A 72,089-nucleotide genomic window follows, 5' to 3' on the forward strand; every position below is an offset into this window, starting at 1 on the left:
GAACAGATAAAAGATGAGACTAACCAAGTTATAATGGACGATAAAGGGGCAGCAAACACACAGAATGAATACTTTACATCAGTGTGCACACTAGAAAGGTTAGATGACATCCCAACACCCACACAAATGTTTGAAAGAGGTGAAGAGAATGAATTAAGAAATATACCCACAATGTGCGACATAATCTGCAAGAGCATTGACAAATTAATAGACTCAAAACCCCCAGGTGTGGATGGAATTCAATCCAAAATCATAAAGGAACCAGCAGATGAACTATGCCTACCACTGAAACTGCTTATCAGACAATCTCTGGACCAAGGGATAGTAACCATAACTTGGAAATATACAAATGTCACCCCTATTAAAAAAATCATCTGAAAACTACTGCCCTATCAGCTTGGCATCATACACCTGCAAGCTCACGGAGAGAATTCTAGGGGAAGGAATCATTCACAAACTCACAGCAAACAATCTTGTAAAATCAATACAGCATGGCTTTGTTAAAATAGATCCTGTATTATAAACCTGCTTACATGTTTGTTAATGGTAACCAGCTACTTAGACAAAGGACTTTCTGTGGATGTAGAAAACATTGTTTTTGATAAGGTACCATATGCAAAACTAGCAAAGAAATTTGGGCACTTAGAATAAATGGTAGAATACTATTATGGATAAAACAAAGAAAACAGACAGTCATGTTAAATGGGAATGAATCTGTCTGGAGAAATGTGGCGAGTGGGGTGCCACAGGAGTCCATTTTGGGGCCAACCCTTTTTTGTTATATACATCAATGACAGATGAGAGTATAAACCACATGATCAAATTTTCAAATGATGGTAAAGTGGGAAATGAAAATGATATTGAAACCTTACAAAGTGATCTACTGTATATAAATTTGACAAGAGGTCATTAGACTGGCAAATGCTTTTTTAATCTCAAGAAATGCAAGACTTTGCATGTGGGGCATAACAACCTACGTCACAACTACTAAATTAATAACATTACCTTGCAGTAGATAGATGAAGAAAAAGACATTGGAGTCAAAATTCACAATTCACTTTAAGTTGCACAACAGGTGGGAGCAGCAGAACCAAAAAGACCTAACCAATCCCTAGGACTTCAAGTAAAAGTTGGTGTTGATTCAACTGCATGAATCTCTGGTGTGCCCTCAACTTGGATTATTGTATCCAAGCATGGAGACCTTCAGAAGGACATGGCTACTCTGGAGAAAGTACAGCACTAAGCGACAAAAATCATTCCAAAGCTAAGTAGACTCTCGTACCAGGAACGATTGAGTGCCTCGGGGCTAACACTGGCGAGGCAGATCTCATCGAAACATTTAAAATACTTAACAATTTGAAGGATGTTGATCCAGACAACTTTCTCAAAAGGTCAGATGTAACACAAACAAGGCTCAATGGTGTCAAACTCAACAAGCCACAATGTAGGACTGAAAACAGATATTTTTTTTCACCTACCGGGTTATAAACCCTTGGAACCAACTACCCACCGAAGCTGTTCATGCCAAAACTCCATTAATTTTTAACGTCCAGCTTGAAAAAATCATCATGGCAAATGTCGGGACCTTTGACAAGCTGCCAGCTTCCTGTCTTCGTTGAGGCCATTAGTGTGTTAGTGGCTCTCAGCTACAATCCAGTAAATTCAGGTAAATACACTCTGCCTGCCTGTCCCCCTAAAAAGAGCACTTTCTTCCAAAAATGATGCTAACAAGTGTTCTAACATGGTTGTACATTTTTGGAATCCTATACATGGGTTAACCTAATTGACAGTTGGGTCCAAGTTCAATATGGTGTGGAACAATTAATTCCATTCATCCATGCACTTCAAAACCTCAAACACATCTCCCTTGTGTGATACAAGGTGAGTGATACAAGCATAAAAAGTGGGGCCATCCCTTTTTGTCATATACATTAATGACAAAGATGAAAATATTAAACATCATCAAATTTGCAGATGACAAGCAAATCAGTGGTAAAGTGGGAAATCATAATGATATTGAAGTCTTACAGAGAGATCTACATGAACTCCACAAATAGTCAGAAGACTGGCAAATGCTCTTTAATAACGACAAATGCAAGACCTTGCATGTGGGGCATAACAACCCAAGCCACAAATGCCAAATTAATGCCATTCCATTACAGCAGATTGATGACGAAAAGTTGCTACTCCATCACTCACTAAAAGTTGCACAACAGGTAGGAGCTGTAGTCAGAAAAGCAAACCAAACCCTTGGAGTAATCAATCGTATCTTTGACTTTAAGGAAAAGAAGGAATTGATTCAACTGTAAATATTCTGGTGCATCCACATTTGGACGACTGTATCCAGACATGGAGACCTCATCTTCGTTAGGACATAGCTGCTCTGGAGAAAGTGAACACTGGGCAACAAAAGTCATTCCTTAGCCAAGTCATGTCTCGTATCAGGAACGGTTGAGGGCCACAGGCCTAACAACACTACAAACCAGGCATGACACAGCACATTTCATTTAAACTTTTAAAATATTGTACTTAAAAAGTTGGATGATGTTGACCCTGACAATTTCTTCAAAAGGTCAGATGTAACACAAACAAAGAGCACCGGTTTAAAACTCAGCAAACCTTAATGTAGGACTGAGATCAGATGCTTTTTCACCCTCAGGATTATAAGCCTATGGAACCACCTACACACCCAAGTCGTAAATGCCAAAACTGGTTAGGTTTTAAATTTCACCTAGACAAGATCAAGGCAAATGGGGGAGGACCTTTGACAATCTGCCGGCTTCCTGTTCTCGTTGAGGCCACTAGTTTTAGTGGCCCTCTGTTAAGTTTGGGTAGATAAATATTTGCAGTAGCAAATATTTGACAATATATGAAAAATGTTCTGGATACCAAAGTACATGATGTTGACCAGACCACACACACTAGAAGGTGAAGGGACGACGACGTTTCGGTCCATCCTGGACCATTCTCAAGTCCATTTTTAGTCAATCAACATAAATAACTATTTTGATCATCATTTGTGTGGAAGGTTATGCTTGCATTAAGCAACTATTGTGAGTTGCATCCTGGGTTATGTCAGTAGTTGACTTTAAGGGACCTCAATAACCCTAAGCACAGGCTTCCTGTCACCAACAACAGAAATTAAATTAATGCTGAAGAATCTGTCTATTAAACAAAATATAATCTGTACAATGTGCCTAAATAACACAAAATTATTAATTATGAAATACTCAATTATGAATTAATTGTGAAGTATTATTAATTATGAAGAAATTATGAAGTAAATCAAAATGATTAAAATTATGAAGCACTGTTAAGCAAGTGTTGCTCTTTCATCTACATGAAAATGTTGACAAAATCTCATTTACACTTGCACTTACACACACACACTTACAGTCCAAAGTGTTGCCGGGTATTAGGTAGAATCTTGGTACAGCTGCACTCAAAACACTTTCAAAGTGAGCTTTAAATGTCTACTCCTCATAGTTGCATATTTTATATTGTCATTATCTAGTACACCACTATAGGGATGTCATACAAAAGTACTACTACTCTATGTACTGAAAGTCATATGTACAATATGCTATTATATACAGGATATTTTATGGGTAAATATTTGTATAAATATGATAATCACCTTGAGTCACAACAATGTGGCGACTTAGGATAATTTAGTCATCATTTTATCCAGTAAGTTTAAAAGAACTTTGATAAAACACAAACAATAGATGTCAATCTAAACTTGTATACGGTACATACTTTGCTATATGCATCGTATGACGTAATGAACTGCTCGTAGCTTAAGAATCCAGATCATTCCATTCCAGACTTGAGAATCAGCTTTGACCCCTCAGTTCTCTGGCTAGAAAGACTGACTATCATGTGTTGAAACAGGCAGTGCTTGATGTCCATCTTTTATCAGTAGAGAGCTACAGACGTAGATTTAGGGATTATATAAAATCTAGTGCCACCACCTACTTAGAATTCGCCCAAAATAAGACAAGATATCAAATGAAGTGGTTGGAATCAGCCAAAATCACCACCCTTACTTATTTTTCAACCTCATCTTGATTGAAAAGTTCCTTTGTCGTGTTCCTACTCCCATATGTCTTTACCTTTCAGACAAAGGAGAGACCAAACTTTACTAACTGTGCGCAGTTGGCTGACACCTATAATTTAATACACCGATCGTCATCAGACACCTCCCAGTAACTCTTGGTCCAGCCCTGCTAAAGTGAGTTCTGCTGATGTTGTCAACTCACTCTACTGCCACTACTGTAAGGTATATGGATACATGATTGAAAAGTGTACCAATCCCGACTGTAACACTAGCAGTGAGTCACATAAGCCCAAACCACCACCACCTAAACCTCATAAGCCTGTTATGAATATTCATGTTCCAGCTTCTGATCTCTCTCTATTCCAGACACCTATATCCAGGAACGATCTTTGCCAATGGTGGAGATTCGGAGCGAAGGATTCAAGTGAACATCTTGAGGGACAGAGCTGCTCTACAATCCATACTCCTCAAAGTAGCTGCACCCAACATCACCTACTGTCGGGGTTTACTCGGGTGAGCAACAGTATACTCAAGGTCACTCACCGTAGCCCTGCGGGTCTTCACTCTATCCTTGCGGCGCCACTGTACGCCAGGAGAGTATCCCAGTCAATCCCAACCGGCCTCTGATTGAGAAGGAGTGGGAACACAACTTGTTCACTTAACTGTTGTATGCCCGCCCCGTCATAGGGCTCTACTACTATCCACAAGGTCGCCAACTGGTGTTTTCGGTGTCCAGTAACACGTCAGTGGTTTTGTTGAATTGTGGTAACAGTGGCGAGAACACACTCAATATGTCTGATATCAGGCAGGTATTTACTTCTATCACTCTCTGCTTTCAGGTATTACATAGCCACAAGAAATATGGAGGGGATAATATAAACACCAATGTACTTTGTAATTTACTTAAAACTCATTCAAAGACATCACAAGATTATATCAATAAGCAAACAGCTGTTTCAGGCGGGAGCCGCTCATTCCCACACATATAATATGAACTCACCAAGTCGGCAATGCTCCCCCTCTCGTCAATGTTAAAATCAGTTGGGCGACTACCCCCCCCCCCCCCCCCCCCCCCGCGCGAATGTCACTTTATCTGTTTGCTTGTTTTCCTGGCGTCACGCGCTCTGTTTCTTTAAGTTCTCAAAGATCACTAGAAGATCGAACACACAATATTTGCGACAACAGCACGTAAATACTTAGCTACACTGATCTTGTGCTCAATCAAACATTTCTATATTAAAGGTGACAATAATTCACTGTCATGGTATTACACACTGCCCTTCATTTAATGATAACGTATGCAAGTATATATCACTGGAGTTCTCAGTAATTCCTTCCGTGGGCGATAACACAATTAATCACTGCACACATGAATGATTATTCAATACACGAGCATAGACATATCTATATATATGGATGAGTCAAACATCAATAATGGTAATAACATAGCTACTGGGCACATAGCCTAACTCCAAACACTGGCATAATTATATATATATTCTCTCACTAAATGATCTTATCAACATCTCATGAGAGACGTTATCAACACAGTAAATTCATCAATTACTCTGGGTGCCTGTACACACCAATAATAATCATAAATATCGTGGGTACTCTATGTAGCCCCACTGCACACTTGTGCCTTACTGTGACATAGGTGAGCCTTGCTCACGACATACAAAATACTCTGGCTAAATAATATAGCTGACTAAAGGGGAATTGGGAGGGAAACTAGAATCACCTACTTCCACCTATCCTCCGGTGAGAGTTGAGTTGTAGCTCCTGGTCCTGGCTCCTGCCTCGTGTAGGGAACGCCCCCACACACACACTGTCGTGTCCTCCAGGAACTCAATCAACGTCCCACCATAAACGCGTCGTCTCCGTGCCTTTACACTGCAGGTCCGTGCTCCTCCTCGACTTCTTGTAGGGTTGGAGTCGGTCTCCCGGCCGTCGCCTTTTCCTCCCAGCTACGGCTGCCCGCCTACGTCTCGGCTGCAGTCGTTCGGATTCCCGAATAGTTTTCTTCTTCCACTGCTTCCCGGTGGCTCGGTCCAGCCACTACGCCGTCACAAACGGGTGAACTGCCTCAGACGTCGCATACGTCACTGCACAGACTTCCCTTCTTCTTGCACAGTACCTGTCCTGGAGCACTTGCTGCTCAATATCCCGTCGATTCCCTCTCTGGTCCAACACATGAGCGAAGGAAGACCTCACAGAGTACTGGCAGACTTCGGGTGACGCGTAAAATCCACGGGAGCGGGAAACAACTGTCAAACTGACAGGACCAATCTTCGCACGTCCAACCACCTTGACGTGTCGTGTCAGACTGATTCCCTCCGGAGGATTGGCCGATCCACTACGTCATCACTGTGGAGCTATCAGCCGTCGCATACGTTGCTGCCTAGACTCCACTCTTGCACAACACCTGTTCCTGGAGCACTTGTCGCTCAATATCCCGTCAATTCCTTCTTCGGTTCAACACATGAACGAAGGAAGACCCCTCAGGTGTTGGCAGACCACGGGTGATGCGTAAGTCCTCCGGAGACAGGGTAAACTGTCCAACTGACAGGACCCCCCTGCGCACGTCCGACCTCCTTGACGTGCTGTCTTAGACTGATGTCGCCAGCGCGGTGCGCTGACCGGACCCCCCTTCCTTCGTGTCGTCATATTCGCCACGGGAGGTTTTCATTGGCTCCCTGTGCCACGTCGCTGTCGGTGACCAATCTGGTGTCACTGACGTGACAGAGTTTTGGCGGCAAAACAGAAGAGCCAGCGCCATATTGGCTTCCTAAAGGACCTAAACCACAGGCCAAAATACTCTTCTTTTACAAATTTCTCGGCACTCCGAGAACACTCCTTTCTCCCACATATACCAAACCGATGCCTGTGACGTAGAGAACGCTCGGGTAAAGTGGACATGACTCTTACTGCAGGCGTGGGAGAAATATAAGAGGGGGGAACACTGTCACATACCCCTCCCCTTAAAATAAGAGTCATGTCTGGTTAGTGCATACAGGACAGGGCATCTGCTACTACGTTGTCTTCCCATCGGATGAGTTTAATTTCCAACCAGTATTCCTGCCGCCAATGCGAAACGCTCCTTACGTATCCATTGACCGTTCTCACGGTCACTCCGAATGTCCATTGTTCCTTCAGCATGGACAGAGGACTTTGCACCCCCTGTCCGTACACCAGCTGGAAAGATGAGAAACCTAACGATTCCACCACTGTGTTATGCATGGCAAACAACGCAGGACATACTGTTTCATCACACTCAGTTCCCTGCTTTGTGCAGAACACTCTCATCAGCATGCCGTCCTGTACGTAACAATGAGTGGCCCTCTCAGGACCAACACGTCCTCCATTGGCCTCATGAATCAATTCGGGGAATTCTATCTGCTGCAACTCTCCAAGACGAGTGCGGTCCACCTCTAGAGAACTGGTGAGGGTCACCTGCAACTCACCATCCGGGCTGCCTTCGCCCTCCGCTCGTTCTCCGGGTCCCACGAAGAGGTGATCGATTTCCAGACTGTCGGACGTCCCCTCGTCAGCACTATCAGATCCACACCCTCCGTGTCCTTCGCACTGCCTCGGCATCACAGCACAAACCGGGAACGCCGCCGTGGCGATTCCTTTCTCGTCCCCACAGGCGTCTAACACTCCGCCTGTCTCCTCATAGTGCTCTATGCACTCCTCGCCCTTCGCGAGATTCGGGAGGACATATCCTCCACATGCGTCATTTCCCAAGATGACTTGTGCCTCCATCTTGGGCATTGATGCACAGACTCCCACCACTAGGGTCTGGCAGCCATAATCAGAATTCAGAGTCACCTGGTGTAGGGGCATCCTCACTGGGCCTCCCACAGTGGTCACACTTGCCACCCCCACACTGGTACTCTCGTAACCCTCGGGGAACAGGGTTTCGCTCACCAGGGTAAAATCTGCCCCAGTGTCTCTTAATATCTTCACCGGGATGGGGTCTGCGTCCCCATCCTTACGGTTCCCTCACACACGAATGGGTGAACTCTTTTCTCCCCACTCAGTATGGGTTCATCCCGCACCCTCTCGGCCATCTGGTCCTCGACCCTCACGAAAGCAACGTTCCCCCGCTGCTCAGGGTGTCTGCATTCCCGCGCGACGTGTCCGAATATTCCACAGTTGTAGCAGCGGATCCTTCTTCGGTGGATCTTCCTCGCGTCATTCATCGACTCCTCGGTTTCGGCAACAACTCTTGAGCTCTCAGCTTGGGACTTCTTTACCGGCTCCACAGCACTCTTTGAGCCTTTCCTGTCTCCACTCGAGAGATGGGACTCAGGAGAACTCGCTCCTGTCCTCCATCCGTCCGTCCTTCTATGACTTCTACCAATCCCGGAGTGTTTGGTCGGTCGGTGCCGTCCCTCTCGGTGTGGTCGCAGAGCTTCTTCCAGCATGTCGGCTCTGTCGGCCGCGGCTCTCAGGTCCTTAATGTCCGCCTCCTTTACTCTAACCCTGATCTCAGGAGAGAGCACGGACATAAACTTCTCCATGACCATTAGCCTCTTGACCTCTTCAGCCGATCTCGCTCCTTCAGAGTCCAGCCACTTAAGGAACTTTCTCTCCATGTCCCTCGCCGTCTCCGCATAAGATTTTCCTGGCGAACGGGTACATTCCCTGAATCTCTTCCTGTAACATTCCGGCGTGAGCTTGAAAGAATGGAGCACAGCTCTCTTTACAGCATCGTAGTTGGTGCACTCTTGGAGGTCGAGCATATTGTAGGCTTCACGAGCTTCACCGGTGAGCCTACCCTGAACCAGCTCCGCCCACTCCGCCCTCGGCCACCTCTTCAAAGTAGCAACCCTTTCGAAGTGGTCGAAGAAACCTTCAGCTTCATTTGGTACAAAGACCGGCAAATCTCGCTCCCTCACTCGACGGTCCTCCTGCTGTGGCGGAGCAAGGGGAGCTAGCCCTAGCTCAGCTCGCCTCAGCTCCACATCCTTGTTAGCTTCTATCTCCTGCTGTTTCATTCTAGCTTCTAGCTCGTCTTTGCGCTGCTGTGCCTCTCGCTCTTCCTTGCGCTGCTGTGCTTCTGCTTCTCGCTCTTCTTTGCGCTGCTGTGCTTCTGCTTCTCGCTCTTCTTTGCGCTGCTGTGCCTCTCGCTCCTCACGCTTCAGCTGTGCTTCTCGCTCCTCACGCTTCAGCTGTGCTTCTCGCTCCTCACGCTTCAGCTGTGCTTCTCGCTCCTGTTCTTCCCTGCGCAGCTGTGCTTCTCGCTCTTCTCTGCGCTGCTGTGCCTCTGCTTCTCGCTCTTCTTTGCGCTGCTGTGCCTCTGCTTCTCGCTCTTCTTTGCGCTGCTGTGCTTCTGCTTCTCGCTCTTCTTTGCGCTGCTGTGCTTCCAGCTGCAGCTTCATTATCTCCAGCTTGACGCTGTGCCTGCTGCCGCTGGATCCCCTGCTACTCCCACCAATGCTCAGGTGTTCTCCCATACTGGCAGGTGTTTGTGGTCATTCCTCCCCCAAAGCTTCATCTCGTGCTCTGAGCTGTGCCATTATCTCCAGTCTTCTCTTTCCCACTCTGGAAGATTTCAACTTTATCCCAAAATGGTCTGCTATTGACTGTAACTGTGCCTTGGTGCACTCCTCCAGCACCTGCTCATCTCTAGTGTCAATGAACCTTGTTACTTTATCATCCTCCATCTTGTGCTATGAGTAATAACCTGTACCTGATACCTAATACCACTGCCAAGTACCACAACTGCAACCTTTATTTCGATCGTGATCCTGGCAAGGTCGCCAATGTCGAGGTTTACTCGGGTGAGCAACAGTATACTCAAGGTCACTCACCGTAGCCCTGCGGGTCTTCACTCTATCCTCGCGGCGCCACTGTACGCCAGGAGAGTATCCCAGTCAATCCCAACCGGCCTCTGATTGAGAAGGAGTGGGAACACAACTTGTTCACTTAACTGTTGTATGCCCGCCCCGTCATAGGGCTCTACTACTAACCACAAGGTCGCCAACTGGTGTTTTCGGTGTCCAGTAACACGTCAGTGGTTTTGTTGAATTGTGGTAACAGTGGCGAGAACACACTCAATATGTCTGATATCAGGCAGGTATTTACTTCTATCACTCTCTGCTTTCAGGTATTACATAGCCACAAGAAATATGGAGGGGATGATATAAACACCAATGTACTTTGTATTTTACTTAAAACTCATTCAAAGACATCACAAGATTATATCAATAAGCAAACAGCTGTTTCAGGCGGGAGCCGCTCATTCCCACACATATAATATGAACTCACCAAGTCGGCAACGCTCCCCCTCTCGTCAATGTCACAATCAGCTGGGCGACTACCTCCCCCCCCCCCCCCCCCCCGCGCGAATGTCACTTTATCTGTTTGCTTGTTTTCCTGGCGTCACGCGCTCTGTTTCTTTAAGTTCTCAAAGATCACTAGAAGATCGAACACACAATATTTGCGACAACAGCACGTAAATACTTAGCTACACTGATCTTGTGCTCAATCAAACATTTCTATATTAAAGGTGACAATAATTCACTGTCATGGTATTACACACTGCCCTTCATTTAATGATAACATATGCAAGTATATATCACTGGAGTTCTCAGTAATTCCTTCTGTGGGCGATAACACAATTAATCACTGCACACATGAATGATTATTCAATACACGAGCATAGACATATCTATATATATGGATGAGTCAGACATCAATAATGGTAATAACATAGTTACTGGGCACATAGCCTAACTCCAAACACTGGCATAATTATATATATATATTCTCTCACTAAATGATCTTATCAACATCTCATGAGACGTTATCAACACAGTAAATTCATCAATTACTCCGGGTGCCTGTACACACCAATAATAATCATAAATATCGTGGGTACTCTATGTAGCCCCACTGCACACTTGTGCCTTACTGTGACATAGGTGAGCCTTGCTCACGACATACAAAATACTCTGGCTAAATAATATAGCTGACTAAAGGGGAATTGGGAGGGAAACTAGAATCACCTACTTCCACCTATCCTCCGATGAGAGTTGAGTTGTAGCTCCTGGTCCTGGCTCCTGCCTCGTGTAGGGAACGCCCCCACACACACACTGTCGTGTCCTCCAGGAACTCAATCAACGTCCCACCGTAAACGCGTCGTCTCCGTGCCTTTTCACTGCAGGTCCGTGCTCCTCCTCGACTTCTTGTAGGGTTGGAGTCGGTCTCCCGGCCGTCGCCTTCTCCTCCCAGCTACAGCTGCCCGCCTACGTCTCGGCTGCAGTCATTCGGATTCCCGAATAGTTTTCTTCTTCCACTGCTTCCCAGTGGCTCGGTCCAGCCACTACGCCATCACAAACGGGTGAACTGCCTCAGACGTCGCATACGTCACTGCACAGACTTCACTTCTTCTTGCACAGTACCTGTCCTGGAGCACTTGTTGCTCAATATCCCGTCGATTCCCTCTCTGGTCCAACACATGAACGAAGGAAGACCTCACAGAGTACTGGCAGACTTCGGGTGACGCGTAAAATCCACGGGAGCGGGAAACAACTGTCAAACTGACAGGACCAATCTTCGCACGTCCAACCACCTTGACGTGTCATGTCAGACTGATTCCCTCCGGAGGATTGGCCGATCCACTACGTCATCACTGTGGAGCTATCAGCCGTCGCATACGTCGCTGCCTAGACTCCACTCTTGCACAACACCTGTTCCTGGAGCACTTGTCGCTCAATATCCCGTCAATTCCTTCTTCGGTTCAACACATGAACGAAGGAAGACCCCTCAGGTGTTGGCAGACCACGGGTGATGCGTAAGTCCTCCGGAGACGGGATAAACTGTCCAACTGACAGGACCCCCAGCGCACGTCCGACCTCCTTGACGTGCTGTCTTAGACTGATGTCGCCAGCGCGGCGCGCTGACCGGACCCCCCTTCCTTCGTGACGTCATATTCGCCACGGGAGGTTTTCATTGGCTCCCTGTGCCACGTCGCTGTCGGTGACCAATCTGGTGTCACTGACGTCACACAGTTTTGGCAGCAAAACAGAAGAGCCAGCGCCATATTGGTTTCCTAAAGGGCCTAAACCACAGGCCAAAATACTCTTCTTTTACAAATTTCTCGGCACTCCGAGAACACTCCTTTCTCCCACATATACCAAACCGATGCCTGCGACGTAGAGAACGCTCGGGTAAAGTGGACATGACTCTTACTGCAGGCGTGGGAGAAATATAAGGGGGGGGGGGGAACACCGTCACACTACACAGGAGAAACCGTCCTCATCACCAACCTCACTGCAACCACTCCATACCCACTCGCTACAGTCCACCTCGATTGTTCTTTCATCCTTGGTGAGGTCCAAGTCGCCATAAGGGAGAAACCTTTCCCCATGCCAGGAATTCAACTTCTCCTGGGCAACGACTTGCCAGAAGATCAAGAACCCGTGAACCTCATTATCAGTAACAACCCACAGGTATGTGACTCTGCCACGGAAAACCCTGTTATGAAATACATTGTAGAGGAGGTACAACCGACGAACGAAACAGAGGACATCTCCCAGCCAGTCATGGTGACGGCTCATCTCCAAGCCACAGCCTTGGCTAGCTACAGCTGTCCCTCAAGATTCTCAGAGCCTCCCACCGAATCTCAATCCAGAAAGATGATTTAACCCTGACTCCTTTATTTTTTTTCAGGCTCAAACTCAAACCGATCCTATCCCTGGGTATTTCCTTAACCCTTAAACCGCTAAGGGCTTTTTTGGCCTGCAACACCACCAGGCGTAACAAAAAATAATTAAAAACAATTCTTTTGTCTTATAAAAGTGTTCATTTGTGTTCTCTGATCACAGGAAAAAAAATAAAAAAATCATAGGTGGCATATTTTGGCAGCAATAGGGCGGGGAAGTCTGGCTAAAAAAGGCGTTGACTGAGCGGAGCCAGACGAGGTCTGCTCCTCCCCAACTGTCAGGCAGGAGTTGCCACAAAGATATTATTACCTAGTGTGATTTTTCTTAGTTTTTTGCAGTAATATTATTCAGTAGTGTGTAGTGTGATATTTATGTAATAAAATGTGTGAACCATCGCTATACTCAAAATTATGGTGTGCATATTAGTGATTCAATTATTATGTTCATAAAACAATAAATAAATAGTTTCCTGTTATTACACTATATACACAGGTTATATACAAGTATCTGCATGTTTTGGTCACCATAACTAACCACTAAATTGGAATGGAGTCAAAAAACAACGACGAGTGGCCACCACATCTGCCCGACAGCCACTGGCCGCCACTCCCTCACTCGCCAACATTCTCCTCCCACCATGCTATTTTTGTTTTTATTCACTATATACAGACATTATATATAATTATCTACACGTTTTGTTCACCATAACTGTTCATCTAAGCTTGTATGATGAATTCAGGCAATAAGAGACGTAGCTACACACACGGTAAGCTGGTGGCTGCCTCCCTCACTGGTTCAAGGCCAGATGCATTAATGTTTCTTCTCCAACAATACTGTTTGTGGTGTTATTACACTATATACACACACATTATATGTAGGTATCCACATTTGTGTTCACCATTGTGAACCACTAAGCTGGTATAGTAAGTCCAGACAGTAAAAGTTGGCCACACAGTCAGCAGACAACGCTACCTCCCTCCCCACCAAGATTACTCCTCCCACCACAGCGCTAATTATCACCACAATCCTGCTATTACCAGAATCCTGGTCATTTTTATCACAGTCAGAGGTCTTCTGTAATACTATCATCGCTAAATAATGCCATGTACATATATATGTTGACATTTTTAGGCGATGCTGTGGTCACAAGCTCAACAGCAGTGCTGTGAGCTCATGCTGCGTGCGCCAGCCTTGGTGGCTCACTCAGAACTGAGGTTCTCACACCCGGATATGTTACCCACGATTTTTTTTTCTAGGTGGCGTCTGTTTACTATCGGCCGTGGCTAGACTATACCTGCTCCTATTCCTCGCAGGGCATTTAAAATCGTGCGCTAGACCCTCAATCGTATATGTATGTATTGTGCGGTTTAAGGATTAAAGATAATCAGATTTTATACCACAGATTCAGACCCAGTAAGTTAAAGGAGGAGAACGATTCTGCTAACGACGACTAGCTGGTAGTTCCTACAACCTTAAGGAAGGAAATCTTCCACTCTTTTCCACCCATGCCATCTCCAACTTTTATAGACGATTCATTTTCTGGCTTCAGTGATAATGCATCTGATACAAGTAGTATAAATGAACAGTGTTAGCGGCTTCCATGGTGGTGTTTTCCATAGATATTTTCAAGAATAACTGAATTTCTTCCAGATTGGCTGACACTCTTCCTGAGTAACTGAATCTCTTCCAGAATGACTGAATCTCTTCCAGTGAGGAACCTTACAAAGCAATCTTTTCAAGACTACCTTACAAATTGATCTTTTCCTGTAATCTTTTCAAGACTACTTTCTAGCCAAGGGTGTACACGAGTGCGTTATTTGCAAGCACACAGTATGAAGAAATAGAAAGCGAAACTATCTGTACCTGGTGCAATGAGAGCAAAGTCTTACTGTGTACCATGGACTGCTTTGTTGATTATTACTCATTTCCGTAGTACTGAGTGTGTAATACAGTGTGTTATTGTGTAAACAGTGTGTGAAACTGTATATATTGTATTTTTAGTGAATTTTCAACAGGTAATATTGCGACAATAAACATTTATTGTGGACACATTACTGACACATGTATCACAGTTCCATGGAACATTATGAATGTTCTACTGTATACATATTGTACAGGACACATATGTACATACAAATGTGAAGAGTAAGGCATAAAGGGGGTGAAGAGTGAGATTTAAAAATGTGAAGAATAATGCAAATAGGGACGAAGCACATACAAAGAATAATGAGGTGTAGTGGGCGTGGCATGTTACACAGTCTTCTATGTTGGCATCTTCACGTTCCGACCTTACTCTTACTCTCATGGTGGGTAGAGTGAATACTTACTTATTTGGGTATTTATGGTGGGTTGTTCTATTTTTATGTAGACAGCTTCAAGAATTGGTAATCTTCTTACATCTTGGGTTTTGTCTATTGTACAAGTGTGTTTATTCAACATTTTTCTCTTGTTAGGGTGATGTCATGGGCTTGTCTCATGTGATTTTTAAGGGCACCTGATTGAAGATGACATGTCAAATGCCTCGTCAGCTTGGTCAACGTCATACCTATGAACAGTACTGTACTTAGATTGAAGGCTACATCCTTCGTGGGGGCAGGTGTACACATATACCACGTTTGACTGCTGTAAAGGGTTCTCTGTCGGCTTTGGCCTGTTTTTAACCCTTAACCTGCCCAACACTTCATATGAAGTGTCGAGTAACTGACGCGAAAGTGCTCACCACTTCATATGACGTTTTGGAGTACCGTACAACATTTAAAAGTCCCGCAGCTACATGGGGTTCACATCAGCTTCCTCAGGGCTGTAACACTCCCCCATCTTGAAAAAAATTCCCGAGTCCCTCCCTTTCCTTCTAGGACCTTAGTAAGGAAATGATGACCATTGCTTGCCAACATCACCATCTAGTGTCTGAACGTTTAGGGCAACCATACCATACACGAAGATAACCATACAAGACACTAAACTCTTAGCAACAGCAAATGAGTGATTACAATGTATATATTTGAGGCAAAATATGTGTTATATGTAATTTTAAGATTTAAGCTTACAATGTATGTATACATATATTATTATGAATAAGTATGTGGGGTGTCTATATCTATACTCGTATATCCATACACACTTATATTTTCAAAGTTATACATAATAGACAGTACCTTTGACAAATACAACCTGTTAGTATGAAAAACTAAATAAGTAAAGTGAGAAACATGAAAATAAATCAACAAAGTTATTCCCATGCTGCACCTCGACTCATTTTACCTAAAATTATGCAACCTCACTACAGCTAATTGTAGACTTTTTAATTGGATTTTTGTATTTCCTGAAAGCTAATTAACAATGTCATAAGAAAAAAAAATCAGAACTTTTTTTTCTTGAGCACATGGGGAGTATGTGAGGTATTAACAGTTAGCAGCTTAAAGGTTTTAATGAGGAGGTCGGTAGTCTTCTTTGTTATACTGTATATAATATGATTAGGTCTTTGTTTTGGTTAGGAGTTGTGCTTTTTGCTCCTTCACGAATTATTTCTTTTATTATTCTTTTCTCTTTTTTATGTTCACTGTGCATAGTTGGTTTGTAATATAATATTATTGGAGGTGTTGTGGTTTCTGTTCTAGGTTCAGGATTGTACGTGGTCCAGGTGTCATCATATGTCGCGTTTATTTCTTTGATGCTATATCCATTGTTCACCAACACTTCAGTTAACTTTCAAACTCTCTACTCACGTTGCTCCATTCTGAGCAGTGGGTAAGGGCTCGACGAATATAAGTGTTTAGAACACTGGCTTTGTGTCTTTGGAAGCACTCACTCCTACTGTTTAGGCATAATCCTAAAGGCTTAGTATATACGCTACTGCTTAGAGATGCTCCTGTTAAATTATGTGTTTATTTGTCTACTTATACTGAATCCTTTTAAAGTGTATCCTTATCTGTCATTTGCATCAAACCTCATCCCTCCCACTTACCTGTTTGGCAGCGAGTTCTGCTAATCGTGGATTGCTGTTACGTAGCTCATTTAGCTTCATAATAGTTGGATGGCATAACTGGCCGACCCCTCACAGTGTTCAAGAGAGAACTGGACAAGCACCTCCAAAGGATACCTGATCAACCAGGCTGTGACTCATACGTCAGGCTGCCAGCAGCCGCGTCCAACAGCCTGGTTGATCAGTCCAGCAACCAGGAGGCCTGGTCGACGACCGGGCCGCGGGGACACACAGCCCCGGAAGCACCTCAAGGTAACCACAAGGTATGGCCGAAATAAAAAGGCTTCAATTAAACAGAGCAGAAATTTATGAGAATGATGTTCAGAAATACCAAATAGTTATTTTATCTGCAGAAAACAATGTCTTACAGACAGGGTACAAAAGAAAATTGAATGTAATGAAACATTTTCTGGGCGAGAGCCAGAGGCTCCCTGGAGCTATCCAGGCTGATATGGATGTATTAGATTTTGGCATCAGTCAGTGTGAATGGAGTTCTACTGAATTGCAATCTCTCGGCAAATGAAATTTTTTTGACCATTTTTGCTGTGATCGCCAACATGGTATTTAGAAAAAGTTGATCTTCTGCTGACCTCTTGCTAAATCTGTCCACTAAGTGACATTAGACACTGGATGAATCATAGATCAGCAGTGTTGTTGATCTAAATATAGCAGGTGCATTTGAGTGGGTCTGGATTAGTAGGAAAGCATAACACACTAGCCCCTATCAGTCACCATTCTGCAATATAAAAAAAATCCATGCTTTCCACATCACTTGTAATACAGGAAATATGGAGTGGATTAACAGGAATGAGAGAGGACCAAGTCAGAGGGAGAGCTGAGGGTCAAGGAAGTCTATGTCCAGGAAGCTATGCCCTATGCTTCCTATGCCAAGGAAGCCCACACCCCATCCCCAAGACATTTCAATCTATTTGACCCAAAAACTTTCTTAGGCTATTGAAATCAGCTTTTCGAAAATCAGGCACTTTAACAGAATTTTCTCCTACAGATCTATTGCATTCTATGCTAAATCTGATTTCTTTATGATCACTGTTCCCTACCTCACTCCCTATTTCCATGTCCTTAATTTGTGTTTCCCTGTTAGTTAACACTAAATCTAAAATATTATTTCCCCGCGTTGGTTCCTTACTGTATTGCATAAGAAAGCAATCAATTAATTCTAGAAAATCTTCTGCTTCATTATTCCCTGTTTTGTTCACCCAGTTTATTCCACTAAAATTAAAGTCACCTATGACAAATACTGTTAGATCTAGATGCTCTAGATATTTCATCCCATAGATGCTTTGCTTCTATTCTGTCTAAAGTTTGGTGGCCAATATATAACTCCTATTATAATATTTGCTTTTTCGTTTAATTGTATCCAAATAGTTCTGTGGGGCTCAGTTTTGATTTCCTCTTTGAGACTACATTTCAAATTATCCTTAACATATATGGCTACTTCCCCTCCTCGTCTAATATATCTGTGTGAAATAGTTTAAATCCATTTATTTGATATTCGGCCAATAGTTCTCTATTTTCTACATTCATCCACGTTTCGGTAAGTGCAATAATATCTTTTTTTCTGTACAGACAAGAGCATTTAACTCGTTTACTTTGTGTCTTAGACTTCTACTGTTAGTGTAATATACCCTAAGTGATTTGTTATTTTGAGGCCCTTCTCTTTCCCTGATCATTTTGCCAATTTGTTTCTCCAACAAACACATACTTTTATTACCTCCTTCCTCCCTATCAATTCCCATACCACTATCTACTAACAGTTTAAACCCAAACAAATGCCTCTAACCACTGGTTCCAATGAGTTCGCAACAGCAACAACCCCAGCCCTCGATAGATGCACCCCATCACGAGCATACATTTCACTTCTTCCATAGAAGTGTTCCTAGTTGTCTATGAAAGATAATGCGTTTGATTTGCAATATCTTTCCAGCCGGCAATTGACACAAGGTGCCCTCGAAAACCATTCATTCCCAACGCTCTTTCTTGGAAGAATGCCATATATCATCGGGATTCCTCCCTTGCTCCTAACTAATTCTATGGCTTTGTTAAATTTCTGTATCAGTACACATTGAAGCGATGTGTCACCACCGCACCAAATCTAGCTAGCAAACTCGGAACACAGTTCCTGCTCCGGGAAATCCACCGGCACACCGTGCATACTCACAAAAGTCAGCGGGCCCCGTGGATCCGTGCCCTGCACAGTCACAGCAGAAGCTGGTAGCGTAAACGACTCGTCAATGTAGCGACGTACAAAATCCAGGTAGCCGGCTGACGTGGCCAATTTCACCGCCACACGCATATACGTAAGTTTCTCCAGGCCTAGAAGATCGGCGGCCTTCACATCCAAAACGTCCAGTAACGCGACTAATACGAGAAGCCAATCCACAGGAGCTGAGAAAGCAAGCCCCACAGTATCTACACGGCGAATCGGCCTACTCCCAGCCGCCGGTCAGCGGCCGCACCACCCCCCTCGCAGCGCCCAACAACTACTGGTTTGATTGTTGCCACCGAAGGCGGCTAGTTTATTGTGCACCCCATACTCATCCTGTGAGCGGTAGCGCAAAAGCATATGCCCGAAACGCTTTGCGTAATAGTGGCTTTAGGCATTGTATGTACTAGCTATACCTATAAGTTAAACAATCCTTGTAAATATTTATTGTATGTATGTACCTTACCTAAATAAAATTGTATTGTATTGTATTACAGAGGGCACAAAAGGTCTTTATCAGACCTCATCTTAGATTATTACATAAACAATTTCTTCAATCCTTCACACCTTTTAGATACAATGTCAGCTAGTTACAGAGAAAGTGCTATCAACTACTGGGAACGCGAGACGTGGCGACGACTGCCCCCTCCAGTGGCGAGGCCTGAACTCCACGGTACTGTACCTTGTACTGTAGTGTACTGTACGGTACTGTACTGTTCTCTATTGTACTGTACAGTACTGTGCCCTTGACTGTACTGTATCGTACGGTACTGTACTGTATTGTAATGTATACAGTACAGTATACTGTAGTGTATCGTACCGTAGGGAACTGTACTCTATGGTACTGTACTATGCTGTACTGTGTTGTACTGTACATACAGCTTGAATAAGTAATCTTATTATTTAATAATTATAATAATACTTATTAATAATAAGTAATCGAAAATCATCATTTGTGAGTGTAATGTAAAACATTAAATTTATTTATTTATTTATTTATATACAAGAAGGTACATTGGGTTTGTGAGAATACATAGCATAGTACAGTAATTACACTCTTGTAAAGCCACTAGTACGCGCAGTGGGATTTGCTCACTGGCCGCCAGAGGGCCAGGACGTGCTCGTTTGACCTGCCAGTTGTCGCCTGGTGCTGAGTGGAGGCTGGTGTGGATTGTGGTGTGGTGCGCCCGCTGGCCGGAGGGCCCGGCTGGTGGTATGGTGGTTGGTGGTGTGTCCCGCGTACGGCGGGTGGACACGGCGTGCCTTGACTTCTCAGGGGATGTGGACTGGGCGATTGTGGAAGTTGCTGTCGTCAATGTGCTTCAAGCGGATGTCCAGGATTTGATAGGGCTGGAAAAGCTTTCCCCTACGCGAGTGGCGATGACCTTCTGCAGGAGCTCGCTGTACAAGGAGTTTGTGGCGCGTTGGGCCGGCCACTCGGTTCCAATCACCGACACGGCTCCTGGGAACGGGAGCTCCTGCCTCGGGGGTTCCTCGTTCGGTGGTGGCGGAGGTGCATCCACGGCCGGAGGCTTCTGTGCGGTCCTCGGCTGCTGCTGTTGGTGTGGTGCCTGCTTCCCCTGCTGAAGATTGTCTGCTGCCTGGGGATGCTGGGGTGTGTGTCCTCCTCCCTGCCCTCTGACTCTGCGTCGACTCCCTCGTCGTCTACGAAGGTCGCCTTGTCCAGTGGTTCGTCAGTTGTGATTGCCTCGGCGTCCGTGGTGGATGCCCCCTGTGAGCTGGAGTGTGCTCTCCCGCTTTCTGCGCCTGCTCCTTCTGCTCCGGTCTCCGGGCGTGGTGGTAAGCTGTGGCCCCATGCTGTGGAGTTTGCTGCTGTGTGTGTCCGTGCTGCTTCGGCTTTGGGCCCGCCCGCGTCGGGTTCTTCTGGAGCACCCCTTCCTGGGGGTCGTTGTACCGACGATCAGCAGCCTCATGTGAAGCGCCGTTGTTCGGCTCAGGATACATCGCCTTGTCAATTATGAGCGGAGGGCGGTGTTGCGATGGAGGTTGCGGGCGAGGACATCGAGGATGTTTCTTCTGTGGTGCCTCCAGTGACGGCAGCTGCGACTCCTGATGGTGGCACCTCTGGGTGGGTGGCTCATCGCGGTAACCGGGACCTGGTGGTCGTGTTGTCTAAGGGTAACTGTCGGGGGTCTTCGGCCCTTGTTCCGGTTGATGGGGGCTCTGCGGATCCGGCAGAGGGCTCGTCCGTGGGGCTGGGTACTGCGACTGGCGGTGTTCACTGTGATCGCCCTGGGGTCCAGGATGAAATGCGGCCTGTGTGTCACGACGGGTTGGGGGTGTCCTGAGGTTGTCCCGATGGCGCCCTCTGTAGTTTGTGCGTCCTTGAATGTTCGGGGTTTGAATGCTCTTGGGGTCCAGTTGGGCCTGTTGGATGTTTTGCAGGAGCAACGTGTGGATGTGGCTCTCATACAGGAGCATAATGTGCATGATGTGTCTGTGTTGCAGTGTCTAAGCGTGCATTATCATGTGGTGCTCAACTCGCCGAGGACGCCTTTCGAGGGGACCCTTATGTTATTCTCTTGTAAGGCCTCCTTCTCCGTGCTTCACACGGAGTTGGACTAGGATGGGCGGGTGTTATTTGTGCGGGTGGAGTTTTTGGGGGTCGTGATTCCGTTCTTGACGGTGTACGCCCCCTCGGGTGCAGCGCGTCGTCGGGAGAGGGAAGAGTTTTTTCGGGTGGGGCTTCTTCCTTTCTTGCGCCATGATACGCGGGGCATGATTTTTGGAGGGGACTTCAATTGTGTGACGAGTGCACGGGATTGTTGTAGCGCTCGTCCGCAGAATGTCTCGGGTGTGCTGCTGGAGGTGGTGCGTTCATGTGGTTTCCGAGACGCTGCTGTGCTCTTTGGTGGAGGGTTGTCGTTTACTTTTGCTGCACGTGGGGTGCGTTCGCGCATCGATAGGGTGTATGTCAATGGTGGGGAATGTACGGTGTATGATTTTCGCACTGTCCCGGTTGCATTCTCCGACCACAGTTTGGTGGTGGTCCGGGTTGGGGTACCCAGTCAGGTGCGGGGTGGTGGAAGCTAAACTGTGGGTTGTTGCGTTCTCCGCGTATTTGTCGTCAGTTTCGGTGTTGGTGGGTCGGGATTTGAGCCCGGCGTTGTGAGTTTCTGTCTGTCTTGGAGTGGTGGGAGTGGTGTAAAGTGCAGTGTCGTTTGTTTTTTCGCGTGGTTGCTAAGCGCGAGGCTGCTGGGCGCTTTGGGTTGCTGCGGTTGTTGCAGGCGCAGCTGTCGAGGTTGTATGTAAGGTACGATGCTGGTGTTGATTGTTTTGATAAGATTGTGGACTGCAAGGCGCGTATATGCGGGTTGCGGAGTGAGTGGGCAGAGGGTGTGTGTGTGAGGGCTCGTGTAAGTGAGAGGGTAGACGGGGAACGGATTTCTCCATTTCTTTTAAGTAAGGTACGGGCCGCGCAGGACTCTGTTCTTTTTACGGCCTTGCAACGGCCAGATGGGACGGTTGTTTCGGACACTGGTGGGGTGTTGCACTATGTTCGGCAGGAGTTGGCTGCGCTGTATGCGGAGGTGGCTGGGGACGCCGCACTTGCGGAGGATTTCTTGGGTCGGTGCCTTCCTGGGTTGTCGGTTGCGGAGTGTGCTGGTCTGGTGAAAGAGGTCTCCTTGGCGGAGCTGCTTGTGGTGGTGCGGTCGTTTCGTTCCGGGAAGGTGCCGGGTTCGGATGGTCTTCCTATTGAGTTCTATGTCGCCTTTTGGGATGTGTTGGGGGATGTTCTGCTGGAGGTGGTCCAGTCTTGTCTTCGGGAGTGTGTTCTGCCTATGTCTCAGTGCGTTGGGATTGTGCGGCTTCTCCCGAAGTCGGGCGATCTACGGTTCTTCTCAAACTGGCGGCCCATTACTTTGTTGAATGTCGACTACAAGATCCTGTCTAAGGTCTTGGCTGGTCGGTGTCGCAGTGTTGTGGCGTCTGTTGTCTCTGTGGAGCAGTTTTGTGGTGTTCCGGGTCGTTCCTTGTTGCATTGCAATGCATTGTTTCGAGATATGCTCTTGTACGTGTACGTATCCGACTCTCGCTTGTCGGCAGCGATGATTTGTCTGGATTGGTCGAAGGCTTTCGACCGTGTGTCGCTCGATTTTGTGTTTCGTGTGTTGGGGAGGCTGGGATTTCCGCCCTTGTTTGTTCGTTGGGTGCGTATGTTGTACACTCAATGTTGTAGTCGGGTCTGTGTAAATGGGTTTTTGAGTGATTCTTTCCCTGTGCGTCGCTCGGTGCTGCAAGGTTGTCCGCTTTCGATGCTCCTGTATATCGTCTTTCAGGAGCCATTTTGTCGGGCGATCAAGGGATGCCCGTTGATCGTCCCCCCCCCCCCCGTTTGCCGTCGGGTCTTCGGTTGCCTATCTGCGGTTATGCAGATGATACCGTCCTGTTCCTGGCCTCGGAGGGGTCGGTTGGAGCGGTCCAGGTTGTGGTTGAGAGGTTTGAGTTGGCCACTGGGGCGCAGGTAAATCGTGCGAAATCCGGTCTTATGGGTCTTGGTGGGTAGTCCTCTCGCCATGTGTGGGTGGGGTCATGGTTTCCGGTTGTCACTTCTATGCGGGTTTTGGGGCTTACCTGGTTCGCTTCCTATGAGAGGTCCTTGGCTTGCAATTGGGATATGGTTTCCCGGAGTGTCGGTGTTGCGATTGGGTTGCTGGCTGTGCGCCCGTTGACGCTTTATCAGCGGGCGCTGCTTGTGAATTGCAAAGTTTTGTCCCGGGTCTGGTTCGTGGCTCGAGTTTTCCCCCTGGATCGTAACCTGGCTTTCGGGTTGGAACGCCAGGTTTATCGTTATGTGTGGTGTGGTCGTTACCACCCAGTTCGCCGGTCGACGTTGGTGTTGGCTGTGCGGGAGGGTGGGGTAGGCATTCCTGATGTGTTCACGAGGGCTCGGGCGCTCTTTTGGGTCTCGTTGTGTCAGGGGTTTGAGTTGGGTGGGGGGGCTCAATGGTTTGTGTGTTTATTATTGCTCTGTTAGGTTTAGCTATTTGGTGGATTTTGGTGTTTGTCGGGAGGCGGCGGTCTGTACCCCCCCGGTTTACTCTTGGGCGGTGGCGATTCTTCGGGAGGTATGCCGTTGTCCGGGGTTCCTGTCCTTGTCGGTCAAGGCGGTGTATCGGGTTTTGTTTCGTCGTGTTCCACCGCGGGTGGAGGGTTTGTTCCCGTGTTGGGATTGGGGGGATGTGTGGGCGGCGCTGGGGGCTCGGTTTCTGGCTCCGCAACAGCGGGAATTGTTGTTTCGGCTCTTGCATTTGTCGTTGGCGACTAATGCACGGTTGTGCATGCTGGGTTTGCATGCCTCTGATGCGTGTGTGCACTGTGGTCTCCCTGAGACGCAGTTACATGTCTTTTATTTTTGCGGGCGGTTGCGGGGTTTGCTTGATTGGTTTCGGGACGTGTTGGTTGGGGTTTGTGGACCTGAGTGTCGGGGTGACCTTTTGAGTTTTTTGTTTTTGTCCTTTCCGCGGAGTTCGCGCCGTGTTCGTAATACGCTTTGTCTTCTTGTTGCTGACTTTGTGTATTGTGTGTGGGTGGGTCGGAGGGAGGGCTATGGGGTTGCTAGGCTTTTGGGGTTTTTGAGGGGTCGTTTGCGGTTCACGTGGTGGTGGGTGCAGCGTGCGTTTCCGAGCGAGTTCCGTGGTTGGTTCACGGGTGGGTATGTGCGTGGGGTTGCTTTTGGGTGAGTGGTCTTCTGTTTTCATCCTAGATCCCTGGCCCTCCTGTGGGCCTCCTCGGGGGAGTTGTGCTGGGTGTGTGTGTGGTTGCTCCTGTGGTTGTGTGTTCGGTTTGGTGTGTGGGGTTGTGTGTGAGTGTGGGTTTGCTTCTATGTTGGCTCCTGCGTGGGCCGTTGCTTGTGCCTTGAGTGAGTTGAATGCAGCTGTTTTGTTACTCATTTTGTTGGTTTGATTGCTGTTCTTCCTGGAAGTGTGTTTGTTTAGGGTACATGTATCTCTGTGTTTCATTGTTCGCCCCGGATTCTTTCTTGGGGTTGTCATATTGTAGTGCCTGGGCCTTGGCCATGGTTTGTTTTTATGTTACTTATATGATTTGTGTGCGATGTGCTTATGCTTTGTGTTATTTCTGTACTTGTGTGCATTGTGTATTTATATGTGTGTCTGGTTTATTCTTTATATGTTAGTTGTGTCTTTCCATGTCCGTATGCGTCCGTTTGTTGTATGTCCGTTACTATGTTTATTTGTATTCGGACTTGTGTCCCTGGAGTTTCTGGGGTCTTATTATGCAATGTTCTCTTTTATGCCTGTTTATGATTATGTTTTTGTTGTTATGTTCTGTTCTTAGGTTCATGTCATGTATATATTGTGCTATACTTTGTATATTTCTTTTATCAAAATAAAAAAAATAAAAAAGTACGCGCAGCGTTTCGGGCAGGTTCTTAATCTAACAGATAATTTTAAGTAGGTAAATTCTATCAAAATTAATAATTTCTCATCCATTTGGTACATGTATGTTTCTCATACTTTGGGTATACATTTGAGTTTATATATTTCAGTTTAAAAAAATAAATCTCACTAATTACTAAGGTATCCAATTACGTCGAGCCGACCAATGATAGTACAGCTTGCGACAATGTGACGTCAACTGAAAATGAGAAACGTGATTGGCTATTGAGTCCACCTGCTCATTGAGGCGCAACGGAACGTTATTTTGCCCCTAGAATTAGCTGAGTAGAGGTGTACAGGTTAGTGTTAGGGCGTTTTGTTACTCTGAGCTGGTACCCCGTTACCCTTTGGGGTCGCTGGGGCTGACAGACCCCTAGGTTACACTGTCAATCTGTACACCGTCAAAACGCACATAGGGGCAAAAATATCTATTATTTTCTAGCTGTCGTATATACCCCCTGTTGGGGGGGGGGATATATACAGCGAGATTTTTAGTCCTGACCCATAATCAGTACTAAAATATATAAATGTTTCCGTACTGTATTGATTTGTAACATTGTATTGTATTTTTTTCCCCAGCAGTCTTGAAAGTCGATGAGGTCGTAATGGTGTGAAGGTCGACTGGTGAGGTAGCAATCTCCCTGAGATATGAACGTGGTCATGGGACCACTGGTGGACCGATGATTCCAGTCATACCCTGCCGAGCAGAAGCTGGTGGCAGATGTTCCAGTTATGCGAGATGTGCTACTTGAGTTACCAAGGTATGATGGGCCTATCCGGCACAAGGGAAATAAAGTTAGAGGCAGTAATATTGTATTAGGATACACTAATAACGCCTTATTTTTGGAGCCTACTTTGGGCAATGGAAGTTTGACCAGTCATTACTACAGCCATATCAGGACCCCCATCAGTTTTGTTTTAAATATGAAAACCTATGAGTTACGGTAATTAATGTAAAGTGGTGTAAAAAGTTGTTCAAATAGTCTAAAAATCTAGTCTGGAAGGAGGATGGTGCTGTTGCTTCCGGTAACTTTGCTGATTAAGAGTAGTGAATAAGTCGGTCGATAGGCTTTGGCCGCTCTCGCTCGGGGTCGAGTGTAGTCTTTAAAATTGGATGAAAGTGCTGTTGTCCCCCGTTGACAGTACGTAGCCTTCCTGTCCTCGAAGGACGTAGACATATATTTACCAGAGTCGTTTGACGTACATAGGTGATAACATTAAACATTTTACTTATTATTCAAATGTTACTGCCATTATTAAGTGAATTGGTTTATAATGTTATATATATACAGCATGAAATAAGCGCGACCTCCTTCGGTGGCCAAAGAGCTCATCAAAAATAAAGCTCAACAATATCATTTATACGTGTAGGGGATGTTAAGGTTCCTGTTGACTTGCGACCAATGGCTGATTAATTTCAACTCCAGATGTGACCCTCGTGACAGTATTTGTCTTATTTACTGTAGGTGGCTGGCGACGGTACACGTGGGAGTGTGTAGGTGGTGGTTGTTGTTGATATTGGTGTAATTGTGTAGTGAGCGGGATAGCGTGCGCTCCACCAGTAGTGTAGGCAAAAGTGAAAAAAACGTCAGTCACTTTTGTAACTAAAGGTTGAGCTTCAGCTGTTGGTCCACGAGCTGTTGGTTATCATTGGGTAGCAGGAAGTATATGGTGTGGACTTGATTTTGTAGTGTTAATGGAGAATTGTGTACTAGGAACAGTGTCCTTTCCCTGGAACATTATTAGGCAATCTGTGGTGATATAGGTACCCCAATTACTACTGGTAGGTAATTATTGGGCAGTTAATGTTGTCTATCCAGAACTGTAACAGAGACGCTGATTGGGGGGAGGGAGGATGATTATGCGCGATCACGAAACCCGAAGAATTGTAAATCTCGTGTTTAGCTTCGGATTGTAGGTATACCCGACATGGTGTTTTGAGTGTGGGGAAGGGTATTGTCATGGCTGCGCTTTGATGGTATTGAAAAGAAAATTAGCACTCGGCAAAACATGTCTTGCAGCTCTGACATGTATTATAGTTTTCCCTCATCTAAACGGAGTTAGACGTTGGTAGACATCAGAAAGTAATATACAAATTGTTAGAGGTTGAATTATACAATTATATTAGAGCAAATGATTTCGCAGGGAAGAAAAAATTGTGTAAGGAGTTTGGACTAGAGTATTCATAAATAGATGGTTGTAGCCCTTAATAAGAAATGTTAAGGTTAAATGGATGCATATTATGCATTATATTTCATGCAGATCAGCGTGTGGAGAGGTGCGGGCTGGGCGAAACAGAGCAATGGTGAAGTATGTATTTGTGATAGCAGCATGGGTGGAGGCCAACCAACGCCACACTGCAGAGTAATGGAAGAGGCTGTGACCTGCAGGTGAGTGTGATATGTTCATTTCAACACATCTTCCTCCAAGAATTTAGTTACGTAGTCCATAAAACTGAAATCCCAACTAGTACTAAATATCTTATCATTCCTGAATTAATCATGTGGTGTACTTTGAGCATTAGACGTCATGAGACCCAGCCTTACTAGAAGGAACACTTTATTATATAATAAACTAAATGGCTGGAACTGAATATAACGTGTGGAAGCTTCGGTGTGTATATATGAATGCTACGCGGTATTCATCTATAGATGGTGAAATACACATGACGAACAGCTCACACACTCGCAGCTCCCAACACCCCACAGCTATGGGAAGGTGGAGTGGCGCTTTGTTTCATAACTCAGTGCATGTCCCATTTCAAAACTGGCCCATGGGGCCACCCCCCCCCCTCCCTTCCAAGCTGTCTCGTTTTTGGAACAGTGCATGGGCGTGTATTTGAGCTAGTAATGGTGATAAGGAATGTTTATCGTATATGAATGTTCAGAATCCTGAATACAATATAGTTTCGCAGGTGACACGCTTGAGTACCCTAGACGTGGATGACGTTGATACCATCCTGTGTAGTTACTCTAGGGACACAACCTCCAGCTGTTGAAGGATCAAGTTTCTCTTCCATACAAGGTACGAAAGAATTAAATTTGGTTGTAAATGTTTATAGTGCAGAATCGTCGAGCATCTAATTTGATGGTTATTAGATATCTAATAACCTAATAGAGAGGTTATTAGATATTATTAGGTATTTTATTACCCTGTTAATTAACCATTACTAAGCTAATTATCTTCAAGATCATTTTTTTTTATGATTATTATTTTTCTTATTATTTTTTATTTTACATTTATATTGTCAGTCTCTACTGATTTTTTGTGTTTTATTTTATGTAACTTGTGTGTCCTCCCTGGCTATCTATTGGATCTTTATTTTACTTCTAAATTGTTACTATTTTATTGTATCTGCTCTTATTCTTGTGTTTTGCTTTATCGTGTATCTTGTATCGTGATCCCTCTGCATCTCTATGCACACTGATATTGATCCTGATCAAAATCTTCTGTCTCATATCTATACCAACCAGCACATTGATCATCATTATTGCAAGTATTTCACAGCACACCAGGCTAAAAACAAACTCCAAAATAGCACCTGTCTATCAGTTTATAACCAAAATGTTAGATCACTTGGTAAACATTTTGACGATTTAAATGCACTACTCACAGCACTAGGTACTAACCTATCGTTCATTATTTTAACAGAAACTTGGCTAAATAAAGACTATACCCAACTCTACAACTTAGCTGGTTATAAAGCCATTCATAACTGTAGGCCTAATAAAAAAGGTGGTGGCACAGCTATATATTACCGAGATACATTTATCTGCAACAGTGTTATTAGTGACAGAGATGACCACTGTGAATATACTTTTGCATAGTTTACAATTAAATCCCTTAAATCCTCTTTGACTATTGGAGCCATCTATAGATTTCCTAATACTAACATAGCTTCTTTCTCAGACAACCTAAGGAATCTTATTATAAACAACAATCTCAACAAAAACCACATCATTCTGGGAGGAGACTTTAATATTGACCTGGGTCAACAAAATTGCTCTCAAGTTGACTATTTCCTTAACAGCATGAACTCCTGTATGCTAATCCCCACTATCACCAAACCTACCCGAGTCACTCAAACATCAGCCACTACCTTGGACCACATATGGACAAACATAACAGCTCCCCTTGTATCTGGTATAATCTACGACAGAACAACTGACCACTATCCTACCTTTCTCATAGCGAACATGGACATAACACCACCAAAAAGCAAGAAACTTTCATTTAGGCTACACAGTGAATCAGCTTTAGACAATCTTACAGAGGCACTTCACAATATTAACTGGGATTCTGAATTCAATAATACCCATGATATAAATTCATTAGCAAACCTCTTCCTCTCCAAAACTCTAAGCCTCTACAACCTTCATTGTCCCCTTCTTACAAAGCAAGTAACTGACAAAAGATTAAACAATCCATGGCTCACAAGTGGCATTCTCAACTCAATCAACAAGAAACATGAATATGAGAAGAAAGTTAGGATTGGCCTAGTTTCAAAGGAAGTAGCTAAAAGGTACTCATCAATGCTTACCAGTATCATAAGAAAGGCAAAACTTGCATATTATGTGAATAGATTCAATGAAGCAAAAGGCAACATGAAAAACACTTGGAAAACTATCTCTAGTATCCTAGGAACTAAGCAACACTCACATAACCAAATAAAACTCTACAAGGATGGGGATATACCGTCAACTGATTTAGAAATGGCAAATGAATTTAATAGTTTCTTTTCATCGGTTGGTGCTAATCTTGCCAGTAAAATCCCACAGACTCAGACACATATTAACACATATCTCTCAGGCAGCTATCCAAACTCTCTTCTCCTTTCACCAATCAGCCCGGCAGATGTTGTGTCCATCATACACTCTCTAAAAACCAAGGCAGGGAACACCAGTGAAATTCCGTCCATTGTGTACAAGAGAGCCTCCCATGCCCTTGCCCCACCCATAGCACTACTGTTCAACAAATCTATCGAGTGTCACACCTTCCCTGATATCCTCAAAAAAGCAAGAGTAACGCCAGTCCATAAAGGAGGCAATCCGGCGGACATAAACAATTATAGACCAATATCAAATCTACCCATTCTATCAAAAATATTTGAAAAAATTATTTACAAACAGCTCTATTCCTACCTCGTAAAATTCGACATACTCAGCCCCTGCCAGTTTGGCTTCCGGTCCCAAAAGAGCACCAACGATGCAATCATTAGTCTCCTTGACGTTATCTACTCAGCCCTTGACAAAAATGAGTTTCCGATTGGACTCTTCATTGACCTAAGAAAAGCCTTTGATACTGTTAATCACAACTACCTCTTACTTAAACTCCAGCATTATGGAATCCGAGGCCTTGCCCTTGACTACATCCGATCCTATCTTAGTGACAGACACCAATATGTAACCATCAATGATACAACTTCGTCCACTCTACCAATTACCGTTGGAGTGCCACAGGGCAGCATCTTAGGACCTCTTCTATTTCTTATATATATAAACGATCTGCCTAATGTCTCTAATATTCTCAAACCTATACTGTTTGCTGACGATACTACTCTTATCTATTCAAACCTCAACCCACATACACTAAATAATGTTGTGAATAATGAATTAAAAAAAGTCCACTTATGGATGTCAACGAACAAACTAACATTAAACATCGAAAAGACTTACTACATCTTATTTGGAAGCAAATCATCAAATGCAATTCAGCTACAGATAGACAACATTAACATCAGTAATAAAGATGATGGCAAGTTTCTTGGCCTATTCCTAGAGAAGAGACTCAACTTCAGCACCCACATTCAACACATAACTAAGAAAGTCTCTAAGACAGTTGGTATACTCTCCAAAATCAGATATTATGTTCCTAACTCTGCTCTCCTCTCACTATATTATGCACTAATTTACCCCTATCTTAATTATGGTATCTGTGCATGAGGGTCTACCACTGCAAACCACCTTAAGCCCATCATCACACAGCAAAAATCTGCTATCAGAATAATAACTAACTCAGCTTTCAGACAACACTCAGCTCCCTTGTTTAAATCCCTAAACTTGCTAAATATTAACTCCCTCCACACATTCTCTTGTGTCAACTACATTTACAAAACCCTGTTCTTAAATGCAAACCATGCTCTGAAACTCTCCCTGGACAGATGTAATAGGACCCATTATCACCACACCAGAAATAAATATCTCTTTGATATCCCCAGGGTCAAACTTAATCTGTGTAAACACTCTATGCAAATTAAGGGACCTAGTTTATGGAACTCACTCCCTAGTGAATTGATAAACTGTAAAACTTTTGCCTTATTTAAAAGCAAAACCAAAAAGTACCTAACTTCATCTTCTTAGTTTCCTACACTGAGCTTTAAATTTGCTCTGTACCTAGTGTTACCCAATCTCCTAATTTTTATGTAATTTCAAACAACCTTATCATTGTGTTCATTGCTGTCTTCTTTTATGTGCTAGCCATATGCTGTATTGTGACTACCAATTTTTGTCAACTACCATTCAAGCTGTCATTGCAACCAATCTTATATTGTTTCTGCTGTATTATGCCTACCAATTTTTTTGTCAACTACCATTCAAGCTGTCATTGCAATCAATCTTAGCTACCTATGTGCTTTAATATACTGTACCTACAATTTTCTCTCATCTTTTTTTCATTTCATGTAATCTGTTATCATTTTTTGTCTATAATTTTGCAAGTATTTACCTCCTTAAAATTTTCTTAGATTAAGGACCTGCCCGAAACGCTGCGCGTGCTAGTGGCTTTACAAGACTGTAATTACCATATTTGTATCCTCACATTCCTTATGTACATTCTTGTATATGCATAAATAAATAAATAATAAATAAATATCCAGTTGGTTTTGAATGGTTATTAATGTGGATTGATATTAAAGTGTAGTATATATAATAGAGAAGTAGGAGGGACTCGCCTAGTAGGCGTGTCCTTACAGAGGACTAAATATGTGGTCTGGTCAAGGAAGGGGAAATATATAGTTGATGTAGAGAAATATTGTGGGGGGAATTGTTGAATCATAAAGGAATAGATAGTTGTAGGGAATCGTAAGTAAATATTTAAACTAGAAGTACCTAATTTCCTAATATTTTTCTTACTGTAATCTCCTAATTTCTATCTCCTAATATCGTAAACCTAATCAGGTACCTAATATTTAAACTAAAAAGTACCTAATTGCATCTTCATAGTTTTCTACATTGTTGCTTTAAAATTGCAGTGTATCTAGTGGTACCCAATGCAAAAAAACTTTACCATTGTGATCACTGCTGTCTTCTTATGTGCTTTCAATTTGCTGTATGGTGCCTATTAATCTTAGTATAAATTACCAATCAAGCTGTCTGTTACGACCCTGGGTTCTCCAGTGGAAACCAGAGGTCAAAATTGAGCTATTAAACTTCCTGGTAGTACAGTTGGGCATCTCGAATAGCAATTGTTTGTATCTTCCCTGCCAGACGTAAGACTATTATTGTTTCTCAAAGAGCATTTAAAGACTGAGCTGGGGGTTGATTATTAAATAATAACATAGGCACCAACTTTGCTTACTAATACTTTCTAATCATTCATAAAGTAACAATACGTTGCATAGGGGAAGATCTTTAATGTGCTTAGCTGCACGATCAATTAGGCTCCTCCCGGCACCACGACATGAGGGAGGCAGCTGGTGGCTAGCTCGCTCTTCTCTGGCTGGTGTCGTGCAGATAAGACCTACTCTGTGGCTGTATCCCTACTCTTCTCCCTTCTCCTCTTACTTATTTCCCTTACCTGAAGTTCCTGTATCCTTACGCTAAGTACGGGGCATTAGTAAGTGTACCTACTCTGGTAGTAACTATTGGTGAGACCTGGGGTTAGTATTTGCCAGTGTTTTGTTTACCCTAAGTGTTGTGTTTTGTATTAGGGTACCACATGGTCTCACTACCCTAAGCTGCATCCAGCTTCAGTGCTTATCCAGTAGTACTTTACCCTAGCTTGTTATTAGTGTAAACCTTGTATCCTGTCTATGTGGACCAAGGCTTTTAACGTAAGATAGTGTGGTAAAGTTATTATTATTATTGTTATTGGTGTGAGTGTATATGGGGGGTTGTTAAGGGGTTAATAAATAAGTACATGAATTACAGAGTATCTCTTCTTCCAAGGTGGGAGCGCAGTGATCAACCCTTAGACTAACATATATGGTCTTGTAGCAAGCTATTACTACTGTGGACAGTTTATTTTGGGGGCCGGGCCTTTTAGCTCTCCCATATTTGATACTCTTGTCTTCTAACTACCTTTACCCCTTAATAGTACCAGTACCCCATAGAAGCCCCACTTCCATTGTTGTAACAAGTGGTTGGCCAGTCCGGGAGGAACATTATAAGTGTAAAAAATTAGATTCTTGAGTGCCAAAATTAAAATTTTTTATTTCCGCAGAACGGTTGTGTGCTAGCCTAGGGTCCAGCTCATCTAGCAAAGGACATTCTTGCACTGACTGGACACCCAGCTGGATCCCTTCACGATTAAGGTTAGTGTGGCCTTGTGTTAGGGGCCGTGCAAATTTTTGTTTTTTTTTCCAATTTTTATTTTTAATTTTTTCTTTGGCTGGGAGCTAAAATTATTAGTGATGTCTTTTGAAATGCAGGAACTGGCAAGGGAGCCTTCAGTGGTAGAGATAAAGAAACTTAAAAAGTCTAATTTAGTATTGTTAGGCCAGGAATTTGGCCTAGAATTAAATGTCGCAGATAAAAAGTGGACTTTGGTGAATGAAATATTACAACATTGTATTGATGAACAACTATTGGCAAGTGATACACCTTTATGCCAGCCTAGCCAAGCAGAAAGTGCAACTCATAGGGAAAGTGAATTAGCTTTAGAGTTAGCAAAAATAAAATTAGAGGAGCAAAGACTCAAAACCGAGGAGGCTAAAATTAGAGCGAATGCCACTGGAACTCCACCTGCCGGGGATTCAAACCCCAGGCATTATGAGAAAAAGCATAATTTGCCTGAATTTTCCGAGTCTGACCCTGAAAGGTTTTTCAACCATTTTCAGAGAGTGGCCACGTCCATGAACTGGCCAAAGGAAGAGTGGGTGAAAATCCTACAGGGAAGACTTAGGGGTAAAGCACAAGATATTTTTATAAACATGCCTGACGACGAGTGTTTCGAATATGATAAAGTCAGGGAATGTATTTTGCGGGCATATGAAATTACTCCTGAAGCTCACCGCCAAGTTTATCGTAACCTTAGGCCTACTCACAACCAACCGCTCACTGAATTTGTGAATGATCAAATTCGATTGTTTGATAGATGGATTCGCTCGGCGAAAGCCGAAACATATGAGGCTCTCAGGAACTTAATTTTAATGGAGCATTTTATAGATGTTATGCCAGAGAACGTATCACAGTACATTAAAGGAAGGATATAGTTAAATTCTAAAATAGGGGATTTGGCCAAGTTGGCAGAAAACTACCAATTGGCGGGCAAAAGGCCCAATAAAAATAATTATACCCCACAGAGTAGCAAACCTTATACCCACAGCCAGTCCAGACCAGCTCATTCTAACCCTTTACCTAATGCACCTTCTGTTTCAGACATAACTAACCCTGTCAAAGTGTCTAGCCCAACGGCACCTAAAGGTGAACCGAAGGGTAATTCGGTTAGTAATGTCTCTTCTCCCCGACGTTTTTGTGGTCACTGTAATCGTCCAAACCACACTATTAGCCGTTGTTGGCAACTGCACCCTGAAAAAAGACCCAATGCTCTAGTTGTGACACAGGGCTTGAGGTTTTCAGAAGGGTTAGGAAGTAAGACCTCCAACCCACAGTGGTTGGACTTGCTTACCCCATTCTTATCGAAAGGGAGACTACTTTTGTCTGAGGGCTCTTCCTGGAAGGACGTGGTGATCTTCCGAGACACCGGTGCCATCCAGACTTTAATTTTAGAGAGTGCGTTGCAAGGTGCCAACTCTCTCGACACTGGAGAGGTGGTACTGGTCGAGGGTGTCACTAGTGATACTCGAGCAGTACCCCTCCATAAGGTTACCCTGGAATCTGATTTCCACAAGGGTGTTTGTACAGTCGGAGTCACTTCATACCTACCTTTCCCTAATGTTGATGTAATAGTTGGTAATGATTTAGCAGGGGATAAGGTAGGGGACTCCAGACTGCCTATTATGTTGCCTACCCCTAAGGTTTGCCTGGATCCACCCGCCGCAGAGGATAATGTTGTGTACCCTGCGTGCGCGGTGACCAGGTCTATGGGACTTAAATGTAAGGGCAGCCCTGTGCTTGCCAAGGTGGTAAATCCCGAGGTCACGAGGAGCTTTCCGAGTGGTGAAAACCAAGTGGACCTCGCGGACACATTCATGGCCCGACTCGATGACGTGGCCGAGGACATTGTGGAGAGCCTGCCACCGCCATCTACAGAGAGTAGTGGGGAGGTGGAGGAGAACACTGTTGAGCCTCGGCCAATGGCATCTGACCAAGGCCTAGATGCCTCCTTGAGTGAGTTACAGAAAGCTGACCCCACTCTTGCAGATTGTCATGAAACAGCCGTCTCTATGGAGGAAATTGTAGACGCAGCAACTGGGTACTACTACAATGATCGGATTTTGATGAGAAAATGGAGACCACAGAGTGCTCCCTTGTCAAATGAGTGGGAGGTAGTCCACCAGGTTATGTTGCCGACCTGCTATAGAGAAAGAGTTTTGGCAGCTGCTCATGATGATCCTATGGGGGGACATCAAGGTATTAATATTACGTATCACAAAATTTTAAAGTATTTTTTCTGGCCCAAGCTGAAAAGCGATGTGGCAAAATTTTGTAATGCGTGTATTGTTTGTCAACTGGTTGGGAAACCAAACCAGACTCCACCTAAAGCTCCTCTAAGGCCTATTGTTGTGCCAGAGGAACCATTTTCTCATGTGGTAATGGACTGTGTTGGACCATTACCTAGAACTAAGTCTGGTAATATTTACCTAATCACGATGATGTGTATCACTACTCGTTACCCAGAGGCTTTTGCTGTAAGGAACATCCGAGCAAAAACTGTTGTTGCTCGTATGTTGCAATTTTTTTCCACTTTTGGACTGCCTCGGGTCGTGCAAACTGACAATGGTACAAATTTTAAGTCTGATGTTTTCGAGCAATTTTGTAAGGAACATGGAATAACTCATAAGGTTTCCAGCCCATACCATCCACAGAGTCAGGGGGTAATTGAACGTTTCCATCTAACTCTGAAGCAGATGTTGAAGACATCGTGCGAGAGTTCCCACACCTTCTGGGATGAGAATTTACCGTATGTTTTGTTTGCGGCTAGAGAGGGATTACAAAGTTCACTGGGCTGTTCTCCTTTTGAGTTAGTCTTTGGCCATAAAGTTCGTGGACCCTTGCAAATGCAACCCGTTCTCACACAAGACAGCACATATATGACTTAATGCTTAAAGTCAATATGTTGAATATGAATTAGTAAATATGTGATATATTCCCAGTTACTTTTTTTACCAAGGCCCAAACTCTTCCTCACGTACCAATTTACGTGTCACAGTACCCGTCCGTCAACATAGATAGCAGAATATTCGTGATTGGTTCAATTATAAGGAAAATTGTAGTTTTCAGGTCCCACATGGGTTGTGAAATTTACCTACTGTTGTCCATGCTCTTATAATATTACAGATCAGCTATATCCTATTGAAGGCTCGTAGTTTTGTTTTGAGAAATATTAGTTGTTCTTAGTAAATTATAATAAGCACTATAAATTATTACATAGAATAAGTGCTTCACCAATCAATATTATATACCATAGTTTGGCTTTAAAAATCTTTAAAGAATGTTTTGTAGGAACGCTAACAGAAAACGATGTTACATTTGAATGTCTATGGGGTAAACTACTGCAAACAGGACGGTATTGTGTCTACTATACCAACTATAGCTAGGATGGGTATATTGTCACCTACCGCCTGTTAGGTGGGAAAGGGGTCCAATACCACCCACAGGATGGGTATGAGGGTCACATCCACCCACAGGATGAGTATGGGGATCACATCCACCCACAGGAAGGGTATGGGGTCCAATACCACCCACAGGATGAGTATGGCGTCCACTACAACCCACAGGATGGGTATGGGGCTCCAACCACCCATAGAATGGGTATGGGGCTCCAACCACAAATAAAATGGGTATAGGGTCCAATAACACCCACTGGATGTTTAAGGCGTCCATTGCCGCGCGTCGAGCTCGAAAACCGCAGCATTCATCTCAGAACCATGCCTATTTCACACAGATTCCTTAATAAACGTAAGAGTTTTATATGTCACAAGAAAGATAGAAATATAAGCTTCATTCTAAATACCTTACCATGGGCATATTTAAATTTAAAGCGAAGATACGTGTACTTTTATAATAGCCGAGCTTTAACCCCGGACAGATTGATCGACCGAGCAACTCTCTCTCAGAACAATGTTTATTTCACGTGAATTCGTTAATAAACATATATGTTTTATATGTCTCAAGAAAGGCAGACATATAAGCTTCACTTTAAACACTTTACCATAGACATATTTAAAGTTCTAATGAAGATACATGTATTTTAAAAATTACGGAGCTCCCACCCCGTACAGACTGAACGACAGAGCAACTCTCTCTCAGATCAATGTTTATTTCACGTAAATTCGTTAATAAACACAAATGTTTTATATGTCTTAAGCAAGATAGAAATAAGAGCTTCATTTTCAATACATTACAATAGACATATTTATAGCTCAAGTGAAGATACATATGTTTTTATAGTAGCGCTCAGTAGCTTGTCGGGCATGGAGTGCAGACGCCTACGCACTTGCCGATATATTGTATAATTATCAAAGATACGCTAATAAAGCCTAAAATCTTATATGCCTCCAGAAAGACCGAGATATGAACATTATTATGATTTTACCAAATGAAATATATCATGTTCGAGAACAAAGATATATCAATTTTAAATTAAGTTTCGACTCTTGCTCGGGCGAGAGAGAGGGAGCGACTCTCGCCCCATCTATTGGAGATTCTGTCCACTAAAGACCCAAAGCTACTCAAACCCTCCTAGCATTATTTAAGTAATGAAGTAATATGGTATATTTACTATAATGTGGGTGCTGAATGCGGAACATGAGAAAACATATATTTACTCCAAACTAATATAATTTCATTATGAAATAAGTAGCATCAAAGGAAGTCGACGGTCCAAGCGTCAATGTTGTGGAACGACTTATCCAAGATATATCGTTGTTTGGAAAGTGTTTGTTGGCATATCCAGTTGTCGCACTTCTCTGCACAAATTTAAATTATAATGTTAACAAGTAGAATACGTATTTTTAATAAAATCTAACATAGCTAGCCAGAAAACATTTAACATTTATTAAAAAAATATATGTTTGGAAGTTAAATCGACTTCATAGGACAATAGTGTTGTTATATATACTCGTTATTCGTTGACATGCGTTCGCTACTTAAACTACCATGTACTGTACTTATGTGAAATCTCCCATGTCTCTTCGCTCATCTCACCGAACCCTACAGGCTCTGTGATATATTGCTTAATTAATTGAGATTCACAAATAAAGCTTATAATTGTATATGTTATAAAAAAGGCAGAGCTTATTTTAGTTCATTTATTATGCACCCCATACCCATCCTATGGGCGATAGTGGAGTGTTACAGAGGCGCATAATGGGCTCAGGGATTGAGCCCCACAATTCATATAGCCAAGGAAGTTATAATCTTGATAAGCTAGTTACAAAAGTCAATGCACATTGTCACATCAACAATGGGCTCGAGACCGACCACAAGTACAGTTTATAATTTAAGCAACTGACATATATGGAGGGCTAGTGTCACAATTGATTTGTTTATCCTACACATAACCCCCTCTCCCCCATCCAATGGGCAGCGGTGGATAGGTTACAATCAAGTCGTTTTTTGCGTTTTATTCAGAGATTAGATCTTATTGGGTGAGGAAAGATATTCATATTTTAAAGAAGGCTTCTTGGCTGATGCTCTCCATTGATGGAAAATATACAACCTTTTGAAAATCAATGTTAGTTTGATCTAGATATTGTAATTAACGAAAGTATTTATGTCATCTGAAAGGTAGAAATATAGGCTACATCTAAAATCCTTTGTCATAAATATAACTGAAGTGAAAACGAAGATATATGCGTTTTGATAGTTACTTGATGGCTAGCTCTGAGAGTGTGAAGCCCTGCACACCAGCCAATAAATTGTATAATTAGTTTCCATATATTTTAATTAATCTTAAAAATCTATATGTCAGAAGAAAGGAAGATGTAGCCGTTAATGTGACAACATTTAAAAATATGTATATCTTAAGTTAAATAAATAATATCACCTTATCGCCGGTGTCCGGACACATAAAAATTACCTAGGTATCAGTATCCAGCCAGGCGGGGATCACAGGCTGCACAATACTGATAAATTATGTAATGCACTAATTGTGGTCCATCTCGAACCCATTTATGTGACGACTTATAGTGAATTTTGTAACTAGCTCATCAAGATTGTAACTTGCTTAGCTAAATGATTTGTGGGGTTCGGTCCATTCATTTTCTTTCTTTATTATGCACCCCATAATACACATCCCGTGGGCGGTGGTGTAAAGGATTACAGAGGCACATAATCGGTTCAGGAACTGAACCCTCTAGTTCGTTTAGCTAAGCAAATAACAATCTTTTGACTCTAGTTACAAAATTATTAATGTACACATACTTATGCATACATGTACATATTCATACGTATACATATACATACATATTTAATCACCACCACAAATACACACATCAGTAATCTTTTGTGTCACAAGTGATACAACAAGAGGCTCACAACAGTCACTATACAAGGCACTTTACATCTATGAGGAGTCGCACAGTTACTAGTCTTGCTGCACACCCACCCAACTGGGTGGCAGCTTTACAGTCATGTGCTCCACACCCACCCAACTGGGCGGCAGCTTTACAGTCATGTGCTCCACACCCACCCAACTGGGTGGCAGCTTTACAGTCATGTGCTCCACACCCACCCAACTGGGCGGCAGCTTTACAGTCATGTACTCCACACCCACCCAACTGGGCGGCAGTTTTACAGTCATGTGCTCCACACCCACCCAACTGGGTGGCAGCTTTACAGTTATGTGCTCCACACCCACCCAACTGGGCGGCAGCTTTACAGTCATGTGCTCCACACCCACCCAACTGGGTGGCAGCTTAAAATTTACAGTCATGTGCTCCACACCCACCCAACTGGGCGGCAGCTTTACAGTCATGTGTTCCACACCCACCCAACTGGGCGGCAGCTTTACAGTCATGTGCTCCACACCCACCCAACTGGGCGGCAGCTTTACAGTCATGTGCTCGACACCCACCCAACTGGGCGGCAGCTTTACAGTCATGTGCTCCACACCCACCCAACTGGGCGGCAGCTTTACAGTCATGTGTATGCATTACCTACAGTAAGCAAATTTTGGATACTTCGCTAAGATTTCGGGCAGCACATCATTATGAATGAAGTACTTACACATTTCATGGACACTATTGATGTTGTTATCTTTAAATTCCGCTATTTTTCACATTCCATTATATAATGACTCAAAGTATGCGAATAGTTCTGCTGACAGAGTTTACATTTAGTCAAATCTAGATCATCAGATGTTACAAACTTCCAGAGGTACTTGTTGCCGAGCCTAAACCTAGCAGTGGTAACATCTAGAAGTCTGCTAACATTATTGGATGACCCATAGACGAGCGATTCATCAAAGTTTATACAATATTGTGAAATTGAGAGTCAGTGTAGTAACATAAATTGGTAAATAATAAATATTGTAAGTTAAGAATCTGATGCATGTGTGTGTGTTGGGGGGGGGGCGGGGGTTATACCCTTGGTAAGCGAGAGTGGAAAGTAACCTTAGACGTACTGCGGTCAATGTGGGGGGGGAGGGGGGAGGGAGGGTGGGAGAGTCAAATCCACCCTCCAACATCTGGACATAGTACCACCAGCCTCCACAACACTCCATCAGCCTCCAGCTGATGCTTGTAGATGCCTCATCTAACCTCACTTATGTCACACATTAACCTACAGTTCCTGTGATATTTAAACTCCTCATCACAGTGGCGTCTCACCAATATAAACTGTATTGGATTTTGTCCCGAAATAGCTATATGCTGACTGGATGTGTATGTATGTATGTATGTATGTATGTATGTATGTATGTATGCATGTATGCATGTATGCATGTATGTATGTATGTATGTATGTATGTATGTATGTATGTATGTATGTATGCATGTATGCATGTATGCATGTATGTATGCATGTATGAATGGATAGATGTATGTATGTACGCATGCATGCATGCATGTATGTATGTATGCATGCATGCATGTATGTATGCATGCATGCATGTATGTATGTATGTATGTATGTATGTATGTATGTATGTATGTATGTATGTATGTATGCATGTATGTATGTATGTATGTATGTATGGATAGATGGATGGATGTATGTATGTACGCATGCATGCATGTATGTATGTATGTATGTATGTATGTATGTATGTATGTATGTATGCATGCATGTATGTATAGATGGATGGATGTATGTACGCATGCATGCATGTATGTATGTATTTATATATGCATGTATATACGCATGTATGTATGTATTTATATACGCATGTATATACGCATGTATTTATATACGCATGTATGTATGTATGTATGGATGTACGCATGCATGTATGTATGGATGTACGCATGCATGTATGTATGGATGTACGCATGCATGTATGTATGTACGCATGTATGTACGCATGTATGTATGTATGTATGTATGTACGTACGTATGTATGTATGCATGTATGTATGTATGTATGTATGTATGTATGTATGTATGTATGTATGTATGTATGTACGCATGCATGTATGTATGGATGTATGTATGGATGTACGCATGTATGTACACATGTATGTACGCATGTATGTACGCATGTATGTACGCATGTATGTATGTATGTATATATGTATGTATGTACGCACGCATGTATGTATGCATGTATGTATGTATGTATGTATGTATGTATGTATGTATGTATGTATGTATGTATGTATGTATGTACGTACGTATGGATGGATGGATGGATGTATGTATGCACGCATGCATGTATGTATGTATGTATGTATGTATGTATGTATGTATGTATGTATGTATGTATGTATGTATGTATGTACGTATGTATGTACGCATGTATGTATGTATGTATGTATGCATGTGTGTATGTATGTATGTATGTATGTATGTATGTATGTATGTATGTATGTATGTATGTATGTATGTATGTATGCATGTGTGTATGTATGTATTCCCAATCACGTTAAAGACTCCCCCTCTATCATCCAGTTAAAGAGAAAAACAACTATACTAAATAATCAACTCCTTGTAACTTTAATTATGCTGACCTTCCTATCTGTATTCAGACTGAGCCTACCATCATTAAAGGTGATTATAACGCTAGCCATAGGAATATTGGTAATTCGCAGTTCAGTAATCGTAACGGCAACCAACTGGTGTCACTATTAGGTAGTCACGATGATGCACAGATTGTGGGTGACCTTGAACCAACGCATATCTACGGAGGTATTCTTGGTCTATGTCTCGGTGTCAACGTCTCCCACACCGTGTGTGCCTCGTCAATAGTGCCAGATACGGCGTCTGATCATCTGGCCATATTAGCCACTGTAAGCATTGGCAGCTCTATCCTCCCTGGTGGAGTGTTCAAGCGGAAGAGGCTGGCTGTGCCCATCGATCAACGAGACAATCTTGTTGCTCATGTGTCAGATTGGTGCAGTTCATCTGAGCCTTCATCAGTTGAAGATTTTAACAATGAGCTCACAGGTACTATCGAGCAGTTTATAGAATCACTTGATTCATCGTCCAGGCCACGTAACCCAAATTACACTGGTCATAGCACTTATGTTTATTATAATGATTCTAAATTGCATGCACTAAAACGCACTGCCAGAATAATTGGACTAGCTTGTAGAAGGACCCGCACTGCTGAAATGCTTCGGCTCTTTCAAGCGGCTCTGGCTAAGGCCAGGGAACGTATGGTGGAGCTGAGGCAGACAGACTGGGAAACTTTTGTCCGTGGTCTCAATTCTCACACGCCACTAAGTCGGGCATGGAAGGATATCAACAAGATCAAAGGGAAAAATGCTGCAGAGATCTCGTACCCTAATCCTCTGCACAGAGCAAATGATCTTGTTGATGCTTGGGCCACGACTTCCAGCTTTGACAGTCTTCCTCTACCCTCACAGAATGAATTAAATGATAGATATACTGATAGGGCAAGGTTCCTTGACTTCATGCTTCATCAAGAGGATGACTGTGACATGCTTTTTACTGAATACAAACTAGATTCTGCTCTACATAAAGGCAAAGCTACATCACCCGGGGAGGATGGAGTTACTTACGGCATACTGCTTATGCTTCTGCTAGTTCCAAGGAATACCTTTCTTCAATTGTATAATATGAGCTATGTAACTGGGGAGCTTCCTAAGTCATGGACCAACAGTGTTATTATTCCCATTCCTAAACCTCACCAGCCGAGTGCTTTATGCCCAGTCTCCCTCACTAGTTGTCTCTATAAGTGTCTTGAGAAGATGGTTCTCAACCGACTCCTTTACAAAATTAATAATATGTTGTCTCCCCAGATATATGGCTTTATGCATGGAAAGAGTGTACATCACTGTATTACCACATTCCTCACCCTGCATACTGATAGGTCATATACCACTTTCCTAGATCTTAAGTCAGCCTTTGACATTGCTAGCCCACACGTCATTATGAGAGAACTTGCTAAAATGAATGTTGGAATGTTAATGTTAAAAATTGTTCAAACTGAAATAAATATATAACACTGTACGGTACAGTTGTGTTTAATTATGTTTTGCGATTCCTATGGAAAAGGTATTTGTGCACCAAGTACTACTAGGTCATTATGAGATATGCTGAATGTTGTCAATATACCATCTGAATACGCTTCACTTTGCGTTAATCATTGGACGTCCTAATGATTAAGGTCCCCAAAAGGACTTAATCAGACCTCAGTGGATAATTTTACTCTCTCTCTCTCTCTCTCTCTCTCTCTCTCTCTCTCTCTCTCTCTCTCTCTCTCTCTCTCTCTCTCTCCCTCTCCCTCTCCCTCTCTCTCTCTCTCTCTCTCTCTCTCTCTCTCTCTCTCTCTCTCTCTCTCTCTCTCTCTCTCTCTCTCTCTCTCTCTCTCTCTCTCTCTCTCTCTCTCTCAGAGCATCCCCTTATGTGTTGTATGTGGGTGCTGAAGTTCAGTCTCTTGTCTATGTATAGGTGAAGGAACTTTCCATAATTGTTATTGCTAATGTTTACTTCTAATACAGGGTATACATCCGGTGTTCTTACCCTCGACCGCGGCGAGGGTAAGCCGTGGCCGTATGGTCTGAAACCCACAAATATTTACAATGGGGGGTGGGGGGGGATAACATTTCCTCTTCAAGCACGCGCACACAAATGAACTATGTTACTTAACTGGAAGCACTCGTACAACATAATTTACACGATTTCTCAGGATAATTCTTCTTCTTACCAGCATATATACAGTATAGTACCTAGGAGGTTCTCTTCAATGATATCTAAGATAATTAAAAGAACCCAAGCAAACCACTGTGGAAATGTGCAGGACAAACATATCAATTGTGACACTAGCTCTCCACTTATGGCATTTTCTTAATTTAGAAACTGTACTTGTGGTCGATCTCGAACCCATGTTGTTGTGACGATGTGTTATGAATTTTGTGGCTAGCTCCTCAAGATTGTAACTTGCTTAGATAAATAAATTGTGTGTTCAGTCCCTGAACCCATTATGTGATAAATTAACTAAACTAAAAACTATAGTCTGGCGACGAAGCCTGAACTGCATAATGTAAATAGGGATTAACCAGAAAAAGATATAGGTGAAGAATAACATCAGGTAACTGCGTTAATTACAATATTAGATCAAACTAACATTGATTTTCAAAAGGTTGTATATTTTCCATCAATGGAGAGCATCAGCCAAGAAGCCTTCTTTAAAATATGAATATCTTTCCTCACCCAATAAGATCTAATCTCTGAATAAAACGCAAAAAACGACTTGATTGTAACCTATCCACCGCTGCCCATTGGATGGGGGAGAGGGGGTTATGTGTAGGATAAACAAATCAATTGTGACACTAGCCCTCCATATATGTCAGTTGCTTAAATTATAAACTGTACTTGTGGTCGGTCTCGAGCCCATTGTTGATGTGACAATGTGCATTGACTTTTGTAACTAGCTTATCAAGATTATAACTTCCTTGGCTATATGAATTGTGGGGCTCAGTCCCTGAGCCCATTATGCGCCTCTGTAACACTCCACTATCGCCCATAGGATGGGTATGGGGTGCATAATAAATGAACTAAAATAAGCTCTGCCTTTTTGATAACATACACAATTATAAGCTTTATTTGTGAATCTCAATTAATTAAGCAATATATCACAGAGCCTGTAGGGTTCGGTGAGATGAGCGAAGAGACATGGGAGATTTCACATAAGTACAGTACATGGTAGTTTAAGTAGCGAACGTATGTCAACGAATAACGAGTATATATAACAACACTATTGTCCTATGAAGTCGATTTAACTTCCAAACATATATTTTTTTAATAAATGTTAAATGTTTTCTGGCTAGCTATGTTAGATTTTATTAAAAATACGTATTCTACTTGTTAACATTATAATTTAAATTTGTGATAATTTGTGCAGAGAAGTGCGACAACTGGATATGCCAACAAACACTTTCCAAACAACGATATATCTTGGATAAGTCGTTCCACAACATTGACGCTTGGACCGTCGACTTCCTTTGATGCTACTTATTTACTTATTTCATAATGAAATTATATTAGTTTGGAGTAAATATATGTTTTCTCATGTTCTGCATTCAGCACCCACATTATAGTAAATATACCATATTACTTCATTACTTAAATAATGCTAGGAGGGTTTGAGTAGCTTTGGGTCTTTAGTGGACAGAATCTCCAATAGATGGGGCGAGAGTCGCTCCCTCTCTCTCGCCCGAGCAAGAGTCGAAACTTAATTTAAAATTGATATATCTTTGTTCTCGAACATGATATATTTCATTTGGTGAAATCATAATAATGTTCATATCTCGGTCTTTCTGGAGGCATATAAGATTTTAGGCTTTATTAGCGTATCTTTGATAATTATACAATATATCGGCAAGTGCGTAGGCGTCTGCACTCCATGCCCGACAAGCTACTGAGCGCTACTATAAAAACATATGTATCTTCACTTGAGCTATAAATATGTCTATTGTAATGTATTGAAAATGAAGCTCTTATTTCTATCTTGCTTAAGACATATAAAACATTTGTGTTTATTAACGAATTTACGTGAAATAAACATTGATCTGAGAGAGAGTTGCTCTGTCGTTCAGTCTGTACGGGGTGGGAGCTCCGTAATTTTTAAAATACATGTATCTTCATTAGAACTTTAAATATGTCTATGGTAAAGTGTTTAAAGTGAAGCTTATATGTCTGCCTTTCTTGAGACATATAAAACATATATGTTTATTAACGAATTCACGTGAAATAAACATTGTTCTGAGAGAGAGTTGCTCGGTCGATCAATCTGTCCGGGGTTAAAGCTCGGCTATTATAAAAGTACACGTATCTTCGCTTTAAATTTAAATATGCCCATGGTAAGGTATTTAGAATGAAGCTTATATTTCTATCTTTCTTGTGACATATAAAACTCTTACGTTTATTAAGGAATCTGTGTGAAATAGGCATGGTTCTGAGATGAATGCTGCGGTTTTCGAGCTCGACGCGCGGCAATGGACGCCTTAAACATCCAGTGGGTGTTATTGGACCCTATACCCATTTTATTTGTGGTTGGAGCCCCATACCCATTCTATGGGTGGTTGGAGCCCCATACCCATCCTGTGGGTTGTAGTGGACGCCATACTCATCCTGTGGGTGGTATTGGACCCCATACCCTTCCTGTGGGTGGATGTGACCCTCATACCCATCCTGTGGGTGGTATTGGACCCCTTTCCCACCTAACAGGCGGTCGGTGACAATATACCCATCCTAGCTATAGTTGGTATAGTAGACACAATACCGTCCTGTTTGCAGTAGTTTACCCCATAGACATTCAAATGTAACATCGTTTTCTGTTAGCGTTCCTACAAAACATTCTTTAAAGATTTTTAAAGCCAAACTATGGTATATAATATTGATTGGTGAAGCACTGTTATTCTATGTAATAATTTATAGTGCTTATTATAATTTACTAAGAACAACTAATATTTCTCAAAACAAAACTACGAGCCTTCAATAGGATATAGCTGATCTGTAATATTATAAGAGCATGGACAACAGTAGGTAAATTTCACAACCCATGTGGGACCTGAAAACTACAATTTTCCTTATAATTGAACCAATCACGAATATTCTGCTATCTATGTTGACGGACGGGTACTGTGACACGTAAATTGGTACGTGAGGAAGAGTTTGGGCCTTGGTAAAAAAAGTAACTGGGAATATATCACATATTTACTAATTCATATTCAACATATTGACTTTAAGCATTAAGTCATATATGTGCTGTCTTGTGTGAGAACGGGTTGGCAAATGTTACAGGAGAATCTGTTAGGGAACGTAACGTTAACCGAAGGTTCGGCTTTCTTTGCGCAACATCACCAGAGACTCAAGGACTGCAAGGCGGCTGCATTTAAGTATCTTGGCAAGGCCCAAGAAAAGATGAAAGAACGTAACGATGCTAAATCTAAGTTACGGGTATTTCAGCCTGGCGACCCTGTCCTGGTATTAAAGCCTCGACTAGGGAACACTATGTCCCACAAGTACGAAGGCCCCTACATTGTGACAGAAAAGACTGGGGACCTCACGTACAAAGTGAGGCACTCTGACAAACGTAACCAGGTAATGCTCATACATGTAAATCGACTGAAGAAGTTCCAGGGCCCCAGGCCCATTGCACTAACCAATGTTTCCATTCCCAGTGAGAGAGGGAATGATTGTTCTGGGGACCCAACTAATCTCATTTTCAATAATTCTAGTTCTGTGAATGCTGTGGAGGGACTGTCCCATTTGCAGATGGCCCAACGTGAAGAGGTGCAGTCGTTGGTTGATGAATTCTCCAGTCTGTTCGGGGAGGTCCCGACCCAGACTGATGCCATTTGCCATGATGTCGAGTTGACGGACTACACTCCCATTCGCCTTCAACCCTATCGGATGAGTCCAGAAAAGAAGGCCATCGTACGGAAGGAGGTCGACTTCTTGCTCCAGCACGGCCTCATCCGGCCGAGCCAAGGCTCTTGGTGCTCGCCCTGCCTTTTGGTCCCCAAACCAGACGGCTCCTGGCGATTATGCACCGACTATCGGCAGCTCAGCAAGGTGACCATTGTGGATGCCTATCCGCTGCCCCTCCTCGAGGACTGCATTGACGAGTTGGGAAATGCCAAGTACGTTTCAAAATTCGACCTCTCGAGGGGGTATTATCAAATCCCACTCACTGAACGTGCTAAACAGCTCACCGCGTTCGTGACACCCGAGGGTGTTTTTGAGTATCAAGTGTTACCGTTCGGCTTGCGTAATGCCCCTGCCACGTTCCAGAGACTCATGAACTCTCTACTCGCTAAGGTGCCAAATTGTCGGGCGTATTTAGATGATATCGTGTTGTTTGACAGTAATTGGGCTGACCACATAGCTAGGTTACGCCAGTTGTTTGCCATCTTGAAAAGGGCAAATCTTACCTTAAATGCTAAAAAGTGTCATTTTGGCCAAGGCACAGTGACGTACCTCGGTTATGAAGTGGGCCAAGGAAAAGTGTTACCTCGGCAAGATAAAATCAGTGCCATTCTGGAGTATCCAGTACTAAAGTCTAAAAAGGACGTTCAAAGATTTATCGGTATGTGTGTGTACTATCGACATTTTTGTCAGAACTTTTCCAGTGTTGCCACTCCTCTCACAGACTTCTTGCGGAAAGCCGTTAAATTTAAGTGGTCATCAGACTGCTCAGAGGCATTTAAAAATTTGAAATTGATCTTAGCTTCTGCCCCAGTGCTTGCTAGTCCAAGGTTCGACCGACCGTTTAAAATTCATGTTGACGCGTCTGACTCGGGTGCTGGTGCAGTGTTCTTGCAAACTGGGGATGATCAGGTGGAACACCCAGTATATTATTACTCTGTGAAATTCGACAAGGCGCAACGCAATTATTCAGTGGTAGAAAAAGAGGCGTTGGCGCTAGTGTTAACATGTAAAAAGTTCGAAGTTTACCTCACAGGTAATATAGTGGAAGTGTACACGGACCATAACCCACTAGTTTTCCTGACTCAGATGAAGGGTAAGAATAAACGCATCCTCAGGTGGGCGTTGTACCTACAGGACTTCAATCTTTCCATTACCCACCTACCGGGCAGACTCAACGTGATAGCCGACGCTCTGTCCCGGTTGCCTGAATAACATTCATCTGAGCCACAGAAAGCCATTTACCAACCGTCATGCTTTAGTTAATTTTTTTTAGGTTCTCCTGTGACATTAAATATTCTGTGTCCAATTTATTTACTTCCCTGTTCTTTTATTTTTGTTGTGTATGTTTTTTTTTTTTTCTTTCAGAGAACTCCTTTGTATTTTTTTTTTTGCAGAGAAATTGCTTTTGATTGATTTTTTGTTTTTGTCATATGTTTTTCTTTTTGTTCTCTGTATACTCTTACAAAAAAATATGACTACTATTCTAGTAGTCACATTTTTTTTTCTCTGAAGGGGGGAGGAGTGTTACGACCCTGGGTTCTCCAGTGGAAACCAGAGGTCAAAATTGAGCTATTAAACTTCCTGGTAGTACAGTTGGGCATCTCGAATAGCAATTGTTTGTATCTTCCCTGCCAGATGTAAGACTATTATTGTTTCTCAAAGAGCATTTAAAGACTGAGCTGGGGGTTGATTATTAAATAATAACATAGGCACCAACTTTGCTTACTAATACTTTCTAATCATTCATAAAGTAACAATACGTTGCATAGGGGAAGATCTTTAATGTGCTTAGCTGCACGATCAATTAGGCTCCTCCCGGCACCACGACATGAGGGAGGCAGCTGGTGGCTAGCTCGCTCTTCTCTGGCTGGTGTCGTGCGGATAAGACCTACTCTGTGGCTGTATCCCTACTCTTCTCCCTTCTCCTCTTACTTATTTCCCTTACCTGAAGTTCCTGTATCCTTACGCTAAGTACGGGGCATTAGTAAGTGTACCTACTCTGGTAGTAACTATTGGTGAGACCTGGGGTTAGTATTTGCCAGTGTTTTGTTTACCCTAAGTGTTGTGTTTTGTATTAGGGTACCACATGGTCTCACTACCCTAAGCTGCATCCAGCTTCAGTGCTTATCCAGTAGTACTTTACCCTAGCTTGTTATTAGTGTAAATCTTGTATCCTGTCTATGTGGACCAAGGCTTTTAACGTAAGATAGTGTGGTAAAGTTATTATTATTATTGCTATTGGTGTGAGTGTATATGGGGGGTTGTTAAGGGGTTAATAAATAAGTACATGAATTACAGAGTATCTCTTCTTCCAAGGTGGGAGCGCAGTGATCAACCCTTAGACTAACATATATGGTCTTGTAGCAAGTTATTACTACTGTGGATAGTTTATTTTGGGGGCCGGGCCTTTTAGCTCTCCCATATTTGATACTCTTGTCTTCTAACTACCTTTACCCCTTAATAGTACCAGTACCCCATAGAAGCCCCACTTCCATTGTTGTAACACTGTCAATGCAATCGGAGCTTTAATATACCAATGTGGTTTAATATACCTGTACCTACTAATCTCTCTAATCTCATGTTTAGTTTTTTCTTTGTTGCAATGTATCAATCATTTTATTAATTCCGCTATAATTTACCTACTTAAAATTATCTTAGATTAAGGACTTGGCCGAAACGCTGCGCGTACTAATGGCCTTAAGTGTAAATACCATGCTATGTATTCTAACAAACCCAGTGTACCTTCTTGTATATAGAAATAAAATTGATTAGTTTGGCATTCTAGGGAATAAAATAAGTTTGTAATATATGGGAAACGTTACCGAAATGAAGTTAAATTGGTAATAGATATAAATGTAAAGCAGACGTGAATCTAGTGTTAGATCATTGACTGTAAAAGACAATAAAATATACAAATGAGTAAAGAAATTGGTTAAAGTTTGGTATTTGTCCAGTGTGAAAATATTTTAGTAAGTTGTGTATTAGATAGGCTAAGGAATGGTAAAATAATAAATGCGAAGAGGGCATTGTAAGTAAGTTAAGATTTTTATTTAAAATCTTAGTTCAAAGGGGAAACAATACATACCTCATCTTTTTTTTAGATGAGGAGTGGAGAGATAAGCATCATGGTTGATTGGTACAGCGAATCCGAGCGTGGAACAGCGCATATACCAGTGGATTTTGAACTGTGGCTGTGCTTCCGTAGTAGGTCGACGAAAGATTAGTGTTGAAGACGAGGATCACGCGACCACACCGTGAGTAACGCAAACATCGCCAAAGAGTTGTAAATGTCAAATGAAGATAAGCTGAGGGCACAAGAAACAAGGGGTTCTTGTGCTGCATGTTTTTACTTTACTGGTTTACAATTATGTTTGTTTAACTTATGCTTCACCTTTAAGTTAAATCAGCTAGGATGTCCTAGACGCTGTCTTCGGGCCTCATGCCTCTCCCTTTAAGTTTATCTTGGACTCGTATTATGATTAGTTCCTTCAGCAATTTATTGCTAGTTATGCATTGCCTAAGTGCATGTCATTTTACTTACCGTTTTACCTTTATACTTGTTTTCTTGACTGTCATTAAGTACTGACAGCTAGACAGTACCAGTTTCGTTTACCAGTACCAGTGAACGTTTCCAGTCGTTTTGTCTGCCCGGTGTAGCCCGAAAGAATCTGCAGCCTCCCGGCTGCTGGTTTATCCAGACGTTTTGTCTGCCCGGTGTAGCCCGGAAGGTTTTCACAGCCACCGACGTCTTAGCTGCCTTCGTTCAGGGGTTGATGTCCGGCCGATGTTCTTCCTGCGACGTGTCACTGTGTTCTAGCGGCCGATGCTCGGTTGGGTCTGTTGCAGCTGATCCAGCAGTCTGCCCTAGTGTCCGAGCCGCCACTCTCTTCCTACGTTGTTGCTTAATTTTGGTGTCCAGCTGCTGCAGCTGTTGGTGTTCCGGCTGCTGACATTCCCGGCAGTCGGTGTTCTAGCTGCTGTTGGTACAGCTGTTGCTGTCCCAGCTTGCTGCTGTTCAGGTGGAACATGGTCCAGCTGCTGGCGTTCCAGCGGTTGTTGGACCAGCTCCCATGCTACTGCTGAAGTTGTTCCTGATGTTCCAGTTGAAGCGGTCCCAACTGATAATGCCCATCCTACTGCGTTCCAGCTCCCAAGGGTGCAGCTGCCAACGCGCCAGCCCCCGAAGTTCCAGCAGAAGCGTTCCAGCCGACGTGGTGCCTATTAGCACTCCTTTCAGTTTATTGTATTTGATTGTAATTTATTTCAGCTTCATGCATTAATCCCGTTTTCTCTAAAGAGTTATATTCCAGCATTATTTGAGCATAATCTGTTTTGCAGTCGCACTTCCCTTACTGCTGCAGTTTCCCCCTAGGCCCGTTGCCGCTAATTTTGTATCTTCGGCAGCGGCCGAAGATGCTCATCATTCCCTTGTTGGCTCCCAGGTTCTATATGGTCCCTAATTGTCTTGCAGTTGGACTTCTACTTATAACCGAAGTTTTCCCTGATGGCCAGTTGCCACTATTTATTTATCTTTGGCAACTGGTGCATCAACATCTGCCAATGTCCAGCTGCTGATGTTCAGAGGCAGGATTTTACATTTGGTAACTGTTGTTTGTTAAGCCCTTATTGACCACTAGTGTTCGTGTTGTGCATGCTACGTTATCGTTGGTTTGTTAAGGTTAGGGTTTCCCTGTTTACTTCCTCCTCCACAGTGTGGGACATTTACTTATTTATCTATTTATACAGTTCCTAGTGCATCATACTACTACTTTTTTTTTTTTTTTTTTTTTTTTTTTTTTTTATTGAGATATATACAAGAGTTGTTACATTCTTGTACAGCCACTAGTACACGTAGCGTTTCGGGCAGGTCCCTGGAATACGATCCCCTGCCGCGAAGAATCGTTTTTTCATCCAAGTACACATTTTACTGTTGCGTTAAACAGAGGCTACAGTTAAGGAATTGCGCCCAGTAAATCCTCCCCGGCCAGGATACGAACCCATGACATAGCGCTCGCGGAACGCCAGGCGAGTGTCTTACCACCCCACCACGGAAACTGATTATCATTCTTACTTGATTACTTATTTACGTTGTTTATTATTAGGTCCGGGTTTTAGTCGCCTTACTTCTACCCTCCCTCTGCTTTACTTGTTATCGTTTTCTCTGGCATTTTTCGCCATGCCCTCGGTCAGCCCGTACTAAGCCCATTAGCTGGGCCAGTCCGTTACGCCCTTAGCTGGGCGGGCCCGCCCTGTTAGCTGGCTAATGGTCCTGCGACCTCGTACTTTAGAAGGAGTATTTTGTGTTTTTCCCTATCCTTCTAGTGCTTATGTCTCTCTTACATTTTCTTAGTGAAAACTTCGTTATATTTGTAAGGCACTATTTATTTCTTGTGGATGTATGTGTGTGTGCATATGTGTATATATGTGTGTGTGTGTGTGTATAAATATATATATATATATATATATATATATATATATATATATATATATATATATATATATATATATATATATATATATAATATAGAATTCCTAACATTGATGTGTCCGAATTCAACTCAAACCTTAGAAATCTAATACTTGATAACAGACTGAACAAAAACCACCTAATTATCGCAGGGGACTTTAATATTGACCTCTGCGAGCCAGAACACCCTACTGCTGTTAGCTTCCTCAACTGTATGAATTCCTGCTTCCTCATACCCTTAATCACTAGACCTACTAGAATCACTGATAGCACTGCCACGACTCTAGATCACATCTGGACAAACATAACCTCTCCGCTTACTTCAGGTATAATCACCGATAGCACTACAGACCATTACCCCACATTTCTCTTAACTAACATTAGCAAACCACCTCTTGAGTCAAGAGAGATACGTTTTAGACTACACAATGAAACTGCTATAGACAATTTTATAACTGCTACTGATAATGTCAACTGGGAGTCCGAGTTAGGTAACATAGAGGACATCAACCTAGCAGTTCAATCTTTTCTTCAAAAAACTCTTAGCCTTTATAATACCCACTGTCCTATGCTTACAAAACAAGTCACAACCAAAAGGCTTAACAATCCCTTGCTTACAAAGGGAATACTTAAATCTATTAATAAAAAACATGACCTTGAGAAGAAGTATAGGTTAGGAATTGTCTCCAAAGAATTCTCAAAGAATTACTCATTATTGCTATCTAAGATAATTAGACGAGCCAAAACTAAATACTACGAAGATAAATTTACCCAAATAAAGAGCAACATTAAACAAACTTGGAGAACAATTTCACAAATATTGGGATCAAAGAAGTCTTTAAATAACAAACCGACTCTCCTGTCTAATAACGATGGTCAGCTTTCAGCCTCTGATTCTGCTATTGAGTTCAATAGGTTCTTCTCTTCCATTGGTTCATCCCTTACTAATGATATTCCATCTTCCAGTACTGACATTAAGGACTATCTTACAGGGAACTATCCCCAGTCTCTGTACCTAAAGCCTATTAATTCCACTGACGTCAATTTATTTATTTATTTATTTATTTATTTATGCATATACAAGAATGTACATAAGGAATGTGAGGATACAATTATGGTAATTACAGTCTTGTAAAGCCACTAGCACGTGCAGCGTTTCGGGCAGGTCCTTAATCTAAGAAAATTTTAAGGAGGTAAATACTTGCAAAATTTATAGACAAAAAAATGATAACAGATTACATGAAATGAAAAAAAAAAAAAAGATGAGAGAAAATTATAGGTACAGTATATTAAAGCACATAGGTAGCTATGATTGATTGATTATCAATGAGATAATCCTTTCCCTTAAAACCAAGTCTGGTGCCCTTGAGGAGATACCAACTTTAATCTACAAAAAAGCCTCCAGATCTTTAGCCCCTGCTATTGCTTTGCTCTTCAACAAGTCACTTGAACTCCAAACCTTTCCAGATATTCTAAAATAAGCGAGAGTAACGCCTGTCCACAAATGTGGTGATCTCACAGATGTTAACAACTACAGACCTATATCAATCCTGCCAAACTTGTCAAAAATTTTTGAAAAACTAATCTATAAGCAGCTTTACTCATATCTAGCCAAACTCAATATACTTAGCCCTTGCCAATATGGCTTCAGGCCCAAAAAAAGCACTAACGATGCACTTATTAGTATGCTTAACTCGATTCATACAGCTCCTGATAAAAATGAGTTCCCTGTTGGGTTATTTGTGGACCTGCGTAAAGCTTTTGATACTGTCAACCACCAAAACCTTCTTCTTAAATTACATCATTATGGTGTCAGAGGACACTCCCTACAATACCTCAAATCCTACCTTACTGACAGGCTCCAATGTGTTTCTGTGAATAATACAATTTCTCCCACCCTACCATCAACATTGGTGTTCCCCAGGGCAGCATACTTGGCCCTCTTCTCTTTCTCATCTACATTAATGACCTTCCAAATGCCTCCCAACACCTCAAACCAATTCTATTTGCTGACGACACAACCTTCATTTACTCCAGTCCTGATCCCCTTGATCTAAATGCCACAGTAAATACTGAGCTAAATAAAGTCCATCTGTGGCTAACTGCCAACAAACTCACCCTTAACATTGACAAAACTTTCTATATTCTGTTTGGCAATAAATCCTCTAATCAAATAAATTTCAAAATAAACAATACCCAAATTTGTAACAAATTAGATGGCAAATTCCTTGGCATTCTCATTGACCACAAGCTGAATTTCCAGGGACACATTCTAAACATATCAAAAAAAGTTTCAAAAACTGTGGGCATTCTTTCTAAGATCAGATATTATGTACCACGCCCTGCCCTGGTGACTCTCTATTACTCTCTTATCTATCCATATCTCAACTATGGTATTTGTGCTTGGGGCTCTACTACCCAAAATCACTTACGTCCTCTAATTACTCAACACAAAGCTGCTATTAGGACAATATCCAATTCTGGCCCCAGACATCACTCGGTACCCCTACTCAAATCTCTGAATATGTTAGACATTAAGTCACTGCACATTCTCTCATGTGTATTATACATATATAAAACGCTAAACTATAATGCCAATCCTGATCTCAAAAGCTTCATAGAAGGTTGTAACAGAACCCATGAGCACCACACCAGAAATAAATATAGTTTTGATATTCCTAGAGTACGACTTAATCAAACTAGAAATGCTCTACAAATCAAGGGGCCCAGAATGTGGAATGACCTTCCCAACCATGTTAAAGACTGTACCTCTCTCAACCAGTTTAAGTTAAAAACGAAGCTATACCTAATAAATTCCCTGTAACCTACCTTACCCCTCTGTTGTCAACCCATGTATGTTTTTTTTTTTTTTTTTTTTTTTTCAAATCAACGCTGTTTGAATGTAATTTTCTGTAATAATTTGTAATTGTATTTGTGCTGCTTTTTCAACAATGTTCCCCCCTCTTTTACCTCTATTTTTTTTGTACTCAACACATTTTATTCTTTTTACCCATTAATTTTAAGCTTTAGTCATTAGTGTTTTTTCCTGCCCGAAACGCTTTGCGTAATAGTGGCTTTAGGCATTGTATGTACTAGCTCTATCTATAAAGCCAACAAACTTTGTAAAATCTCTTTATGTATGTACCTTTACCTAAATAAAAATTATTATTATTATTATTATTATTATTATTATTATTATTATTATTATTATATATATATATATATATATATATATATATATATATATATATATATATATATATATATATATATATATATAATATATGTATATGTATATATTCATTAGTTGCTATACTAATTTATAGTACTGTCATTCAATTTTTATTTCCATCTCGTCCGTAGTAATTTACTATGAGTCTGGGAGTTGGTTTACTATTTTCGTCCTTATTTCTGTTATTTTACTATATTAATTACATTAATTATTTTACATTTACGGATCCCTAGCCTTCCTGGTGTCCATTTGTCTTTGCCTCAGATCCCCAGATCTTGAAGTTCTTGGGGTACTGCTGCTCGCAGAATGCTCATCGACACTCAGACTAAACTCATTTACGCCTCTTAAGGCAGTTTCTTAGGCTAACTATTCAGCTCTTAACATGCTTTTCGGAGGCCAACTTACAATGGAGATCACTGTAACGGACTCGGTTACCATCCTTATAATTCATGTCACTCTGGACGCAAGCATATTGCAGTTACGCCTTAAGACCTGTTTCTTATATTTTATTTATGGTTTTATTTATATATTGATTTGATATTATATACATAGTGGTCATAAATATTGATTATGTTGGGCTGTTCTATTGTTTTATATTATTCTATTGGATTATTTTGAAATGAATTATTACTTGCTAGATCCCTCCACCAGGATTAACTTCTGCCCTTGACCCAGATACGGTAACTGGTTTCCCCAACCTTTTTTACTTGTCTGGGTTTTTTCCCGCTAAAGTTCTGCTCGATTTGGTAGTTACCTTACTTCGCTACAGACTAGTTTCCTGGAAGATCTTTTTTTCTCTTCCTTTCCCCTCTAGTCACTCCTATTCCCTGTGCCAGTGTTCCTTTTCAGAGTTCCTGCAGCGTATAACCCTGGCTTTATCCATTAATGACACTTGCCCAATTCGCTTCCGGAAATGTCCCCCTCCTCTTAGAACTAATTCCAGCAGTACCCTTAAGGGGTATAGGTTCCTTGCCTGTCACGTTCATACTGCGTGCCCGTTTCTGCCCACCCTTACTGCCTTAATACTTCCAGAACCGACTACGGAAGAGTAGTGTAAAGTGCGACTAGAACCACGCGCACCACCTGCCAGGTGGCACTCCCGTGAGTGCCACCCGACAGGTGGCGCGCGGGTGTCTAGTCGCACGGGGTTTTGGGGGATTTTCCCGGAAGTTTGGCACGTTTCGGATGCGTATGAGCGTCCTGTGTTTGGGTATGTGGTCAGGAAAGAGGGGAGATCATGTTGTTGGATGGCAGGTGGTGCGCGTCGTTGCCGTCGCGGCGCATCGTCGTCGTCGCAGCGCGTCGTTGCCGTCGCAGAGGGTTTGGGAGGGAGATTTCCCGGAAGTTTGGCGCGTGTCGGAGGTAATTGGAGCACGCGCGCGGATCTAGTCCTCGGGGATATGGTATGTGGTCAGGAAAGATGGGAGTTGTGTGAGAGTAAGTGGTAGAGTAAGTGATAGAGTAAGAAAATAGAAGGAAGAGAGAGGAAGGAGTAACTGAATATGTATGTGTGTTTGTCATAGACTTAATCCTGTGTGATGATGATGATAATAGTTTGATGATCGTGAGTAGAGGATGAGAGGGGATCCAACATAGTGGTTATGTTGTTTGGGGAGGGAGAGGAGAACCCCCATACCTGAGAGGAACGCCAGGAGGTCCATTAGCTCCCCCCTACAGGAAGTCGCAAGTGTTGAGGGGTAAGAGAGCGAGAGCACACCCTCCTGCGGAAGTGGGGGCCATTTATCTAAAGGGTTTTCGTTGTCTTCAGAGTGGAGATGTTCGCCCCACGGTGAGTCCTCATACACTGTGGATTCGTTAAGGAGGGGAGCGAAGTACATACGACAGACCCACACCTGTCAGCCATCAATCACTCCCACCCCTCATCCCCACCCGCTCCCATACCATCAACCATTGTTCTGTGCATTCCCTTTTAGTATGTGTAAGCTATATCGTAACGTGACCAACATGGTGAGAGCAATAACGAGGGAAAAGTAAACACATTATATAAATTTATTTCTTTATTAAACACTCAAGCGATTTACAACGATAATAATAATAATAATAATAATAATAAGACTTCTTCTTGGTGGTTTAGCTAGCAGACAGATGTAGAAAGGCTTTCATTCAGTCCATCGATCCTTCCCAACACGCTAGTCAATCAGTCAATCTGTAGAAAGGGGAAAAGGTTATAAGTTTTGTTGTTGTCAGTGTTGTAAACATAAATACAGACATTATTATGTTCATCATTCAATCCTAACATAAAGTATTTCTCACCTCACTATCATCCTAGCCAACTTCGTCACACAGCGTTTCACACTCAGCATCACTACCGTTTAAGCAGAATGTTTGCTTACACACAGGCATTTTCATCTGAGCGTAATTGAATTTCAACACTTTTTCATCATTCTTGCGAAATTGACCATATTTAAACGCTTCATCAAAGTGAAGCAGGGCGGCCTCTAAGCCTAGTCTGCAAAAATGATATGCAAAATAAACGGCGTAATTCCCACAGAAGTAACTATTCAAGGATTGAATCCTTTTCTTCATAATATATAGGGTATAGTCTTGGAAGTAAGACATAAACTCTTCGAAATATCTTGAATAAGATCCTATTGCAGGATTGGCATAGCTGTCTAGTATAACTATCTCGCTTCTACCTTCATCCTTATTTACATAGAATGTTATCCAATGCCCCATTTTATTACGAGAACCCGACTCCAGAGTGTTCATTATGAACACCACAGGTCTTTTTTTATGTATTTTTATCCTTATTTTCCGTACGTCATCAGCTAGGAAACATCCTAGATAGTCTACCCTAGCACCTAAATTACTTCTGATAGCCTCATTTATTTCCAAACAATTCATATTAGTATTTTATCCTCGCGTATCGCAAATAACGCGACGATCCGCGTTAATGCTGATCACACCTGTTGTAGAGCCGTAAACTAGAGCCACTACACCACAGTCTCCGTGGTGTAGTGGTAAGACACTCGCCTGGCGTTCCGCGAGCGCTATGTCATGGGTTCGTATCCTGGCCGGGGAGGATTTACTGGGCGCAATTCCTTAACTGTAGCCTCTGTTTAACGCAACAGTAAAATGTGTACTTGGATGAAAAAACGATTCTTCGCGGCAGGGGATCGTATTCCAGGGACCTGCCCGAAACGCTACGCGTACTAGTGGCTGTACATGAATGTAACAACTCTTGTATATATCTCAAAAAAAAAGAAAAAAAAAAAAAAGAATGAGGAGTGGCGGGAAAGCATTGGTGTTATATACCTCCTGCAACGGGGCGTACATGCAAGACTGCTATGGTGCACCCACGTTCATCGAAATGTATTGGGTTACCATCTTGATCCCTAATAGTGATGCTGACGCTATCTATCATGTTAGTGTTAAGACGCACATATAGTTTTTTATTGTTGCTGTTATCACTTCCATTTAGGGAGATTACATCCAAAATATTTACAGACTGGTTTCCATATCTAGTAGAAGAGATTCTATCGCAATAAACACACAGAATATCAACTCCTCCTCTAGGCATTGGCGGGAATAGGCATGTGTTAACTACACTCGAGGCATACTGACGTTTTGCGAATATGTCATATTCTATTTCTGGAACTATGCCCAACACTTTCCCAAAAGCGGTTCCAAATGATAATGTAACTCTACTGATGTTTTTATGCCCCGTTGCAGAGCTAATATTCTCATCACTAATCACAGTAGTGAACTTGTTTCAATTGGAGGAAGAATCATATTTAATAAAATGCGTTCCATATTTAGCTGAAAATTGTTTTAATGACTTTCCTAAAAAACTCAGTTTAGCATTACTTGAAAATATGGCGGCTATTTCTGTATTAATCGTGGTATTAATTTCTTTTATAGTTCCGGCTAAAACATCAGATGATAATAAATGCTTTGAATGCATGTATTTCCCCTCGCCCACTTTCTCATACGTAACGCCTACACGTATATATGCCTCAGGATTATCACGCTTAATAACGTAATGGGAAGTGGGGAGGAGTAATTTTTGTAGACACATTTCATAACTCCTCCTGGGATCTAATTCTAGCTGGTTAAACAATCGATTTTGGAACGATGCGGGGATGTTATTGGGGAATAAATGCATATCTGATACGCTGGTGGCGTATATCATGTGAGTGTCCATCGCTCTATCTCCTTAGACTGCTTTTTGCCTAGTAAGGTCAGCTACGCATTACACGCTCATTTATATACACTCACCTGTTAATATACGATCCAGGAAGCTTTCCTTTTACTGTGAGGATCAATCTTGACAGTTGCCTTTCTCTTAACAGATGGAGGTTCATACACTTGACTGCTCGCCGTAGTATTACGGAATAAATCTCGCGATGTAGATGTTAGTGTGAAAAACAGTTGAGCAATGGGGAGTTTATCCGGTAAAAAAAACAGATTTAAGCACAGTCATTTTATGTATAATGTCATTAATTATATGTATGCCAGATACTGGAGCCAATACATTTCCATTCAGATCCCAACGAACGATTCCGGTAGCATCATAATGGTTTAGCAAGGATCTTGCATATTCGTGATCTCTCACTTTCAACTTCAAATTTATTAAATGTTTTATGGAAGGGTTGGTATGCAACTGAGGAGGAGGAGGTGGTTTGACAGTAAGATGACGAGCAACAGCTTTCACAGTGGGGTAAGCAGGGCTGTGTGCAGCTTTCCGGTTGTCCACTATTTTACGCGGTATTACACTATTTCTTCCCCATTCAGATCTTTTAGAAAGTATAAAGGGATGTGTTGTCTCCGATCAATACGTGTAACTGTAAAGATCTCTCGGGTGTTCTGCTGCTTAAACCCTTTCTTAAACTTGGAAATGCGATCAGATAGAGTGATGCGTACTGTATCACCAACACTCAATCGAGGAATGACAGTTCTCTTTGATTTGCTCGGGCTTTTATACATTAAATCAAATTGTTTGGCGTGTTCGCTGGGCGAGGATAGAGCGTGCACCTCCGTGGGTGTCTTCCCCTTCAATCCTCTGTGTGAGGTTAAATTATATGTTTTCACAATATCTGGTAGAGCCTGCGTGTATTTTAAAGTGTTGCGCGCCGTCATAAACTTGTAAAGTTTACCTTTTAAAGTACGTATGAACCGCTCAGCGATTGAAGCTTTAGTCTCCTGAGAAAATACACTATATAACCGTACTTTCCTTGCTGCCAGCATTTTTTTCATAGTGGCGTTATAAAATTCTCCACATCGATCAGAATTAATTTTGCGCACTCCCTGAGAATGAGGTGAATCTAGAATTAAAGCTAGAGCATTAGTGGTGCTTTTCCCATCCTTAGCGCGTAAGGGTACTACTTGGGCGTACCTGGAGAAAATATCTATGCATACGAGTAAATATTTCACTCCATCATTATGTTTGTCCAATAAACTCATCTCGGCCAAGTCTATAGCTTGAAATAGTCGTGGTTTAGGGCTTAACACCCGACGCCGAGGGAATTTATGTGGTTGTAAATAATGCAACGTATAGGAGTCAGAGCTTTTCAGATAGTCCTTTACATCGGCTAGAGTTATACTAGAGTTAATTAATTTGGCGGCCTTATACAATCTCTGCACCCCTCCAAGCCCTCCGCTAGATGAGGGGTCGTTATATACCCGTTCCAGTACATCTTTCTTGCTCACCATTGGTAAACTATCTCATAGGGCGGTTCGTGAACAATATTACCGCGTAATGTTATCGTAGATGGAGTGTTCGAGCCCAGATCTACTAGCAAATAGCCGTAGGGTTGGCTAATAACTTGCTTATATAACTCTACAAATTTCTTTGAATCCACTTTCCCAAATATTTGTCGTCCGAGTGTTTCAATTTGTGACAGGTCTCGTGATTTAACCAATATGAAATGAGAAGCATTTAAACTAATATTCCTAGAATATTTACCAGGAAAAAATATATTTTGAGTAATCAATATGACGGAAACCGTGAAATGTCTGCCCCTAGTAAACATGTCTGATACGATTTTTGAATTCGCAGACTCTGTAAAAAGGTCATCATAGATTACTAAGATATGCGAGTCATTATCTACTCGCTCTTCCACAGGATCAATAATGGTTGAATGCTCGATCAGCTTCCCTTTAATTTGTGGATCTGATCGTAATTCAGAGTAACCTCCTCCGCATATGATTATTGAGGAGAACTTGTGTTGATACTTCCTTACAAGTTTACTGCACAAGTAGGATTTTCCGCTGTTTGAATAACCAGCAATAATAACACGAGATGGTTCTCTGAAAATATCTAGATGTTCCTTATGGATTATATCATAGGAACTGTCCATGATTAATGCTTCGTTAAGACTGCTAAAAACTAAGGAACTGAGGTGGTATTTATACAATCATAGTCATAGTCATTTACAGGTGTTTATTCACATATTTTATGTACAGCATCATCATTTTAAAACTAAACATAGTTCTTACAGTTCACAAACAATAATATTAAACATCATATTTTTTAAAACTAATCATAGTTCTTACAGTTCACAAACAATAATATTAAACATCCTATTCATTTAGTATACAAAGTTCTAGTCATATGAGACATCCATCTTAATACTAGCTAACAATTGTACAACATAAAATCTAGCGAGGATTGAATAGTTTCTGAGCTGTAGCATCGCGTTTGCTCCAGGGACGGAATATTGGGTAGAGTCTCTGTGCTTGCTCTACTTCCTCCTCCTCCATAATCACTTCTTCCATCTCCTCCTCCTCCTCTCCCACTTCTACATCCATCTCATCATCATCATCATCATTGTTATTGGGAATATCAGGATGCCCATACGCTAGGGACTGTGTGGGGCTTAAAATGTAGCGTTTATCGTCAAATGCTGACAATCCTCTGCAGGTAGTGCGACATGTACAAATCTTTCCTTGCACGTTGCGTATAGATCTCGACACATACCTGATTGAAGTGTTTGTTTCAAGAGTGTGTTGAAATGAGTCATGTGAGAGTTTCTCTTGTAGATGGTATGGTACGCCCTTACACTTACAAGTGTGCTCCCCATCATGTGTGGTGAACGAATATGTTTTAGGTCTGAGAGCAATTAACTGGTTAATAATCTTAGAGCTTATTTCAGACTTGAGCAATCCTAGTTCACCTTCTCGCGCTTTAGAGTAGGATGGATGTGTGTCATTAAAATTACTAAAATCCATACAGTCGAAGAGAGGAGACTTATTCAACTCTTCAAACACATCCTGACAGTCCAGTTTAATGATGAACGAGTCTGTGTCTGTATATAACAGACTCGCTTTATCCCCATACGCAGGTTTGACAACATCATACCAGAACTCATAGAGTCGTCTCTTAGCAATTTGAAGTATATGATAGCCCAGATACGTAGGAGTGTTGACTAGGAGAGACTTCTGCTTGATAGTACATATCACACGATCCTTACTTAACAAAAGACTCCGCTTGAAGAATGGGTTTCGAGCGTGTTTCAGGAAATGACTACGATCTGTGACCAAATAGTGTTTGTTCCCATATTTAGATACATCTGTGAGACTCTTTCCATATATAGAGTTTGATACGAGTTTGAAAGCCTTTTTTTTTATCGCGCATTTGGTACTGGCACGTTCACGAACATTGGTTTCAATGAAGTCTTTAAGGTAACTCTCCTGCTCGAATTCGTAGATGTCATGAACTTTAGCTACTTCTAATCCAATGCGCATGAGCAACTGTAACAAGTCCAGACTAACGAGGTAGTCTTTCTGAGGAAGGTGAGAAGCAATTAATTTAGTGTTGTTTTTAGGCAGACCGCGACTTTCTTCTGTAAGAATATTCTTACTGTAGGGTGAAATGTGTTCCTCAGTAATGCACGTATGTGAAAGAACAAGGGGCAGTTCATCTGTATACCTAGCTACCTCAGGTCGGACCTGCAGTGTATCATACAACACCCAATATCCCTTGGACCCGTCACATGGGATATTCTCCAAACCTTGCTCCAGCAGTACGGCACGCTCATTGTGTGTCAGTTTCCGAATCCCACCACGAGGGAGCAGTTCAGTCATACACGCCCCGTAAAGACTATTAAAATCAAGGTAAATGATGTAGCTACTATCTTCCCCTAGATCTAAGCCTGTATGCCGGTTCTCCACATTCGTGTACTGTCTCGTCACACTGGTGAACCCACCTCGGAGATTCCGACGAAGTAAATCATATAACAATGGGTCTGACACAACATCAAGTTGAACTTTCGATTTAAGCAAGAATGCATCCCAAGCAAATGAGGGTAAAGAAATGTAGTGGGAAATGTCTAATTTGTAGAGAGCAAGCATGGTGTCTCGCCAGACTGTGAACACATCAGCTAGCAAACCTGTGTCCACTTTGAGGTAAAGGAGCAGATACTCCCCTATGTTGCGACATTTAGCCAAATCAAAAATTTCTAAGGCTTGTTTATAATCATTTTCTGACAACTCTTCGTCTTTTAGTGTATTGTAAAACTTATCGCGAGAAGGAAGGTGCGGTTCATCCAACACACTCATAGAGGATAAATAATCATAGCAGAATGATTGTTTACCCTTGAGTAGTTTTGGGATGGCCGCTTTATTTACCCCTTTTAACATAGCCAAAGTGAATGTGGTAGGTTTCCCACTATCGATATGATCCTTGGCTATTCTTCCTAGCGAGCCGTTGAGAAGGGATAAACTATCCAAAAATCTTAAGTTGTTCACATCGACTTTGATAAATTTAAATCCATCCTTAGCTAATATATCAATTTCACTTCCTGGTCGATCTCTCATCTCGTTTAGGATTACTCCTAAATCATAGGAAGCGTTGTGTGAAAAAGTGTATAGGAACTTGTATGAATTTATACATTGCAAATTACATCTATCACAGTAAGCTGCTTGATAATTGTGGAATCTTACTGTGTGGTCGTGATGACGGACTTTGACTACATCTTCTCCGTTAAAAGGTACATCACAGAGTTCACAAGCAGTTTTTGTCTCAAATAGTGTCTGTTGTTGCTGAGACATGTGAAGTTCATAGGATACTAGCCCCTTCTTGATTCGTGCCCATGACGCTTCTAGCGTGGTTACAAAGTGATTGGCTGCATCTTTACCCAAATAAGTTTCTTTCTCAACAATATTCTTCTGTCTGTCAATGATAATGTACGCATACGCCACTGCGTTGTGACGTGTTTCTATCATTCCCTTAGGGTTCGAGCGGTCTAGCATGCACTCAGTCATAAAAGCACATGTGACTAGGACCATATCCCCGTCCATAGTTACGGAAAGTAATCTTCCGCTCTGCTGGGTAGAATTTGAGAGTCTGATGTACTTTGCATGTACTTTCATGACTCTGCATGCTATCTGCTGGGAGTGATATCAAACAACAATGACAAAAGCTCTGATGACTTGGGATGCGATCACCATGATCTCGTATATTACGTACATATTGGTTAAAATCCTTAATTAATACTAAGTGTTGAGCTTCCAACATCAGCAATGGTATGACATCTGTATATCCTCCTCTTCCCTTCCTAGCTAGTGTAATGTAGTGTCGTTGTCGTCTAGCATTTTCATCTCTTTCTAGTGAATAGATGAATATACTGACTTTATTCATTTTCTCTACCTAGTGAATATCCTCGAATGTTACTGCAGAATTGACGTCTGCTGGCCAATTCATGTGTCTGAGACACCACCTAGCATTCACAGATCTAGCGCGAATATTATCTAGATGCATCCCCTTAGCTAAACATTTATAAGCTGCAACACACTGCATAAGGCAAATATCAGCCTCTCCCTCTGGATTGAAAACCAATTTTTTCCCACGCAAGCCTTCAGGATAGTCTACATGCGAGCCTAATCTTATCGGGTGTTCAATCCGACCGCAGTTAATGTAAAACCCGGTGAGCCGCTCAACCAAGACATTGGACCCCTCCTTCGCTTCCAGATACTGGGATATTTTCCCGGTCAATTCGTCAGCCCAAAAATCAATAAGAGTTTCTACTTCCTCTAGAGTAATTCTTTGCCCCTCACCTCGTATGGGAAAGCCGTCGTTATTTATAGGATCCAATAGATTATCCTCCCCGTCTTGTTGTACATTTAAATTCCGCACAATTAGAGTGACGTCTGGGTAAATTAGGAGGAATGGGTGTTGTGGAGAGAAAAGGGCGCGTATCTCATTAATGAAAAAATCCCTATATGTTCGCAGATAGAGTCCTGGGGAGGTGTTAACATGTTCTGGTATGGAGAATGAAAGCCGGACATAGCTGCCGTTATAGTTATCAATTCGATCCAGCAGCTGAGGTTGAATTTCTAGGGCAGGTGGAGGAGAGGGGGAAAGAGGTGGCGGGGGTGATGGGATAGGGCTAGGAGGGGTGGGGGGTGGTGATAACCCACCCCCTCCGAGATGAATGGGTGAGACCGCTGGGTCAGCTATTACGCCAGACGGTGCTAACAAGTCAGAATTGACAGACGCTTGCGGGTCAAGGTCACGGTCTGCTGAGCTGTCGTCTGAGTCACTGTCTGTGATGAAAATGGTACGATTCTCACCACTGCTGCTGCTGCTGCTGTTGCTGTCATAGCTGTCGCTGATTGATTGGGGTATGGGGCTGGGGGAGGAACGGGGGGTTGAGTGAGCGCGTGAACGAGTCCTCCCCTCCCTGTGAGAGCCGGAAGTGGGCACTGTCTGCCCTGCTGTGTCACTCTCACAGCCACTGCTGCTGGATGCCAAATCTATGCACAGCGGTGTGACGTCTGTAAAAAAAAAGAAAAACATATTATCTCTAGAAAGAATGAAGCATATATATCTCTAGAAAGAATGAAAGCGTATATATATATATATATATATATATATATATATATATATATATATATATATATATATATATATATATATATATATATATATATATATATATATATTATGAGGTTAGGGAACAGACTAGTGGGAATTAATATGTTTAGGAAATAGACTGAAATCAGACAGTAATAACTTACTTATGTCCTGGTGAAGGGGTTGCGCAGGTGAGTGGGTATGAATCCGTAACATCGTGTTATATGGATGAGATATGGTCTCGTAGCCCCTCATCTGTCAGGGTGGCTGACCTTGATGAAGGGGCTGTGACTCCTGGCGAGTGAGATGTGCTCTCCTTAGCTCAGTGTGTGAGGAATGGGGTATAGGCTCGATGGCGTCGATCTGTTCACTCCGTCGATTGAGGTATGGATTATAACCTGAAATAGAACAAAATGATATTCAGCACGGGTGAATGGGGGAAAATATGTTTATTATGCATGTGTTCGCTTGCAAGTAGATGAAATACAGATACGAGAAGTATATTTTTATATGCTACCTACGTTTATGTGAAGTTTCATTCCGACGATGACCTCCTCGCGGGGCGGGTGAGCAATAAGGACACTTCACGGTTTTGTAAACTGAAATTGGAAAGAATATATTTAACTGTGTGGAATGTAATAGCCCGAATGAGAAAATATTCTCACACTATAGTAGTTTACACGCGATATTTCACCTGTGGATGCCATAAAATGAACTGTGGAATATTAAATATGAATAACACTCACGGTTATCACAGAAAATCTGCTGACATCGCTTGCATTTGATGTCGTAATGTCCTAGGGGCGGTTTTTCACAGCTTGCGCATTGCAGCCGACACAGTTGATTCGGTGATGGAATATAAAACACTCCGCATTTCATGCATGCTGTAGAGCTTCGCCTTTCCATGACATGGAGCTGTATGATGCGTGTGTAGCGGATGAAGTCTCGCAGGGAACTAACGGTGCGTTTGTGTGTGAGGGGAGTGAAATGCCCCGGGTCAAATGAGAAGTGATTGATGGCTGACAGGTGCAGGTCTGACGTATATACCTCGCTCTCCGCCTTACCGGAATCGCAGTGTACGGGGAACCGCCGTGGGGTGAACAACGAAAACCCTTTAGACAAATGGCCCCCACTTCCGCAGGAGGGTGAGCTCTCGCTCTCTTACCCATCGACACTTGCGACTTCCTGTAGGGGGAAGCTAATGGTCCTCCTGGCGTTCCTCTCAGGTACGGGGGTTCTCCACTCCCTCCTCCCTCCCCAAACAACATATACACTATGTTGGATCCCCTCTCATCCTCTACTCACAATCATCAAACTAGCTATTATCATCATCACACAGGATTAAGTCTATGACAAACACACATACATATTCATTTACTCCTTCCTCTCTTCCTTCTATTTTCTTACTCTATCACTTACTCTACCACTTTCACACAACTCCCATCTTTCCTGACCACATACCCTATCCCCGAGGACTAGATCCGCGCGCGCGCGCTCCAATTACCTCCGACACGCGCCAAACTTCCGGGAAATCCCCCTCCCAAAGACGCGCCGCGACGGCAACGATGCGCCGCGACGGCAACGACGCGCACCACCTGCCATCCAACAACACGATCTCCCCTCTTTCCTGACCACATACCCAAACACAGGACGCTCATACGCGTCCGAAACGCGCCAAACTTCCGGGAAAATCCCCCAAAACCCCGTGCGACTAGACACCCGCGCGCCACCTGTCGGGTGGCACTCACGGGAGTGCCACCTGGCAGGTGGTGCGCGCGGTTCTAGTCGCACTTTACACTACTCGGAAGGCGCACAAGGTACACCATTGATGAACAAGGAAAAGGGATGGAGCCCGAGGGCAGACTACTGCACCCATGAGGTCGACACACATTCCTAGTTACAGCGGCCAGCCGCCGCGTTTGCCCTTCGGGGTTGGGGGTTCCGCGCCGCTGGCCCTCGCGGGATTGGGGGTGCTCCGCCGGAACCCCCAAAGTGATAAGCCTGCAGATAGCTAAGAAATATTCCCATGAATTGTAATTAGTGTAATTAATTTAATGCAACTTTCATTTACTACCTATGGATGTAGTTATTAATTGTAATTGATTTCTACTTTATCATTAAGGATTATTCATTATAATTATTCCTTAATACTTTATTGTTATGCACTAGTCAATAATTATTTATCATTCATCCTAATTAGCTATTTGATTCATTAAAAATAATTGCTTATTATACTATTTATTATTATTATTTATTATATAATAATGATTATTATTATTTATTAATTTAGTATTTATTAATTTATTATATATTAATTTATTATATATTAATTTATTATTTACCATTATAAAATAAAAAAGTCCCCAATCAGAGCACGTTTTCTTCCAACCTCAGAAAATCTCTTTCTGGATGAGCCATGATCTTAATCCCCATTCAACATTACCAGATTCATCAGTTGATGGTTGTGGGTGTTTGCATCTGCTCCAGAACTGACTTGGGTGGGTTGTGGGGAAAAGGTTGGGGCTCCAGGTTTGCCAATGGCAATGGTTTGATGCTAACAAGTTCAGGCTAGTTTTGATCATTTGTGTACATTGTTTAGAGTTAATGCATTTTAACTTAACTGGCAACATTTGAACATCTGTGCTTCATGATTACAGATCATGAAGCATGAATCTGTAATGCTCCGTTGACTTTCTGGATATTTTTCCGGTAGGGTGATGAAATGCTACTCACCCTGTGACCCTGAGAGGGCCAGGTTCTGGCGCTAGTCTTCAACAGGGCAAACAAAATTTGGCGTCTAATGTGACCTAGTAATTTGGAGCAATCATAGCAAGTAAGTAATTATCAAAAGAAGGCACCAAACCGGGAAGGCTATGTAGCACCATCAAATGTGCGGATTAATCAGAGGGCGCTAAATATCACCAAGGATGCCAATACGAGAACAGAAACGCATAAGGCGAAAGATAGCAAAAATATCCGATTCACCAAGAATTCTTTTGAGGGACAAGTTACCGCGAGGGACGGTCGGAAAACAAGACACATGCTCGTCCTGGAAGTCAGGACATTCAACAAGGATATGCACGACCATAAGAGGGACAATGCAATTTGGACAATAAGTAGCAGGGTGGCGCTCCATTAAGTGACCATGAGTTAAGCGAGTATGGCCAATACGCAACCTCGCCAGAGCTGTTTCCCATTGCCGGTTACGGTGGTAGACGGACATGAGGCCACACAACCCTTAAGAGTACACAGTTTGTTACCAGTAACAGAAGACCAACAAGCCTGCCAACGGGTAAGGATGGAGGAATGAGTAACTGGGTAAAAGCCGGAATAAGGAATACTTTTACGAGAGATGGTACATGAGTGGACAGCTTCCCTAGCGGCAGCATCCACATGCTCATTTAAAGACACACCAATATGGCTGAGAACCCAACAAAACTCAACTGACTTAAATTTACTGTGAATAAGAAACAGCCAATGCTGTATCTCGACAACCACTGGATGAACCGGATTAAAGGACCAGAGAGCCATGAGGGCACTACGAGAGTCAACAACAACTACAAAGGAAGATTGATGATAAGAAAGCAAAGACGAAGAGCATAGAGAATAGCATAAAGTTCCGCTGTGAAGATGCTAGTCTCCGGAGGTAAGCGACGCATTTAAATGCTGTTAGGAAAAACAACAGAGTAGCCTACACTGTCTGCAGACTTAGACCCATCGGTGAAGATGGAAACGAGCAGGAGTGTGAAGAAAAGTGCTCAAGGAAAAGGTGTTTCAGAACCGTAGGAGGGGTAAAAGCTTTAGTGATGTGG

General features: G+C 42.5%; 1 long non-coding RNA gene across 2 annotated transcripts; it reads left to right on the forward strand.

Moving 5' to 3' along the window:
* The first annotated feature begins 25,615 nt into the window (after positions 1–25,615).
* On the forward strand, positions 25,616–53,447 carry LOC123763433 (uncharacterized). Of its 2 annotated transcripts, none has more exons than XR_006773444.2 (5): positions 25,616–25,662; positions 25,943–26,124; positions 27,626–27,753; positions 28,270–28,387; positions 51,864–53,447. It is a non-coding gene; the product is annotated as an uncharacterized lncRNA (long non-coding RNA). The 2 variants fall into 2 exon arrangements; XR_006773445.2 differs by having other exon boundaries at positions 28,278–28,387.
* The last annotated feature ends 18,642 nt before the right edge of the window (positions 53,448–72,089 follow it).

The sequence above is a fragment of the Procambarus clarkii genome, chromosome 49 (assembly GCF_040958095.1).
Source record: "Procambarus clarkii isolate CNS0578487 chromosome 49, FALCON_Pclarkii_2.0, whole genome shotgun sequence".
NCBI lineage: Eukaryota > Metazoa > Arthropoda > Malacostraca > Decapoda > Cambaridae > Procambarus > Procambarus clarkii.